The 72,089-nt window shown below is 39.4% G+C and overlaps 1 protein-coding gene across 2 annotated transcripts; it reads left to right on the top strand.

Moving 5' to 3' along the window:
- The first annotated feature begins 17,590 nt into the window (after positions 1 to 17,590).
- Positions 17,591 to 49,156, top strand: Vsig1 (V-set and immunoglobulin domain containing 1). Of its 2 annotated transcripts, XM_052171675.1 has the most exons (8): positions 17,591 to 17,642; positions 26,540 to 26,703; positions 29,836 to 29,943; positions 36,503 to 36,701; positions 42,446 to 42,601; positions 43,030 to 43,149; positions 47,292 to 47,430; positions 48,745 to 49,156. In XM_052171675.1, the coding sequence occupies exons 1-8, from the start codon at positions 17,591 to 17,593 to the stop codon at positions 49,154 to 49,156; spliced, it is 1,350 nt and encodes a 449-aa protein (XP_052027635.1). The 2 variants fall into 2 exon arrangements, with proteins under 2 accessions (XP_052027635.1, XP_052027636.1); XM_052171676.1 differs by lacking the exon at positions 29,836 to 29,943.
- The last annotated feature ends 22,933 nt before the right edge of the window (positions 49,157 to 72,089 follow it).

Consider the following 72,089-nt stretch of genomic DNA (forward strand, 5'->3'; position numbering starts at 1 on the left):
AAACACCAAATGTACTAAAAAAGAAAGAATATTAAAGGCAGTAAGAGAAAAAGGCCAAGTAACATATAAAGGAAGACCTATCAGAATCACAGCAGACTTTTCACCTGAGACTATGAAGGCTAGAAGATCCTGGGCAGATCTCATGCAGACTCTAAGAGAACACAAATGCCAGCCAAAACTACTATACCCAGCAAAACTCTCAATCACCATAGATGGAGAAACTAAGATATTCCATGACAAAACCAAGTTTACCCAATATCTATCCACAAACCCAGCCCTACAAAGGATAATAGGAGGAAAACACCAATACAAGGAGGGAAACTTCACCCTGGAAAAACCAAGATAGTAACCTTTCATCAAACCCAAAAGAAGTTAACCAATCAAATTTAAAAAATAACGTCAAAAATGATAGGAAGTAACAATCACTATTCCTTAATATCTCTTAACATCAATGGACTCAATGCCCCAATAAAAAGACATAGACTAACCGACTGGATACATAAACAGGACCCTACATTTTTCTGCATACAGGAAACACACCTCAGGGTCAAAGACAAACACTACCTTACAGTAAAAGGCTGGAAGACAATTTTACAAGCAAATGGTCTCAGGAAACAAGCTGGAGTAGCCATTTTAATATCAGATAAAATTGACTTTCAACCCAAAGTCATCAAAAGAGACTCTGAGGGACACTTCTTGCTGGTCAAAGGAAAAATACAACAAGAAGAACTCTCAATCCTGAACATATATGGTCCAAATGCAAGGTCACCCTCATTCATAAAAGAAACTTTATTAAAGCTCAAAGCACACATTGCACCTAACACAATAATTGTGGGTGACTTCAACACTGCACTTTCCTCAATGGACCGATCAGGAAAACAGAAACTAAACAGGGACACAATGAAACTAATTGAAGCTTTGGACCAATTAGATTTAACAGATATATATAGAACATTCTATCCTAAAGCAAAAGAATATACCTTTTTCTCAGCACCTCATGGTACCTTCTCCAAAATTGACCATATAATTAATTGGTCACAAGACAGACCTCAACAAATATAAGAAGATCATGGACCTCCATGTAAAACCAGACACACTGAAACTAATAGAACAGAAACTGGGGAAGACCCTAGAGGACATGGGCACAGGGGGAAAAGCTCCTGAACAGATCACCAATAGCTTATGCTCTAAGATCAAGAATTGACAAATGGGACCTCATAAAATTACAAAGTTTCTGTAAGGCAAAGGACACTGTTAAAAGGACAAAACGGCAACCATCAAATTGGGAAAGGATATTCACCAACCCCACATCTGATAGAGGGCTAATATCCAGTATATACAAAGAACTCAAGAAGTTAGATCCCAGGGAACCAAATAACCCTATTAAAAATGGGGTACATATCTAAACAAAGAATTTTCACCTGAAATTCAGATGGCCGAGAGGCACCTTAAGAAGTGCTCAACATCATTAGTTATTAGGAAAATGCAGATCAAAACAACCCTGAGATTTCACCTTACACCAGTCAGAATGGCTAAGGTCAAAAACTCAGGACATAGCAGGTGTTGGCGAGGATGTGGAGAAAGAGGAACACTCCTCCACTGCTGGTGGGGCTGTAAGATGGTACAACCACTTTGGAAATCAGTCTGGAGGTTCCTCAGAAAACGACATGAGACTTTCAGAGGACCCTGCTATTCCCCTCCTGGGCATATACCCAAAGGATTCCCTGGCATGCAATAAAGACACATGCTCCATTATGTTCATAGCACCCTTATTTATAATAGCCAGAAGCTGGAAAGAACCCAGATGCCCCTCAAAGGAGGAATGGATACAGAAAATGTGGTATATTTACACAATGGAATACTACTCAGCAATTAGAAACAATGAATTCACAAAATTTTTAGGAAAATGGTTTGATCTGGAAAATATCATCCTAAGCGAGGTAACCCAATCACAAAAGAATAACATGGAATGCAATCTCTGATAAGTGGATATTAATTTGCCCGGAAGCTCTGAATACCCAAGGCACAAATCGCATAACAAATGACTCCCATGAAGAAGTATGGAGAGGGTCCTGAGCCTGGAAAGATTGATCTAGCATTGGAAGGGAATATAAGGACAGAGAAAAAGGAGGGAGGTGATTGAAGAAGGGATGGAGAGAAGAAGGTTTATGAGACATATGGGGAGGGGTGATCTGGGAAAGGGGAAGTCATTTGGAATGTAAACAAAGAATATAGAAAATAAAAATATTAAAAAAATATTTCTGCACAAGAAAGCAAAAAAAAATTTTTTTTAAAAACGAAAAAGGATATACTTTCCCTGCCTAAACAGAAGATGTTCAGCTATTAAAATACCTGCCTATCTCTCAGAAAGGTCTCACAACAAAATAAAGTAAAATTCATAAATAAAAAAAGAGCTGCAAGGCATAGGGAATAACCTTCTAGAATGAGACAGGGCTACAACTGTGTTCATTTTAAAGTTTCATGAAGTACACTCTTTATGCCAGGCATTCATTACGTCACGAGTAACAGTGTGGGCTTAAATTACAGAGGTCCAAGTACCAAGTGTTGCCCCTTCCTGCAAGAACCCTGTTTAACAGAAACTACTACTCAGATGCTGGCAGTTATAGTCATGAGGACTGACCTGGCTGTGAGGTATTGTAGCATCTTAAGTCAGCCTGATGTGGTAGTTTATACCAGTAATCCAAACACTTAGAAGACTGAGACAGGAGAATCTTAACTAAAGCCTAGATTACACAATGAGACTCTGTCTCAGGCGTGTGTTTGTGTGTGTGTGTGTGTGTGTGTGTGTGTGTTGGGGGGGGGAGTATGTGTTTAGGTATATGGATATGGGTTCAAGAGAGAGTATTTATGTGTGATAATATGGTGAGAGAGTTTATATGTGTGAATATAAGGGAGAGGGAGGAAGAGAGAGATGGAGGGAGGGAGAAGGGAGGAGGGAGGGAGGAAGAGAGAACTAATGTGTGTTTGAATATAGGTGCAAGTTTGCTGTGGTGCCTTTGTTGGTCCTTGCTTATTTGAGCCTTTGTACTGTGAGTGCAAAGTTACTGTTTCTTAGGACATAATGAACTCCTGACAAAAAGATGCTACTTCAGGGAACTGAAAAAACGAATATACTTGTAGCTTCCTCTTCTACTACATCTTTCTGTCCATATCTTCCTTAGCAAATCTTGTCCAGCTATTATGCTATTGCCTCAGTGAAGTCTTCATGTATTTTCTGATCCCCTATTTTATACCTATGACTTGTTTTATGGCTGCAGTTGGAGGAGATGAGGGCAAGAGAACTGGTATGCAGAAGAGTCTGGGTGCGTGAGTGGAAACAATGGAATGGTCTGTGAAAATCTCATGAGCATCTCTACCTTGCTGTGAGAGTACTGGGATTACAGATGCCTGCTTTAACCACTTTATGAGATCCAAGCTTTAACCCTGGAGATCCAAGCTCAGGCCTTCCTACTTTCTTGGCAAGTGCTCTCGGCACTGAGCTGACTCCTTAACTAAAAATCTGTCTCACCAAAGCAACAACAAAAAAGAGGGCTCATGCCTAATGGGATAGTCCCGATTATTTCAGTTATTAAAATGTCAGCCATTAAATGCAAAAGAAAAATATTACAGGTCTAGCTGTGCACATGTTTAGGCCATATCCTTGCAAGTTTGACATTTGTCATTCAGTCTTAGAAGCTTGACTCTCCACAGTACTGTCCCTCATCTAAAGTTTAATATTCTGTGTTTCAAATATCTGCAGTCAACCATGTTCTAAAATGATTACGCATGAAAGGCCAGAAGTCCACAATCCTTAAGTTAAGTGATTTTTAGAGCATTATATTGGCATAATTATTTTTACTACTTATTATTGTTAATCTCTTAGTGTGTGTAATTTATACAACTTTAAAATGAAACTTTAAAAAGATTAATTTTATTTATGTATGTTACATGGATGTGTGGATGCTCCTAGAGGTCAGATAGGACATCACAACCCCTGGAGCTGGAGTTAGAGACATTTGAGAGCTACCTTAAGTGTGTGCTGGGAAACAGACCCAGGTCCACTGGATAAGATCTTAATTGCTGAGCCAACTCCGAAATCCCATAAATTAAACTTCAGCATAGAAGTATGTATAGGGCAAGAACACAGCATATATATGTATATTATATATGTTTACCTCACTATGATGAAATATCTGAGAAAAGTAACTTAAAAGGGTATTGATTTCTTTTGTCTCACAGTTTCAAAGCCGTCTGTCAGCTACTTTCATTGCTTTGGGCCAAAACCAAAGCTGACTATCACAGCCGCCAGAGACTCTGGAAGAGGCCACTCACCTTCTCACAGTCGGAATGCAGAAAGAAAATAAACGTGAACATTCTATCGGTAAGAATACACACAGACAGGCCAGGCATTGGCGGCACATGCCTTTAATCCCAGCACTTGGGAGGCAGAGGCAGGCGGATTTCTGAGTCACTCTGGTCTACAGAGTGAGTTCAAGGACAGCCAGGGCCACACAGAGAAACCTTGTCTCAAAAAACCAAAAAAAAAAAAAAAAAAAAAAAAAAAGAACCACACAGACACAGACAGGCACACACACATACACACACACACACACACACACACACACACACACACACACACACAGATGGGGTTAAGGTTAAGGTATGTCTTTCTAGAGCATGTCCTCAGTGATATACTTTCTCAGACTAGACACTACCTCTTGAATTTTGGCACTTCCAGATAATGCCACCAGGTTATGACTCAACGGGAGCTGAACCCATCGTTTAGAGCAGAGCTCTTATGAGCTTACCCACTTTCAATGATTGGACCAATCAGTTTAGGACCAAGACATGAACGTAATTCTTTTGGAGAATACTACATATTCAAGTCATAGCAATAGAACTTGACACTATCTGTGGTTTTAGGTATCCACTAGAGGCCTCCAGACATATTCTGTATAGATAGGAGAGTGCCACTACTTAGATTATCGGTCGAGGGTCTCAAAGTACAGCCTTTCCTTGGTCACTAGCCTTCATTCTTCCTACATCTTTCTTTCCTGACCCTTCATGGCAATACAGTTGAAGCTGTTGGTCATGCCTTTCTCCATATTTTCACTTCAGTGTTCTTCTGCCTAATGTAATTCTTCATGGGCCATCTCTCTCTCCTTTGAAAAGCTTCCACAGTTTCTTTCTCTGTGTTTCTGAAACTCCATGTAGTGTTTAGTGTACCATTTTGTCATTTCCTGTCTACTCATTTTTTCCCACTCCACTGAGTGCATAAGTCTGAGTCATAAGAGGATGTAAGAAATATTTGTTTGGAAAATTAATAAATGCATTGTTATGTACTCTATGCCAACATGCATCAAGAAAAACACAGAAATCCCCTTCTCTAGAAACTCATACATCTATTCAGAAAAAATAAAAAGGTTTGAAGAAACTGTTGTGTGTCGTCTTACTATGGGGGATGGGAATTCAGGATTGACCACACTTATGAAATGTCTGGACTCTCACACAGCAGGAAGACTATAAGCACAGTGTGTGTTACAATGTAAAACACCAATAAATTCTGTAAGGAGAAAAGAATTTGAAGTTTCAGAGAGGGAAATGGAGGACAGGATCTTTGAAACCACTAACTTGTGAACAAAGCTGAGGAAGAGCATACAGGGGAAGGAACAGCAAGTACAAAGGCCTTGAGTGAGAGCGTGTTTATCCTGTTTGAGGAGTCACAAAGAGGCCAGAAGGATTATAAAAAGAGAAAAGGGTAGAGTGGTTGAGAGAAGGCCAAGAGCGAAAGCAAAGGGTCAGATCATGTGACCGTCAATCTAAGGCCACTGAACCCAAAGCCTGGCTCAGCACTGGGGTGAGGAATGTTTGCCTTGCTAGAATGAGTAATGGGGGCTCCAGGGGCCCAAACAGCCTTCCCTACTGATAAATGCTTCCCTTAGATGTCTCCTACCCAGAACCCTCCCACCTCCAACAGGCGCGCAGATGTAGGTAGCACAGCAGAGCAGGAACTGTTTGCCTTGGGAGGATCTTGAGCTGGTGGAGAGTGGCCAAAGTGCTTTCCTGCTGCTTGGGGCTGGGAACAGACTATGGACCTCCACCCAGTTGGAAAGGGCTCCAGACCTGTTATTCATCTGATATGCAGGAATTTAGAACACGTCGCTCAAGTTTCCCACTTCTGAAGCCCTCTCTTTCTCTCTCAGTAAGTCGTACCCATAGTGGGGAGAGCTACGTTCTACTCCTCTAGCTTTGCCTTAACAGCAAGCCATCCTGTGACACGAGAGCCCTGAGCTCTGTGTTCCAATGCTGTCAGGTCATGCTGTCTTCATGGTGGATCACTTGATTGCTAAACCTCTCCTTCAGGCTGCCCTGCCTGCAGAACAGATCTGGCCTTCAACTGAACTCCCAAAGTCTTTCTCTCCTTGACCTCCCTTTCCCTGGCTTCTCTCCTGCATATTCTGACATACTCAATAGTTATGTCTCACAGACAAGGATAGAATGCTCCCTAGGGGTAATACACAGGGGCCAGTAGGCATGTATACCTCATTCATTCACCTAGAAAGCAGAAAAAGTAAATTTCTTTTGAAGATGAAGGATACAGACTCTGAGAATATTAGAACTACTCCAGGGAGCCTCAAGTAGGACTGTCTCTCAAGATCAGTCAGGGAGGAAGCTCACTGCCTGGGAATAAGTTTTACCAGATGGTTCCTCTAAAGAGAAACGTGGTTGATCTAGCAGTTTGCTCTGGAACAAGCTACTGTGTGAAAGACTCCTGAGCTGTGGGTATTTCAGGCCTCGAGGCACAGTTTAATCCACTAAATGGAAGGGACACATGGAAGAGGACACACTTCGTCAGAGCCTGACAACTCAGAAGAATGCCACATGTTCCTGCTGGTCTCAGCTCTGGTTTCTTCCTGTGTTGCTGCTGCAAAGCACTGTGGGACCCATACGTACTTCTTACCTAAAGTACTAAACAGAGCACAAAGACATGAAACTGTGGCTTTTGCAACCGGGGTTTTTATGTAACCCAGTGGTCTAGAACTTGGAGTCAATGGCATACCTCAGTTGAGGGAAGAGGACAGAAATTTCTTTTATGCTCTCAAGAGTTCACACAGCCCATGAGTTTGGCTGAGCCCAGGTTGTAGGCTCAAATAACTTCCTTTGTGAACTCTCTTTGTAAATATTGAAGTGTAGTAGGAACCAGGATGTTCCTTTTAGTTTAAGTCATGAGTCACATCAAGTGGCACCACGAACTACCCGGATCTGTGGGAGCCATACTTGTCTTTCCTAAAGGTAGCAGCCACTATTCTGCTAGGCTCATCCTTGCCATGTTGTACCTACCTGGATGTCACATTTATGCTTTGTTTCTTCACTTATTTGTTTTAAGACAAATATTTCTTTCCTATGTGTATGTGTGCATGTATGCATTTGAGTGATATGGTTTTATGTGGCATAGGCTAGCCTTCGACTTGCTATGTAGCCAAGGATGACCTTGAACTTAGGATCCTTCTGTATATACCTCCAAAGTAAAGGGATTCATGCTACCATTCCCAGTTTATAAGTTATTACAGATATTTTGAAAAGTCCATATAGAAATAGAATACTATTTCTATACATACATGTGTGGGAGCATACATGTGTGTGTGTGTATATATATATATATATATATATATATATATATATATATATATATATGTGTGTGTGTGTGTGTGTGTGTGTGTGTGTGTGTGTGTGTGTGTGTTCCAAGAGCCAGGAATTATATACACTTTTTTGAATTGTTGGTCAGTGAGTTCTCATAGACCTCCAGCTATAGAAATATACCATATACTTGTGCCATAAAATGTGAAGAAAGCAAGCTGGTGCTCACCTGGAAGCTTCTTCTCTACTGACTAGGTTTCCATAGTGATAGAAGGTGCTATGAATGTTCAACTTACCCAGCTGTGAACCCTGTGAGCTAAAGTAGCGGTTAGCTTGGCAGGATGTCTCCACTGGTGCAGTAATGACCATATGTCATGAGAACAACCAACTACTTTCTGATTGTATTTGAGGCCTACTTCATAAGATGAAATCCACAATGTATACCATTACTAGAGCCAAGAACCTATGGCTAGACAGATCATACACTCTAGGGAAGAACCTACTATTACAATTCGTTCTGTTAAACATATATATATATATTAAACTGACTCCTAATGACTTATACTCATACATTAGTTTATCTCTCAGCCCTCATCAAAGACACTTCTTTTTGCTGTGGATAGTAATTAATGCAGAGACCTACAACTGATCACAGTGCACAGAAAAAGGGACTGTGGAATTTTCAGCCCTAAATGGATGTCTATATCACACACCTCCTACAAGGCTCAGGGATCATCATGGAAGAGGGAAGGGAAAGAATAAAAAGCAGAAGCTGTGGGCGATTACAAGTAAACAGTGTTTTCTTTATACTGCATGTTATACATGAATTCATAGTGGTGCTGAGAACATGCACAAGCCCTTAGCAAGCTCAAGCCAAAATCCCTAGTATAGAGTGGGCTCAACGTCTCACCCCAAGTTGAGACCATTGATAGCTATTGGGAGAGGGACAGATGGTTTTCTTTAAAGGTGTGATCCCCAGTATGTTGACCAAATTTTAGTGGGGGGGGCACACCCTTGTGGGCAGCCCATATAGCGCTAGGTGTGCTTAAAACATGAAAGGCAGGAAGTTTGGGCAAGTAAGGATGAGAAGGTAGACGTGGGAAGGAGTTGGGAGAGTGATTAATATGAACAAAATAGATTGTATGAAATTCTCGGAATGAATACAAATTCCTGGTTGATGGCCCAACTTGCGACCTATGCCATGGACAAGCACTGATCCCTGACACGATTAAGCACACTCTGTTGTGCTTGCAGACGGGAGTGTAGCCTGGTTGTCCTCTGAGAGGCTCCACCCAGCAGCTGACTCAGACAGATGCAGACACCCACAGCCAAACAGTGGATGGAGCTTGGGGACTCTTATGGGAGAATAGGAGGAAAGATTGCAAAGGGGATAGCAACTCCACAGGAAGACCAGAAGAGTCCACTAACCCGGACCCTTGAGGCTCTCAGAGACTGAACCATAAACCAAAGAACACACATGGGCTTGGCCTATGTCTCCCTGCTCATATGTAGCAGATGTGCAGCTTGGTCTTTATGTGGGTCCTGAACAACTGGATCAGGGGCTCTCCCAAAATCTGTTTCCTGTCTGTGGGATCTGTTCTAGCTGGGCTGCCTTCTCTGGCCTCAGAGGGAGAGGAAGCACCTAGCTTCTCAGTGCCAGGGTAGAGGGATACCTAGGGGTCCCCTACCTGTTCATCATCAAAGAAAATCAGGTCAGGAACTCAAACAGCATAGGAAGCTGGGGCAGGAGCTGACGCAGAGGCCGTGGAGGGATGCTGCTTAAGACTGGTTTCTTATGGCTTGCTGAGCCTGCATTATGGTCATCGTAGTCATCATTGTCGTTGTCGTTCTTTTTTTTATCAAAAATAGATTCTATTTTCATACAATATACCCTGAGTATGGTTTCCCTTCCCCCTACTCCTCCCAATTACTTCTGCCCCTTCCCATCTGGATCCACTCCCTTTCTGTCTCTCATTAGAAAAGAGCAGACTTCTAACAGATAATAACAGGACATAACAGAATAAAATGTAGTAAGACAAAAACAAAAAACTGTCATATTGAAATTGGAGAAGGCAGACCAACTGAAGGAAAAGAACCCCCAGATAGGGTGCTCATTCACACACTCAGGAATCTCACAAGAACACTAAACTGAAAGCTATAATACATGAACAACCCCGTGTAGACACATGCAGGCTCTATGCATCCTGCTTCAGTGTCTGTTAGTTGATTTAGAGCATCTTCTTATATCCTCCCCCTCCCCCCTCGGCTCCCACTCTCGTTCTGAGTCCTCTTCGATGGGGTTTCCTGAACTCTAACAGAAGGGATTTGATGAAGATACCCTAACCTGCTTTCTTACAGAACTCAGCACCAGCCCAGAGATGGCAACTCCCACAATCCCTCCCCCATCAATCACTAATTAAGAAACTGCCTCACAGACTTGCCTACAGCTCGATATTATGGAGATATTTTGTTAATTGTGGTTCCCTTTTCTCAGATGATTTCAACTTGTGTTAAGTTGACATAAAGCTAGCTAGCACCACTATGTGAAAAACAGGGCGCAGTAGTGTGTGATTTTAATCCTAGTGTCAAGAAGACAAGCAGATCTTTGAAGCTCACTTACTACCCAGGTTAGCCTGCTAGGCAAATTCCAGACAAGTGAGAAACCTTGTTTCAAAGTAAACAAACAAACAAACATAAATAAATGCTCATTAGTACTTGTAGAACTAAGGCTGGTTGATGGCATCCACATACAAGGGTACACATGCATGTACACTCACATTTACAACATGTGCAGTTACACACACACACACACACACACACACACACACACACACACACTTACAGCAAACAAAGAAATCCAAGAATGCAGAATTAACATCCAACATACCAACCAACAAGCAAAAAAAAAAAAAACCATAAAAACAAAACAAAACAAAACAGGCCTTTTGTTGATTATCTCTCCTTTAAAGTGAATTCAATGGATTCACCAACTTTGCTATTTTCTACAGCTTTTGTTGTGTACTTTTTGTTGTGAGCTTCTTCATGACTGAGTCCCATTCCAACTTTCTTTAGTTACTTTCCAGGACTTTTACCTAAGTGACCTTTGCCCTCAGAAACAGTGTCTTCCTCCATCTATCCCTCCCTCACTCCTTCCCTCCCTCCCTCTTCCCCTCTCTCTCTTGTATATTATAAATCTTCATCTTCAAAACACTGTTCTGTTGTATTGCATATTGCGCATTCATAGAAATAACACGTTGCACCTCATAAATATGTACCATTACTACACGTCAGTTAATCAAATTCTGTTCATATCCTCCTAGAATTCCTATTTCCTGCCAGATAGACCGCCATGCAATTCGTACAACAATGATTATTGGGGATTCACCAGCATCTCTGGACACAGGTTGCATTACCCTTTTTGTACTTATCATTGTCTGTGTCACTTAACACAGCACCGCCTATCACAGTCTTATGTTACTTAGTATTCATCTCTGAGCTGTATGTATATGTCTAGACTTCTTGACAACAATATAAGCTTGGAAAGCAGGAACTGTGTGCTGACGATGGCTTTTTCTGTCTCTTACTGGGTGCCAAGGGGTCTTATAATAGTCACACCTGAACACAAGTCCTTGTTCCACCAGTAGCAAGCTATGTGACCACTGCATATAAATAACCTGGTGGCTGACTACCATCTAGTAAACTGCTATTATTAGGTAGCCTGTATTGTATCTCAGATTCCCTTAATGAACTTGGACAGTTGTGAAATGTTTCAATGTTTTCATTTCAGTCTCAGCATCTCTGTTTTGAGAAGTCTGATCAGGTATGCCATTTTCAGAGAGTATTGAATGTAACTGGTTAAAACATCAAGGCCATGCATTAGAATGTGATTATTCATAGTTTGACTTCTAAATGGAAACAACTCAGGGTCGAGGATGCCTTTGTGTTAAATATGGATGTGTACACATATGTGTTATCCCCATGGGTACTGTGCAGCTGCTCATACGTGTGATTTTTTCCTAAGCAGGCTTTATGACATGTGTTTGTACAGTGTGTCAATACAAATTAGTTAGGAGTAGGCTTCCCCAAACCCTTTAATGTACACAGCAAGTTGAGTCACACTATCAGTTAACATAGAGTTCCTGGTACTAACCCTTTCCAGCCTCTTTACTATCGCAAGGTAAGCAATCTCAGACTACTCAATGGAAGCTGACTCATTCCTACTGTTATAACATGATTTGTAAAAGGAGAACTTTATGCATCGTTCTTCCCTTTAGGATAGAAAAAAATATTTCCCAAATTCAACTGTACAGAAGTGTTCATAGTCCTCTTTAAATATACACCTAAAGTGTCTCTGCTTCATAGTACAAATAGCATTTTTTTCTAGATGTTACTGGAAGATTCTCAGAGTGAACACTTGAAAACTGCTAGTTTGTATTAGTTCCATTAGTGATAGAAATCCCAGGCCTTAAACATGAGCATATCAGGGCAAGGGTTACTCTCCTCATGTAACAACACCACAAGATTCACTTTAGAGTCTGACTTGGAGTTCCTACCCTGAATTGGTTTTGCTTTTAAGACAACTGTAAAATGACATGATACATAATACTGCTTTTTATTGTTTGCAAGGTAACTCATTATTAACTTGGAATACAGCAATCTGTTGTTATGGGTGATGATGATATTTTAGAGTTTTTAAAAATGCCACATGAAATGCATCTCAATAAGTGTTATCCTTCAAAATAAGTTTAGGAGACCATGAATGTGAAAGATAGAATTCACTATACTGCTTTTAAGTGTCCAATTGGTGCCAATATCAAACCAGGTCCTTGAAACTATAATGATTTAACCACATGTTAAGAGCAGCTGTCCCCAAGCTGGGTGACTTTGGAAGTCCTGGCTCTGACATTTATATGATCTTTGAAACACCTTCTTTGGATTCATTTAACAGAAACATAATATGTAGGCTCCAAAGCAGTGACAATATTATGCCTATTCATAATTAAAAATGAAAAATGTGAATGATAAAAATATTTTTGAAAAGTCCCATAAACTTCAATTTCCTCAAAACTATTTTGATGAACAAACGATATACGTGAAAAGCTTTAGCCCAGGATTTCCCACACTCTTGTTCTGTTTCTGTATCCCACCTCTCTCTAATTCATCTGTAGCTTCCACTATAATGGCATAGATCTCTTTGGAAACCTCAGAGATTGCCTCTGAACCTGCTCTCAAACCAAACAGACTAATGCAATTACAGCTCATTTTTTGACTACAAAGCAGCATGACCTGCCTTATAAATGAGACTTAGCCTCAAAGGATTTAACTATTTCCAGAGAGCAATCGCTCAAGGGATAATGTTTAAACACTATGCTGGACAATAGAGTATCTTTATATTGTTTTACTGTATTTCATATTCTAGAAAAATACATTTCAGATGGATTGAACCCATATTCTTAAGTTTTCCATTTAATAAAGGGTTCTCATCTCATATATAAGCTATTTGTCAGGCACTGTGCTAAACCTTCAGAATAGTGAGCAAAATAAAATAAATTTTTGCCCTTTTAAATCATGCAGTCTTGCTGGGAAAACTGTAGTACAGTATCTCCTTCTTCTTAATGAAAGATGATGTTCTAAGACCCCTGATGAGTCCTGAAACTGCAGATACTAAATATTTTCCTACACATGCAAGCCTAAGGCAAAGTTTAATTTATAAATTAAGCTTGACAAGGGATTAAAATTAATAATAATTAAAATAAAGTAATTAGAATAGAATATAATGAAAGTTATTTTAATAAGAAGTCCTTAATTGACAGAACTTAATATTTAGTAATTTTGAAGTATTAACTGAACGGTTAACTGAAATCATGGGGGAAAAAAATCACAGATGAGTGGTGACTACTGTATAGTAGAACAAATGAAAAGGTCCAGGGTAATTAGAAGTCTGGTGAGAAGTCAAAATTGAAAATTATATAAACAGCTCATAATCCCAGCCCTCCATAGACCCTCAGATGCCGAAGGATCACTGAAAGTTTGAGAGCAATCTGATCTACACAGTGAGTTCCAGGTCAGCCAGGGGTCCATAGCAAAACCCTGTCTTTTAAAAAGCAAGTAAACAATGGACATCTTAGAAAAAAACAGTTTAGTGAAGACTAGAAGATAATAAAGGAACTTTCTCTATTCATATTTGAGAGGAAATATTCATAGGTAGCGTGAGCCACCTGAACCAAATTGGGAACTTGCCAGGAACTAGTCTTATGCAGGGAGAGTAGCATTCTGAAGCAGAGGAGTAATAGAGCATGGTTGGGGTGGACACAGGTGACAGGGGTGGTGAGACACGAATTTCAGGGTCTCTAAACGATTCCACTGGTTTTTAAAACTTTAACAGATTTTAACATTATGCTTTATTTAATCCAATGGATTCCAGAGAGATTGTTTCAATATATAATCTGATGTGTGTGTGTATGTGTGTGTGTGTGTGTGTGTGTGTGTGTTGTGCTGCACCACATTTCAATTCAAACTTACCACTTTAAAGAACGATTGAGGACGATTCTTCACATTGACCTTGGGCTTACATATATACACTCATGTCATATATATGCCCACACATGTGAAAATGGGAAGTAATTTTAAAATATCCTAGCTACCTTGCAAGAGTTCAGATGCTATACCTCTGAGAGAAACAGAACATTAGGACTGACTTCAACTTGGAGCCCATTCTGCTCCATCAGCAACAGAGGTACAGAAGTACACACGGAAGCCTAAGGTAGTATCAAGTGTTAATTGTGATAACAGTGCAAATGAAAGGGAGATTTTCATTGTTAGCAACCTTGTGAGAAATGTGCATTCTTGCAAACTTGTGATAGAGATGTAGGGTTTATGAACAATTTCTGGTGGACAAGTTTGTAGTCTATTAAATATTTAAATACTTGTATCCTTTCACTCAGCAATCGTTTTCTAGCAACCAAATCTATAGAAAAAATTACACAACCTGTAGCCACCCGACTGACAAAAATAGTCATGTAAGTGGTCAAAATCTAAGTAAAAGATGTCCCTTGTACTATTGTTTATAGTAGTGAAAAATGAAAATGATATATTAATTCTCTCTTAGTATAGAAGAAAATATAGTACACTTATACTGTGAAATATTATGTAGTCTTCAAAACAAATAGGGTAGGTCTGTAGATGTAATTGGACATAAAGACCAAGATAATACAGATATTTTGTATGAAGGAAAATCAAATTATGGAATAACATGCGTAACATCATCAAATTTCTGTTAAAAATAATTGTGTCTCTTGAAAAGACCTTGTTTCTAGGTTTTACTTGCTGTGTGTTTGTAACTTTGTTTGAGATGAGGGCTCAAAAATCTAGCCCAGGCTGGCCTTGAACTCAGGAAAATTAGTTCAGTTTCCCACATGCTGGGATTAAAGGCATGGGCTAAAACACCTAGGTTATCTGTGCATTATTGAATAGGGAAAGATCTGAGATGCATGTTGCTTATGAGCATGAGGGTGAAATTGAATATATGGGAGAAGGACTAGAGGTGAGGTTGTTATTTTGTATACTTCTTTGTTCTTTGAAATTCCCTTGCATTCCAAATGCATTGCTTTTATATTTTTTTAATCAAAAACAAGGGAGTAATCAGATACCACATATTTCTGCAGGTTCCCAAGAAAGAATTCTGAAGGCAGTAGTATATTAGTTACTTTATAATCAGTATGTCACTGTGCACTGTGGTGGGAACAGCTCCTAATATGAGCTGTGGCCTTGGCAGGAGGGGGCTGGCCTTTTTGAGTTTTCTTCTACAGAAAATGGAGATAATGCCTGCCCTACTTGTTTTATTTCCAGGAATGGAGGTAAAACAAAAAAGTAGTTTAAAAAGTATAAAGCCCTCTAAAAATGTGAAGACTAGTATTTCATGGGCCAGTTACGGGCCCATGTCTTTTGAACAGTGGTCAAACAATACAAACTTTCAGTTTGAAGTAGAGAATTTACAGATTTCCTAGAATTTAATGGAACCCCTAGATTTTATATAGCAGCAGTACAGATATTTTATTTAAGCATCCCAGTGTGGTTTGTGCTCATATGAAATACTCTCATGCAGATAGGTTTTGGCAAAACCTTCAAATTGTTTATTCTACTCTTAGAGCCAGCTACTTCAGTTACAATAGCAAGCTTTCTATGCCTAGTGCCTAGCACTCGTCTGTGGCGAGACATCCAGGTTTGTCTGGCTCTGTCACAACGTACACTGCAGCTCATGCAATAGCCAAATGCCCCTTTCATTCCCCCAAAGAATCCTAGTGACAATAATCACTGTCTTAGGGTTTCTATTGCAGTGATAAAACAAGGTGACCCCAAATAACTTTTGGAGGAAAGGGGTTTGGGGCTTACATATACCTAGTTACTGTCCATTAATGGAAGCCAAAGCAGGAATTCAAAGCAGAAGCCATGGAAAAGTGCTGCTTAGCGCCATACTTCCATAGCTTTCAGTTTTCTAGCTCAGGCTGTGTTCTTACACACCCCAGGACTACAATGGGCTGGGCATCATCACATCAATCATTAATCAATGAAATATTATCTAAACTTGCCTACAGACCAATCTCATGGAGGCATTTTCTCAGTTAAGAGTCCATCTTCCCACATACATGTAGTTTGTGTCTGCCATTGGTTGTTTTTTTTTTTTTCCTTTATGGCATGATACTCAGAATTAAGCTGGTTTTCAAGTAAGGTCTATATAGGACACAGACTATGACCCTCATCATATTGCTTCTGCAAGAATATAAATTATTTGGTATATTTTGAGACACACATTTTCTTCAGTTAGGACTTTCCTGCATAAGAATTGATCTTTCTCCCTAAAGAGGCTCACTCTCCCTAGAAGAGGTCACAGTCACTGGATGTAGGTGAGGCTCAGTTAATAATAGGAAACTATGGGGGAACTGCCCAATACCAATTGCCTGCAAGCAAAATGTGAATTTATGCCAGGGGTATCCCAGGGAGGACTCACATGTACATTTACAAAGTCTGAGAATATGCTTAGATATCAGGATGAGGGAATGGAAGATTTTGATCAGAAGTCCTCAAGGTTTGGCATAGATGTTGATAGGGGCGTCTGGAAGGAGGAGTTAGATTTTATAGAAGTGAAAGGTTTTTCTGAAGAGGGAGGAATTCATTTGACTAAAGAAAGGTGAAAGTGAAATCATTTTCTTGTAAATTAAAGTTCATAAAACATCATTTGAAATGAGTATTGTTTTTGTCTGACTAAACACTTCGAGCAATAAATCTTTTCAGCATTTACTGTGACTATAGTTCAGATGTAATGAAGACCAGATCATGAAAAGCTGGGAGTCCAGATGAAGGGCCCTGGACTTGCTGACCGTCCAGTCTATGGAGACTGTTACTGAAAAAGTCTTATTAAAGTTGGGACATTAGCCTGAGACTGGTACAAATTATTACACAGGAGAAAGAAATCCAGGAGACCATTCAGGAAGCTGCTTCTTTAGGCTAACGTTATATCTAGAACAAAATGGAAGCAGCAGGTTGGAGATGGGACAAATCTACCATTCATTTTAGAAGCAGCAGGACCAAGACATCTTATGGGAAGAACTGGAGGAGGCCCTCCAAGTACAACTTTTTTTTCATTTAAATGGTTGATTTTAAACAATGCAACCTAAGAGAATCTGTGTACAAAGAGCTGGAAGGATTTAAGTGCATGGTTTATTATTAACACAGTAGCAAATATATCAAGGGAACACACCCGGGGGGGGGAGTGTTTCAAATAAACACAGATCTGTTCAGAGAAGTCAGTGCCCAATAAGCAAGCTCAAGGAGGCCTATTTGCTTGGTGATGCCCAGCTGATAAGCCAGGCTGTGATTGAAGAAGCCAATTTGAAACTCAGTCTAGTTCAGGCAGCTTTCGGACTGGCACCTGCTGCTCCAAGCGACTTTCAGCATGATGGTGTTTGCATTTTGGAAGGTCTTTCTAATCTTAAACTGCCTTGCAGGTAAGGAATGGATCTTCTAATTACCAATGGCAACTGGAAGTCGAATTTCCTTTTAGACTAAAATCTGAAAGATCTTTGTCTCCTAGACTTCAAAGAGATTGTGATGAGCATGCTATTTTCAGAACTCTTTGTTTAGCAAATGTTGATAATTGGGAGGTCATTCTGCAGCCAAATTATTTTACCGAGCTTGTGAAATGTTTTCCACTTTCTTTAGTTTGAAAGGTAAACAAGCAAATTTACCCCGAAAGCAAAGTTTTCACTTTAAAGATAAGATTTCTGTTTTAGTTCAGTGTTTCCCCTAAGCTTACCATGTTTGACTCATTTTTGCCAGAGCAAGAAAAGCCTGGCCTCAAGATATGCATGAACATATGTGTGGGGACACTAGAGAAAGAGTCACTGTGTGCTTATTCAGTTAGTAAAGATTTCCTAGGAAGTGCGGTTTCAAGTCTGAGGTATGTACTGCAGAAACTACACGATCAATTAGCCATAATGTGGATAATATGGATGAGTTTAGCAGAACAACAGCATTTTTAGAGCCCCAAACCCCAGTGTTTGTTAAGCTCAGGAGAAGATCAATTGATTTGGAAAGTCCCTTGGCTGAAGTTTTAAAACTAATGTATATATTTTGAATCTGTTCTGGTGGTAAGTTAAGTTTATGGTAGCTAAAATCATATTGTTTATAAAACAAGGGTGCTCTTTTAAGTCATGAGTAATGTTAGGCTATCATTAGCATGCAATTTTATAAGCACATTTAATGGAACAAAAACATACTCAGGATAAAACAAGTAAAAAGTCAAGATAAACAAACATTAATTATAATAAATTAAATGAAGTTAATGTAATAATCATGGTTCCTTTTGGGTGGTGGGATTAAATGTTTTGATTTTATTTCCCTAACATTTTTAAGAATAGGGAAAATGTTAATTTAAATACTGTACTGTGTTTAATAGCAAATTTTTAAATAGCTATTATTGAAAACTTAAACAAAGATGTTATATGGAGTCAAAAGTCACCAGAAAGACCTATTAAATTTATCCTATGATCTTGTCTGGCCATAAAGTGGGAAATGTGTTAGTTACTTGATACTAGAGTTTTGTTTCTACTTAATAGATGAGTATATTTTTATCATTTCTCCAGTTGTTAGCTAGTTGGGTCAAACACTAAGTTTTACGAACCAACCCTCTAGGAGCACACCTTTAGTCAACATAATTCTTTCTGTAAAGCATTACCCTGTTCTATATTAGACATAGGATCATAAAAAGTACACGATTGACTTTTATTATAAATAAATATATATTTATATAATTTTACTGATGATGATGGATGTAACAGATATTTACTGTATTTGACAATACAGAAATTTATAAATAAAAATATAATCTTACCACTCAGATTTGGGTAAATTATTTTTTTTCTTTGTAAGAATGTATATTATATTCAAATGGGGCCTTGTACCTCATTTTTCCTATTATTTAAAAAATGATTTAGCATGATGGTGGTATATTGATTGTAATTTCAGTAGATGACCCAATCAGAGTGAGCCATAACACCTGGGTATTTTCTCTTAAATCAACTGTGTGACATTTTTGTTTTTGTAATTGTTGGACATGTGCTGTGTATTTATGGATATATGTTTTAGCTGGCCCAAAGCAAAATCAGATTGCACAGGAGGTGGTATGAAAATGTGGTATAATGTGATGTGGTCTGCTGTAGTCACATTCATATGGAAGGCATACAAAAGGAAGATGAAAATAATCTATACCTGTCATTCATAGAGATGGAAGACACTTTGCTGATTAGGGTCTATCAGTAGATATTATGACTGTAGGAAAACTAATAATGCCTTATAAATGTACAATTTCATGCTCCACTTGCATTTGTTCTATAAAAGGCTAATTTTTTTATATGAAGCATGGTACATGGACCCTGGTAAAAATGTGTTGAAAGAATAATTCACCACCCCCAAACCCAGACATCTGGAAATGATTTTCACACTCATATTTAAAATCAAGTTTCTGTGCAGCTAATCAGGAAGATGCTATCTTAATCAAAATATTCTCTGAGGTCTTAATTTCCATTTCAGAAAAATGAATTTTAGCTAAAACTTTGTTGGGCAAAAAAAAAAATGTATGGTTTTTGCGCCTTGTGATATGTATTTGTCACCTGTTGGAAAGATTTGTGACTCTTGTTTTCAGTTAATGGAGGTATGGATTTGAGAGAAGTAAATATCTTTGAATGTTGGTTTTGAAGTCAAACACAAAAATTGGAGCATCATTTCGTTATATTATTTTGTAACTATAAAATAGAGCATCTTTACATGCAAGGTGAATAGAGATGAAGACCCAGATGGGCAGTATTTCTGCGGTAGCATGGTAGTAGTCTAGTAAGCCTGCAAATAAGCAAAGACCTTGTCCACATAGTAGGCATTAAACAAATGAATAATTATCACCAAAATAGAGCACATTTAAAATCTTTAGAATGCTGATTAATTTAAACATAAGCACTCATTTTTAGAAGCAGTCATGTACATTTTAACCATATATTCAGTTTTGCCTTGTTCATTAATTCAGTCAAGGCAATGAGGAAAAGTGTAAGCTAGGATTTTCATAAAATGTGCTCAAGTCTTTAACCTGTTATTTACTATTTGGTTAATGTGGGTGGGTATTTCTTTTTATTTTCTCAATTCTAAACATTATTTTTCATTATAAAATTATTCCAAATATAAATATAAATAACTGGGAAGCCTCCACTTCTCTGAGGTAAAGGGGAGAAAGGAGTGGGAGGAGGAGAGGTGGGAGGAAGTGGCTGGGAGAAGAGGAAGGAGAGGGGATCTGTCAGGACAATGATGAGGTAGAGAATGAACTCAGAGGAGTAAATAATATACAGTAGCATAACGGTTTCACTGTGGTTTTTTTTAATATTCAGATCTTTATTTTCAGTCACATTCTCCAATTCAGAGATATAAGACTTTACAGAAGTGGTTTATTCTGTGCCCAAGACAGAAAATAGAGTGGGGCTCTTTAAAGAACTGAAAAGAATGTCCAAAACCCAAAACTACTGAGAAATTAAAGTGAAAGAGTTAATAGATAATACTTAGATTATAACTAAAACTGGAGACTAAATGTCCATGAATCCACAACAATATTACTCACAAAAAAGACAAAATTAATATTAGTGGAAACATCAATCTCTTGTGTTAGAAAAGTTTAGCTGGTTTGTGTCGATACAGCTTCCTAGTAGAAGCTACACAGATCTCTTCACAGAGACAATGGTATTGGCAAGAGAGGCAATGGTAGCTTACAGTGGGAACATCTGGCAACCACTTCAGCCTGATACTATCAACATCAACAGTAAAAAATGACAATTTTTATTGTTTTGTTTTAAAAAATAATTTCAAATTCACTTTATTATGACATGTAGCACATTGATCCATTTCATATATATTTTACAGATACAATTATTATTGCCAAATGTTACAGTGATCACACTATGTATACTTAATGTAAAAATGATCCACATAAATTTTCTCAAGTAAAAAATAAACAATTGACATGCTTGCAGCCTATTTGTGTGTTTACTTTAAGTAGAGGAAAGCAACAGTGTCAGACACTTCATAGTGGCAAAACATTAAAATATTCATTTAACCCTTACAAAAATCATAAGAAACTATTCAAAGATGAAGAACTACATCTCAGGAGTTTAGATGACATCGAAGGTTATAGTGAAAGTTGAGTTTACTTGAGTACTACTAGATCAGTATGCCTTAAATTTAATGAAGGTACCAGAGTTTTCTTTTTAGGAAATCACCTTGTCTCGTGTGTGTGTGTGTGTGTGTGTGTGTGTGTGTGTGTGTGTGTGTCACAGTGATATAGTGTTCTTATCTCACAATATCAAAATGATTTGTGCAGTTGTATTTCAGTGACTCTGTTATTATGCTTGCTTTTGTTAGAATGATCTGTTCCATTTAGCTGGTGTCACTCCACTAAATTCATCCTATTTTATGGTTATTGAAGATTCTTGCTGTCTTAGAGTTTTTCTGCTGTGAAAAGACACCATGACCAAGGAAACTCTTATAAGGACAACATTCAATTGGGGCTGGCTTATAGGCTCAGAAGTTCAGTCCATTATCATCAAGGCCAGAACATGGCAGCTAGGAGAATCCTGGCTTCCAAGCAGCTAGCATGAGGGTTTTAAAGCCCACAACCACAAAGACACACTTCCTCTACCAAGACTACACCTCCAAATAGTGCCACTCCCTGCACCAAGCATAGTCAAACCACCATACATGCTATCCTTAATTATATGTTTCTCAGTATGCTTTGATGTTATAGAATAAGCAACATGTGCACACTTCCTCTAAACTAAGTGTTATGTTCTATAAATTAGTATAATGATTTTAAACATGGACAAAATATTGATGTTTAGTGTTTCACAAAACACTGAAATGTTAAATTTCAGGAAGTAGTTTTAAGTGTTTACATTTGTTTGTTTATTTAATATAATGTGCATGAACGTTTTTACCTACATGAATATGTGGACCATGTATGTGCCTAGTGCCTACAGAGGTCAGAAGAGGGCATCAAATCCTTTGGAATTGAAGGAATGGTTTTGTGAGTCAGCATATGGTTGCTTGAAAGCATGCTAGCATCCTCTTCAGGAGTGACAAATGTACTAAACCACTGACTGAGCATCACTCCAGCACTCAAGAAGGATATATATGGTTCCCTATTCAAATATAAGAAAAATACTATTTCTGAATGCTCATCAGAATTGTCAGTATAGGTACCTTTTCTTTTCTTTCTTTCTTTCTTTTTTATTAAATTCTTGCTTCTTTGTGATTTATTTTTCTAGATATTTTTGTCATCAGATTTCTTTGTAATATCCCTAAATATTCTTTTCCATTTATATTAGTGTCATTGAAAAGCAGTTTCTGTGATGAGATCATTAACACATTGACTTGTCTCTCTGTAGTTTCCTGGGACCTATGCCTTTTAACTTCTGTACATATCTCTTCTCACCCTTAAAGAGCTAGTTTTTACAAAAAAAAGGCTATACATTAGCTCTTGATTTTTCATTTGGGAGTTCACACACTTCAGTATGTGATGATGTATATACTTTTAAGTGCTCCTTGGTCTGAGCAGAGTTTCTTTCCATGACCTCATTACCAATCATAACTCCTTAAATTTTCCAGCAGAGAGTAATCTTCGGGTGTGAACGAATAGGACACAGTCTCTGCTTGATACTGTTGTTTGTACCTGTAATACTCCATGCTTTTCTTATCTTAAAAAAAGAGATTCAACTCCACTTAAAGGAAAAAGGAAGATAAAGGTGTTTCTGTCTCAGGCACATGGATTGTGTTGTGCCTGTTATGTGAATGAGTTTTATATTATCTGGGAAAACTAACTCATCTTTACTATTATAATCTCTTTTCTCATTTAATTCTTTACAAATTCAGCATTTTCATGACCTGTCAAGTCCACATCTACTAAATCATTTTCTGTGTTGCATACAGGCAGGCATCCTGCTGTTTTCATTGATTTCTTTAGAGCAGAGAAACCATACAACTGCCTACGATTCATTTAATTACCAGGGATGTCTGGAACAACCAAACATTCAATATATCCAAAAGGTTAAGGCTTAAAACCAGTGTGTAAATGGTGTTCCTTGATAGAGTTTGGAATGAGGCAAGCCAACCTGAATGAGCTCAAATTGTCCCAGCGCAGTTTCGGAGGGCTAGTCTATTATCACCATGGCAGCAAGCAGCCGTCATGGCGCTGGGGCACTAACTGAGAGCTTTACATCTTGATCCGCAGGCAGCAGGCAGAAAGACACTGGGCTAGGCATGGGCTAAGGTGTATATAATGAAGTTTATTTGAAAAATTCAAAACTAGTATCAAGTTCCATAGTTTGATGCTGCGATGTTTGTTGTCACTGTATTAAGGGTGGCTAATGCCTGAAAGCTATCTTTTCCTCCAATTTTGAGAATTGGTTATAATTCTGAATATTGGCAATCTGGGCAATAAAAAATGGCCTGGCAGTTTTGCTTTACTATTGTGAGAAAATGTGTAGTATCCTTAAAAATGTCTCACTTTATAGTTTGAAAATACTGTGTGAATCCCAATATGTAATTTTTGAGTCTTTACAGATCTCAGATTATTATAGATATATGTGTCTTTCAGTATTAAAAAAAATCAGGGAATGTTTGAATCAGATTTGTATTCCCTGTGTATTGAGTTTCATCCACTACCACACTAATCTGTGATAGAAATGGCAGGGAGAGATTGTAACTTCTTGTTCAGCATTGTCTTTCCAGTATTTAGCACAAATTGATGTTGGACAGATTCAAAGTTCCAATTAGATAGGAGGAGTATTTTTAAGACCTACTGCATAATAAAGTGACCATAGTTAGTTAATACATTATGTATTTCTTTGTGAAAAATGTTTTGCAATTATAATTTTATTACATTTCTCCCTTTCCTGTTCTCCCTCCAAACCCTTCCATATTCTCCTTCAAACCTACAGCCCACCACTTTTTACTAGTTGTAATTGCATACTGTGTATTTGAAAATGGCTAAGAGAATGTGTTTCTTTTAAATTTATTCTTCTCTCACACAATACATCTCAACCACAGACTCTCCTTCCTCCCCCTCCCCTTCCCCTCACACCCCTGCCACCTATCATTTCTCCAAGATTCACTGCTCCTCCATTTCCCTTTAGAAAAGAGCAGGCCTCGAAGGGATAGCAACCAAATATGTCATAACAAGATGCAATAAGACCAGATACAAACCCTAATATCAAGGCTGGATGAGGCAACCCAGTAGGAGGGAAAAAGTCCTACAAGCATTCCAAAGAGTCAGAGACATCCCTCCTCCACATATACGCATGCACTGTTGGGAGTCTAACAGAAACTCCAAGCTAAATACATACCTCTGCTATGTATGCAGAGGTACTGACACAGACCCAAGCTCTGTGGCTTCCACATCTAAAGGTCCTCATTACCTAAATATGATAAATGCATTAAATGATGGGTGTATCAATTAATAATATAAGTATTCAATAATATATTAGAATACAAAGCAAACCACATATGCATACCACATGTACAAATATTTTTCAGTTAATTTTAAATTAAGAAACAAAGGCATCAAATAAAAATCAGACATTACAGTCATCTACTTCTCTGAAGGCTTTCTGCATTGCTGGTGATCAAAATCAGAGCTTTGTTCATGGCAAGGCAAGTACTCTACCCATGAGCCATATTTCCAGTCCTGAAGACTGTTTGAATGTATAACTTCATCCTCGATTTCCTTTTCTCTACTTTGAAATATTTTTAAGTAAAATTAGATTATTTGTCTTCCCAAGAACCCGAAATGTAAATTACAGAACTAACCAAATACAATAATAAAAAGAAGAAACATGCTGATATACTCAATAGTACAGCAGAGATGACAGAAAATAGAATCTGTATCTAGTGAAGCTCTCTCTCAAGAATTAAGGGAAAATAATGAGATTCTCACTCAAAGGGGGTGGAATATATTTACTTAGCAGGCATACCCTTGAAAAACAGCTAAAGGAATTACTTCTGAAATACAGAAGATGATGAAAGGAAGGACCTTTAAGAATTAGGAAGAATAAAGGGGGGGGAAAGGAAGGGCAAAAATACGAGTGTACATACAGGTAACTGCTTTAACTCATGAGTTCTGTGCATGTGATGACTGAACAAAATGATATTATACCATTATCTTGGACTGAGACAGTGACATTTAAATGTGGAGAAAGCAAGTGGACCTAAATGGAAGTGAAATTTACACAAACCACTGTACCTAATAAAATATTTACACCAGTATTGACAGTGGTTTGATTTATCTTTTATTTACCAGTGCTGGTTATTGATCCCAGAGTCTTGTGTATGTTAGATGTATCATGGTGCTTTATATCATATCTTCCTGTATAGAGTACACAGCCCAACAGCAGCATAGTACCCATTTCTCCCCAAGAACCTATGGAACATTGAGCCATAAAACCAAAATGTAAAATAAGTGAAATCATACAAAGTAACCGAATTGTGAGCTAGTAATGAGGGGAGGAGTTTGTGGCTCAGAGGTACAATGTCTACTCAGCCTGCACAAGTTGTTTTCCTCTTCAACACCACAAACAGGTACTAAGGTCCCACAAAAAAAAATTTCTTCATGTGAAATACCTCTAACGACATATACTCTGTTAAAAGTTAAAACAGAAAAAACTTAGAAAAAATACACAACACATATTCCTCTGGTCACTGGATCGATGGCATTATTACCTGTTATGCAGATTTGGGCTCACCACTAAATTCTCATAAGTATGAAAGTCTATAAGAAACCTGGCATCTTTGTACTACTGTGGCTATAATTTAGATCTTTCAGTAAGTCCACCACTACTCTGCCCCTCCCCCCCCCACACACACAGGGGTCTAGGTATAGAACAACCAGCTTATCTCGGTTTGCTTAGAATTTTCCTAGTTTTGGCCTTGACTCTGACTTCTCCAGTTCTTTAAATAAATGCTCTGTATTCAAGGAACACTCTTGATCATGGGAAATCTGGGTCAGTTGTTCTCCATATCCAGACCTTTTAGTGTCCCTGGGTAAGACTGTTAGAAACTGTGTACTACATGATTTTTATAGGAATTGCCAGTCCAGTGCTATTACCTCACCATTGCCTGTGGTTTGATCATCTTCATGCCAATAACTTGTTGATAGAAACCCTCTTTCCCATGTCTGTTGTCTACTCAGGTCTTCTGCATGTTTCACTCTACTCTCTACCCACCACAGGATCTCTAAACAAGATGTTTTGAATTTGTGATGAAAATGTCATCAGAACATGAGTATGTACTACTAATTATCTGATGATTGTAATTTCAGGTCAGGTCAATATGGTGCAAGTGACCATCCCGGACAGTTTCGTGAATGTGACTGTTGGATCTAATGTTACTCTTCTCTGCCTCTATACCACCACCGAGAAGTCCATGGACAAGCTTTCAATTCAGTGGTCTTTCTTCCACAATAAGGAAATGGAGCCAATATCTGTAAGCATCCTCTAATTAATTATTCCCCTTTAGTAGTTCTCACTGGAAACTAACTGTTGGCATAAGAGTATGAAGGAACAGTGAAGTATGAAGGAACTACTGAGAACAATGACAAAATTTGAGACACAGAGTTTTTAGTTAGCTGTTTATTGAAGATAGTCACATGACTATGTGTATTGGTTATCTCAATTTTGTAGAGTCAGCATCATGTGTGTGAGGTATTCCAGAACAGCCACAGGCCTTCTCATAGGCGAAATAATCAGGAGCTCTTAAAGGACATTCTACAAATATCACCTTATTTTCAGAAGATCCCAGTTCACATGTAAATTGTAATGGATCTGAAGAGCTTTGCCAAATTTAATTACTGGGATCTGTCCGGCAAGGGAATTGGCACATTGTTCCTGATTGAGTCTGACAGTTTGAGATTCCCAGATTGGTGGAGAAGGGCCATGGCAGTAATGAAATCCATGTAATTGAGGGCTAGAAGCATGAAATTAGAAGATGAAGGATGGAAGGGATGGACAAAAGGTTCAGGAGAAGTTGCCAGCATAGGATAGGTGAGCATCTATGTGAAAGGATGATTCCACTATCATCAGATTTTCATTTGGCCTTGAGAGTAATTCCTTTTGAAAATTATCCCAACAGCAAAAACTGTATTACATAAAGTTGTGTGCACACGTGTATACAAACACATAAACCATTCATGCCACCATATATCCCTTGAAGGAAAAGGTGCACAGTTAATGAGTTCTCAGAATGACTCATGGCCCAAAATAATGAAGAGACCAACACCAGTGGTTTAGAATAGCCAGCTGCACCCGAGCTGGGCTTTGCCAAAAAGGGGAGGCTGGTGAAGTGGAAGAAAGATAAGGGAGCGGAGCCTAGAAACAGAAGTGGAAGGGGAAAAAGCCATGAGCTCAGAGGAGCTACTTCTTGACCACCTAAGCTTCCACTCCCACTGACTCTTTGTAGGTACTGAATTTCTCTACATGAGATTGTGAATATTTCCTTATCAGAAAACATCACCCATAGGGAGACTCTGTCAGTGCTCCCCTGGATTCAGAGTTAAACAGTTTTGCTTAAAATGGGTTAGAGTAGACAATATGGGTACCACTCCATGCCTCTCTTTAAAATACAGTAGGATGAAAGTACTCATGGGAAATGTATAAGGCATATGAAAACACTTGAAAAAACATAAAGTGCTCCCATTTTTTATCCCATGCAAACAGGAGCAGCAGCAGCAGCAGGACTATGAGAAAAAAATAACAACCAATTTCCATCACCCAAAATAATCTGGCCATGTTTATGTCAACTAAGAAATAATTGCTTTTCCCCACAGGTTATTTTTCACTAAGATAATCACATGATCTCTTCTCTTTAAAATTTGATTTCTTAGGAGTCTTTTCAACATGTTGTTCATACACTTGAAGTCCTGCTCAATTTTTCAAGTGGTGGCTGATTTGAGAGAGGCTTTAGCATCTTTTGAGATGTCTTATGCTCAGTACTCAATTCAAGATGTCCTCTACTTTCTGCAGACCAGGCCAAGCAAATCTGAGCTCAAGAGTGCAAATTCCCCACTTTGCATCCTCTGATTCTGGCATCTACAGAGTCATCTCTTGATTGAACTCTAACCACTTAAAAGCTGGGGGAGAATTATGACTAGCAGTGAACTTTTCTCAGGAAGAGACAGCTTTAGGCAATTAGAGTGAGTGTGCCTTGATCTCAGGACTTCTCTTAGATGAACTTAAAAAGATAATCTATTGACAATTGCTTGATGAATTGCTTCTTTCCTTGCCAAATCGAATGAGGTCCTTTCTCCTGAGCTGATAGATCAAATGAAAAATGCTTGAAACTGGTGCCATGCCCATGCTGAGGAAGAGCAGGGCTCCTGGAGGAGAAGGATGGTGAAAAACACACTTCATTGTCTTGTTTTCCCATCCCGTTTTAGCTTTCCTACCCTTGCCAGATCCCCATCACAGCCCGCTTTTTTAGGTTCTTCTTCTAGATAACTGGATTTCCTCTCCTCCCCTTCTTTCCCTGCCCACTTCTTTCATATCATGCATGCACGGGCTTTTCTTTGGGATCAGTTCAGAGTCCCAGTAGAAACCTCGGGATAGATGTCGATTCTGCCTCCTAGTTGCTGGCTTGACTACCCTAGACAAGTCACTTGACTTTTTAGAGATTCAATTTTCCCTCCTGTAAAACACAGCTATTCACCTTTTTGACAGCTTTAGTGAAAAGATCGAATGAGATGTTTTCTTGTGGAACACAAGGAAGCCTTCTAGTGCAAACTTTCAGTGAATATGAGCTATTAAAATTAACATCACCATTCATAAGATTTATTTTGCAAAATTATCTCACCCATGTCCCAGCTATATTGGAGGGACTAGAGAAAGCATCCCAACAAGATATACTTAATATAACTATATAACTCAGTGAAGACAGAGTCTAGGGATTTCCTGGTCTTGGGCCCCCAGTTGTTCTCCCTACCAGAACCCTAATGACTGGAGGGGGAATCCAGATCCTTTTCTCTGCAACTTCTCATTCCCATGAAGAACTTGAGAACTCAGCTAAGAGTTTGCAGGCATCCAGGGTTGAGATAGTAGTTTTCAAAATATAATTTAGGTTTCATTCCTGCACCTTCTTTGCTTGAGTATTTCCATGAATTCAAACTTCTATAGAACACACTGTAAGTTCATCTAGTGAATGCTGGGGAGAGGGGATATTTTGGGGATGCCGAGACAGCTAGGCTGGAGATAAAGCTCAGTTGGTATAATGCTTTCATGAAGCCCTGGGTTTAGTCCCTAGCACCACATGAGCCAGGCATGGTAGTGCATGCCTTTACTACTAAAACTCAGAGGCGGAAGAAGGAGGATTAGAAAACCAAGGTCACTCATGGGTTTCTAACAAGTTCAAGGCCAGCCTTTGATACAGGAAATGCCCTTCCAAGCCTCCTCACTCCCACTCATGTATATATAATAGAGACTGCTGTTTCTAGGACATTGTGTGGTATATGGGAGTAAAGTGTTGTTAGTCTGACCACTGAGTGGTTTAATTCAACTCATAGGTTGATGTGGCAATATAGCATGTAGCATTCAGCTCTCAGATCCACTCATTTCTGCTCAAACACAGCATGGCTCGCACCCCAAAACTGAGGGTTTGGAGGAAAAGGCAGTCAGTCAGTGTCTAAAAATGATGCATGCAAGAGACGCTCGGGGAAGATGTAGCTGGACCTCTCAGGTAAGAAAACTCATTGGCGTACTATTAGACTCCTGCACTAATTATAGTCTAGGACACTGGATTTACCTTAGGAGTGGGATGGAAGGGTTTCTGTATGATAGCAATAAAGATTAGTGTAAGCTCTGTAAACTCTGGGGAAGGTTGTTTTGTTGTGGTTTGGTTTTTGATACAGGGTCTTTCTATAGAATGCAGGCTGGCCTTGAACTTAACATTCTGCCTCTGCAAGTACTGGGATGTGTATTATTTGTGTTAATAAAAACAAGAGTATGGGCTTGAGAGATGGCTCAACCGTTAAGAAAGCATGCTATGATTGCACAAGACTTGAGTTTGATTCCCATCAACCATGCTAGATGGCTCACAATTGCCTGTAACTCAAAGTCCAATGGATCCAACACCCCTTTTATGCGTCCTTGGGCAGCTGCACTTGCACATGCACCACAGATATGCATGCATACACATAAATAGATTGGTAAAAATAAAATAAAACCTAGAGAATTTTTTAGTTTCCCCTTCTCATGTCCATGCCTGGAATTCTTAATCCTCCCTCCAAAAGCCTCTGAGGCCGATAGCTGCTCTGACCAGGCTAGTGGCCAGCTTTTGCCCCATGTCTATCTTCCTCTCTTCAAAATCATTGCATTAAAAAGCAATTGACTGTGAGGCGCAGTATTTCCCAGGATCCAGTGCCAGATACTGTGTCTCAATAGCCTCTCTAGGGAAGTCCCTTTGGTGCATGGAAACTGCTCTTTCCATAAGCCCTCTGACCCTGTGGGCATACTGTTCCTTTGGTCTTCTTTGCAGAAATGTCCTGTGTCTAAAAGTATGGACCGCTTCACTTCATCCCTCAGGGGATAATCTCTGAAAATGTACCTGGTACAAGCAGACTAACCAGGAAGTTTTGGGAAATCTGGTATCTCTCTGTCCACAGATGCTTCCCTTTTCTGTCTTCCTTGTTATTGCTAAAACTAGAGACAACACTTACGCATGAACAAAATGCATACTGACACTGCTTAGCATGGCTTTGTTAGACAACTGTTTTCTACAACCCATATAAAAGAAGAAATCCTTCACCATCCTCATATCCACACTATGTCTCCAATTTGGATAACTCCTTCCCCAGAATTGAGTGTCTTCATATTTTTTGGCTTCTTACATTTTTAAACCTGTTCTGTCCATTATTTTGAATGTTTCTGTAACCTGGAAGGGGGGGTTGCTTCATCATTTCAGGAGGATTTAATATGGAGAGGGCATTGATTTGATTTCTCTGAACTCGGAGTCCTTAGTGACATTTGGTGGGTGCTGGCTAGAGATGTCAAATGCTCTGCAATACATGCAACAGAGCCACCCAATAAATTGACCAAAGTGCGACTGTTGCTGTCAGAGAAGAACCTTACAAATCACCCACCTCTTTGTACTAATGCTGATCTATTCGAGGCTTCATTTCATTTCTGTTGAAGAAGTATACCTAAGCATGATTTTATCCAAAATAGTCACTCAAATGGTGGACATCTCAAGCAAATAGCAGAGAGCCTTTTTGTGGTCTTCTATTTCTATTGTGTATAGCCATAGCCTCCATAGCACAGACCTGAGACATTCCTGGGCCTGAAGCCCTTTGCCACTTTCCAACCCATGTCTTGCTGCTTTAGGAGCAAAAGCAAGGAGCTGGAAGAGAAGAAAAGGAAAGAATGTGTGGTTTAGCTGTGAAGTCCCAGACTTCCATATCTCCCAAAGGAACCTGGAAAGCAGTTCTGGAAGTAAAAGGCGTTTAGTAAATCCAACTCTGACTTAAATAGAAAGCAGATGGGATCCTTTCACGCCCTCTTGCTTATATATCAAGCCTCTAGTTTGAGAGCAGTGGTTCAAAATTGAGGCAACAACTGGCTACCAGCTGCACAGCCTCGTGTGACTAGAAACTTGGCATCAGAGGCAGAGGAAGGCTGCTGTGCAGAGACCAGGAGCCTACAGTGCAGCTGGAGACCACAAAGTGCATCATGTAGCCCAACTGTTCAGCATAGGAAGCACCAGCCCAGGGAACTGCAGGCAGCGACTGGCGCAAGGTAGAAAGGGAGACTGGCATACACAATGAAATGGTCCCATAGGGGATGGTAAATCATCCTCCTTGTCTTGGGTAGGACTGAGTGTGCTCTCTTAATGCATTCCATGGGAATCCTGAGGCTTGGATTCCAGGTCTGACTGTAAATTGACTGTGTGAACTTGGGAAAAATCACTTCCTCTCTTAGGGCCTCAAGTGCTGTCTGCAATAGATGAGAATGAATCAGAGTTTGCAAACTGGAGGCTTCAGGGCCTGGTTTGGCCAACAGATGTATTTGGGTTGGCTAGGCCAGCATTTTGTTTCCACAGGCTATGCCAGATCCTCAGTAATAAATACCATGGTCTCCTCTAGCCTTCTAAAGCCTACCCATACTTATAGACCCCACCCAGACTGTTCTCATATTTCCAGTGCTCAGTCAGCCCCTGACAGCTCCTCAACCTCTGTGACATGAACTAAGTGATCTCAACGAGGATGTAATCACTAATAGGCTCTTATGACTCTATCCACCAGCCACCAACAAAGAGGGCAGAAAGAGGAGATATTGAGAGTAAGCAGAGCTTTTGGTCATGAGCATGGGCACAGGCAGCAATGGGTATAATTTTAACAAGTAGTACTTTAGGAAACATTGGCATGGATTTTCTTAAAGTAGGATTTCTCTCATCCCTGTCACGGATGTGGCCTGTTGAATACATGAGGCTTTTCCTTGGCCTCAGTTGCTCTGATCTCCAAATTGACTATATATATATAATGAATATATATATATATATATATATATATATATATATATATATATATATATATATATATATTCATTATTCAGCTTTAATTTTTTTTACTTAGCTTTGACTTTTAAGTATTACTCTTTTATGGAAAGTGAAAACAACTTGTAGTCCTTTTAGAGTGATTATTAGATAAGCAGTTTGAAAACCATTCTTTTCTTGTCTTCTTCCCACGGATGATGATAACACAGTGGTGCTGCCCAAGCAGGAAGCCTGTTCATCTATGTGTCTGGCTATCTAACACTTGTGACTCTTCTCCTCAGACAATAGCCTGAACTCCCGGTCTCCTTTCTCATCCCTTTAGTGTCTATTGTCTGTGAGGGAACTATTGATTAGACTGCAGTGGAAGGAACTGGAGAGAAGGGATGATGGATATGTTCCATGCCTGAGACCTCATTGTTTACTTACCTTCCACTCCCCCCTTGATTCAGGCCCCACTAGGAGACATTTACAATTGTGTCTTTCTATTTAATTTTCCCCCAAATTTTAGTTATTTGTTGTTTATTAAGGCAAAGTCTCCCCTGTAAGTCAGCCTGGCTGTGTGCTTGTGATTGTTTTGATTCCAAGCATGTGCCACCAGGCCTGGTCTCAGTTGCACCCTTTTATGACCTAGTCCTTGCCTAGTCCTCTTGAAGCCGCATCTCTGCATAATCGAGGTCCTTTCACTTAGCTCCTCTAGAACGTTGTGTGGCAAGATTGGTGTTGCATTTCACTGTGACATCACCAAACATCACAAAGCCGGCTGAACTGTTTCTTCTTGGAGTAGAGGAACTGGTCAGAGGCATAGGTTGTAAAGGGTTGTCTTGATGGCAGTGGGCTGGGTTCCAGGTAAGATGCAACAGGATCTCATGCTACCCATTAATAAGTAAATAGATGGAGTATCGCCTGTCGGTGTAATAAATTCTTTTGATAAGTTAAATTTACACCTATCCCATTTGAATACCTTGAGTTACTCTGGAAGCTTTCTGGTTGGTCAAACACTGCTCCAGGTTGAGTTCAGGCAGGGCGTGGCATAAATGAATGAACTATAAGGCAGCATATTTAGGGCATAGAAGGATGTTAGAGAAAACAATGGAGAGAGGAAGATGTTTACACTTTAATTGTCCTCATTTTTTTTTTGAAAATTTCCTTGTTGGTCTTGCTTTAAAATATGTTGCCATTCTGCACAGAGGCAGGAAGGCACATTTGAGTTCTACTAGACACTATCATTATCTTTTTTTTTCCTATCTCTTTTCTCTTTTTAAGAGATTGATTAGGTAAAGACCCCTGGGCTAAGAATTAGGGGAAGTGCTTCTCCTTTATTTTTTTTTCTTCTTGCTTGTGTGTCACCATTTTTATTCAGTTCAGGGTGGGGCATGCTAGGCAAGTGCTCTACCACTGAAGGCCCACCCAGCCCCTCAACTCTTGATTTTGTGCCATTTTAAAAATCTCCCATAGTTTCAGTTTCTTCTTTAAAGTGAGGCTAATGAATTAAATGAACCAGAAGAACCATCTAGAAGACTTTATGAAAATACCTTGTCTCATTAGACTAAAGCAATCCCAAGTTATGGGACATACATTGGAATCACAGAATGACACACATTTATATTAATTTAGCAAATGTGTATACAGTATATATATATATATATATATATATATATATATATATATATATATATATATATATATATATAGTGAAGGGATCTTAGGTCTTATTACCTAATCTAGTGATTCCCAAGTTACAATCACTCATACCCCAGCCTCATAATTTTTTTCATATTTGTGTATTCCCAAAACATTTTTTTTAGTTAATAGTTTCTATACTGACTGGGACTGTTAAGATCTTAAAACCTTAATGTCACCTAAGCAACAATATCCATTAAGTTACATATTTGACATGCTATATGTGTTCCTCTTGAAGATTAAAATTAGTAGGCATTCATATAGACATCACTGAAAATCAATGTCCTACTTTGGAACACATTGCTCTGGCTCCTTGTTCACAGGTGGAAACTCAAAGGTTAGACAGATTAGCTATCTTTGCTTCTTATCATTCAGTAAGTTGCTATGGAGGCATAGCTAGGGGACACCTCATGTGACCAGATCACAGTCAGAGGCAGAGCTGTAGACCAACCTAGATTATGTGACACCTAGGCCAGACTTCTCTGTACCACATGATTCTTATCCCATGGATACAATTGATACCTAAAATATATGCTATTTAACAGAGATGGCAGTAGAATTCAGGTCTTTCTTAAATCAAGTTAATTGCTTTTTATTGTAAAATTTATTTTTAAAATAATTTTGCTATATAATAGTATCTCTTTTTACTTTTTAAATTTGGTATATGTGTACTATATTACATCATTACTCTCCTGTCTCCAACTTCTCCAACTTCTCCCACATCTTCCCTTTCCACCTTGGTCCCTCTCAAATTCATGGTGATTTTCTTCTCATAATTATTATATATGAATAAAAATATAAATGCAACCCACTGAGTCCATGTAGTATTATCCATATGTATATTGTTTTCGAGCTGGTCACTTGGTACTGAATAACCAATTAGAAGGCTCATTGCCAGGGGTGGGGGATCCTGCTTCTTCCTCTTTCAGTAGCCACTAAGTCTTTGTAGCTCTTTTTTTGTATGTTTTGATCATATTCAGCCCCTGTTTACTTTTCCAGATCCACCACCTCCTTCCCTAGCCACTCCATTTTGTGTTCTCTCTTTTTTACTACCCATCAAATCCACTTTGCACTGCCTATATGTTCTTGGATGGGCCACCTTCCACTAGAGTGTGGGTGACGGACTTAGCAGAGACAGTATTCTTCAAACTGACTCTCCTTCTGCCAGCAGCTATCAGTTGCCAGTTGCTTCTTGGCTAGGGATGGACTTCGTGCCCACCTTTTCTCTCCATGCTGGGACTTGGTCTTTCTTGAGCATGCTTGAGGTGTTTTAAAGACAGTCTTGTTATATAACTTAGGTAGTTCTCAAAATCATCATGCTCCTGCTTCAGTTTACAAAGAGAATGAGACTTTAAGTTTATGCCACTGCTTAGCTCAAGCCCAGTATATTGTAATGATGACAACAGTAACAAACTGAATCCTGTGCCCTCAGACGAGTCATCTGAAGTTCTTATTTCTCTTATTTGATATGGAGAGAAAGATGGTAGCTAACATGGAGCAAGTGCACTGTTGGCCTCTTACAAGTTTATGTGGATCTATCCTACCACTAGGAAAGAATGAGACTAAATGATTTCTCAAGGAATATTCTACCTTGAAGTTTTATATTTCTCATAAAGAGAAAAAAATCCAGGTGTGCTTATCTAAAAGTGTGTGCATGAAAGGGACATGAACATTTAAACTTCTAGGGAAAGCAGTTTCATTGGGCAAATGTGAATCAGAAGTTCATAAAGTGGTAAATAGCTCTTGAGCTGTATTTTATGTGCTGTGACTGTGTGGGTAGACTGAGCAGGTGAGTGTCATGGTCTCCAAGCCCAAGGGTAGAAGTTAAATCCTCTGAACTCCAATTGTCTCTCTTCTGGAAAATAGGCTTAGCAGTTCCTGCCCTAGTGACATCACAGGGCTGTTTGGAGGCAAATGAAATGTCTCTCAACAACAGTCAGAAAGTTAACAGCCTCACTAAACTGAGAAATCTAGGCTCCTGGGGAACACATATAGAAGGGACTTTCTGGTAACTTATTCTCATCCTGGATACTCTCAAGTTTTCATTTGAATTATTTTTCTATCCTAGATCTACTTCTATGAAGGTGGACAGGCCTCAGCTATTGGGCAATTCAAGGATCGAATAATAGGGGCTACTAATCCTGGTAATGCATCTATCACCATATTGCATATGCAGCCAGCAGACAGTGGAATTTACATCTGTGATGTCAACAATCCTCCAGATTTTGTCGGCAAAAACCAAGGCATCCTTGACGTCACTGTCTTAGGTATGGACATTATTTTCATGCCTTTTCTTTTCTTGAAGCAACTTGGGACAGTAAATGAGTCAAGTCACTGGGCTAAGGTATCAATTATATCTCTGGGGCTAACTTTCCTTCCTGCTCCGTTTATTATCAGAGACAGTTTTATTAATTTTTTATTTTATTAACAGAGATAGCATCCCACCTCAATACCTAAAAACTACCATAAAATGTACTAGATAAAAGGGGCCACTAAAATTACAGGATAAATAACATAACCTCTATGCAGCTATAGCTCAAAAGAACACAGTGGGCCACCAAATGATTGCCAGTAGCTCTTTCAAGAGGAACTTGTACTTAGATCCACACTTAGTTACAAGAAATAGTTGTCAACCTATTTATTCCCTTCTCTACCTCTTTGTTCCCTTTCTCACCATGAAATCATTATTCTAAACAAAGCAGAAGAGTCCACATCTCTCTCTCTCTCTCTCTCTCTCTCTCTCTCTCTCTCTCTCTCTCTCTCTCTCTCTCTCTCTCTCTCTCTCTTGTTATTCATTCATTCAATGCTGTTTGGAAAAAATGATCCTTGTTAAGCCATTATAAGAATTAAGTTATGATGAACACATTTATTATATGACATTGGACAAATCATATCTGCTCTCAGAATGGACTTGGAGAAGTCCATTTATTCAGGATTTTTGGTGCCCCTGCTTTGTGCATGGAACAATAAGCTTGGTAGTGATGGAGAAATGGTTTTGTCCTAGAGGGTCACCCAATAGTTTGTTATTGTGGTTGTTATTTGTTAGTTTGATGGATTTTGAGGGATCATTCCAACTCTTGACAACACTAAGGACCTAGTTGCATACTATAAAGAAGAAAATATTAGAGAGAGGGAAAGAAGGGCTTGAAACCCTTACAAGTGGCCCCAAATGGAGCTGGTCTAGTCATTGTTCCTGTTTTGAGTTTGAATATATGCCTCATAGGAAAAGGGACCCTAGGCCAAATCACTGACTATGTAGTTGAGGGGTTTAAAGAAGCAGCAAATGGCAGCAAGGCGCACATCTGAAAGAACCATCCACAGTTGTCTTGCTACCCATATGATAGTAAAAGAAACCAATTGATGCTTACTGTGAGCTCTGTCTTTGCATCTACCGTCCTGAAAAAGAGGGACATGGTACAGAGGAGGTAATGTTTAAGAGTGCTTTTCTCAGTCAGTTGTGTTTCATTATGATGAGCCTTGTGCTAGGCATTAGGATATAGGACTAGATGAACCCATTCCTAGAACAGCTTATGTTGCAGTTCAGAACATCAGTCACAGGTATGGGAAAATATAGTGTGGCAAGAGTGCCAGAAAACATGAGACTGGAAATCAGAAAACTTGGGTTCCAGAAGGCCTTTCTCTGTTCTCAGAGACCTCATGCAATGTACTCCATCACTCCCTGACCACTGTAAGATAGGTTTTAAGTCTGTCTCCTTTACTGATTTATTATGAGAATTCAATTAGGTGCTGGGGATTAAAGGGCCTTTTAATGTTAAAGTAATTTGAGGGATTAATCCTCTAATGATTTTCTGTTGCTGCTATGTCTCTGCGGTGATCTGAGCAGAAGCAATTGTCAAGAAAAGGCTTGGAAATAGCCCTGAGCTAAGCTACACAGGAAGGTTAATTTTCTTAAATTTGAAGTTCAAAGGATTCCCAGTGAATTTCCACAAGCTAAAGCTACCTTAAGCTAGCTTTTCGTTTGTTTGTTACCCTATGAGTCTTTGGGTAATTGCTATGACTTTGTCATAATTTCCATTGAAGCAGACAGAATCCATAAACTGAAGATGATGAACAATCTAAAGATTTTCTCATTTAGAAACAGTAAAATAGTCTATTTTTATTAATAAAAAAATTATCCTATGATTTTCAACCTTCCAGAAGTAATGACAGTAAATTATCTCTACATTTTCAAAGTTGGTTTGCAGTTCTCAAACCCTGAACACCATGACTGGGCCTGGGTAAAGTAGGGATGGGTGAGTTAGAGAGACCAGCTGTGCAGGAGAGTTATTGATACTTCATTGAACATGGCTCTTCATAGCACTACATTAAAAAAATCTTTATTATAATGAACTCACAAATAAAAGTGCCACATAGCTAGATTATGGTAACCATTCAAACACTTGTCCAGGCCCAAACTCAGTGAAAACTCAAGTTAGAATGGCCATGCTAAACCCATGGGACTTTGCTTAGGTCTTTCTCCTATCACTGTCATTTATATTATTATGAACTTGATTTGGTACAAAAAAAAAGAAAAATATCTAGGGGTGTTGAACCTGGGAAAGCTATTAACTTTATATTCTCTTTAGAGATTCATGTGTCCTTTTGCCTGCACTCCATCCCTTTTTGTCACCTAATAGTACCATTTTTTGGTCTCCTTTCTAAATGATATACTACACCCATGTGTATGCTATGAAAATGTTAGACTATACCCATAATGTGTATATAGGTAAACAGCTATGATGGTAGGGATAGTGTTGCAATGCATCTCTGAAAGACATTTATTGTCCAACATGGCTATCAATTTTGTGTATTTACTTTGCATTCATGAGTTTCTTAATCAAAGCCTGAGAACAGGTTTCAGTTACTGTTCTAAGCAATGGAAATAGTAAGATGTCAAAGATAGGGTATTAGCCCTCCAGAAATCCAATCTATTGATTGAAAGAGACAGATTGCCAAAAAGCTTTCAATGTGTGTTTTGAGGGGAGAGCTGTGAAGGCACAGAGGTGGGGTGGGGAATAACCTCAGGAGGGGAACTAGAGAAGGCTTATCAGGGAACAAGACTTTTGTCCTGGCCAGGGAAGGATACCCAAGAGTGTGTCCAGCAGAGCACAGGCTGAAGTGGCAGGTTATAATGCACACAAAGAAAGTAGCAGTGAACAAAGAAGCAGGTGGTTTGGTGGATGGCCATTCATTTAAGAGATTTCCATCAGTTATGACAACTTTGGAAAATCAATCTCTGAAAAATTCCCAGATCGACTCTGAACAATTATTATGTGTACATTTGGAATGAACACCATCTCCGTTCTTCAGTTTGCCACATAAAAAAATATTAATTTAGAGGAGCTTTGTGAACACATGGAGGCATTTTCATTTATCTTCTGAGATGAACCTTTTCCTTCCATCCCAATTCTGATGAAAGCAATAAAGCCAAAGGGTAGATCAATGGCTTTGTCAATAAAACATTCTAGCTCTTTTGGGGACTTTAACTGGATGAAATGTCAGCTCAATTCTGATTCAGTACTTTTAGAAGATATATGTGTTTACCACTTGTTTCAAAGTGAGTCACCTAGTGTTTTGCTAATAATAAAAAGAGAGAGATAGAAGGAGAAAAAGAAAAGGCCTAAACTGAGTTTGAATTTGGGATCAATGAACAAGTGCCAGTTATTCTATCATTTAGTCCTAGGCCTGACTTTTTAATGTTGAAATACCCACATTTTATTGTTCAAATTGCTCTGTTGTAATAGAGGGCCTATTTTTTTTTAAGACACCATGCCTTATCATAGTTGAATGATACGGTTAAATGGCCTAGTTTAAGGTAGGTAAATCAAAATTTTCTTATCTCAGAAAGCCATGGACAAGAGGATTGAAATCTAAATAGAAAATATTGTAAAACATAAGATACTAGTTTTCAAATACTAGTGAAGCGGTGTGAAGAGTTGTGCTTATACATGTCTCTCTTCTTTGCATGGAACAAGGGTTTGAGTCTGAGACAGCTTAGGAAAGATTGATTTCAACAGCGAAAATTTCTCTAATCCATAGCTCTCAGTAATTCCATGTACATGTCCTTGTTTATGGTACTTTCACTTGATCAGGTAGAACTTAAGACTGTTTCTTATTTATATTTTATAGATGAGTCAAACTGCGGTTTAGTTTCATTTAAGTAAGTTGCCCTGTGATGTAAAGCGGCAGAGTTGGCTTTCTGAGATGGCAAAAACGTGATTTTCCTGCATGTAACGAGGCCATTTAACCATATCATTTAACTTTGACTAGGCTTAATGTCTTTAAAAAAATGGTCTGAATATTATAGCCCCTGTATCAGAACAGAGAAGTTTGAACAATAAACCGTGGGTATTGGATCTAGCTCTGTGATCCTATGTCCAAGGAGAACAAAAGGCATGAATATTCTGAAGCATTTAAAATGTAATTTTTATAAGTTTGAGAGTGTTAACTGCTAGAGGGATAGTTTTTATAATCCAATTTAAGACAAGGAAGAAGAACTAGGTATGGTGGCATATGCCTGCAATTCTAGCACTTGAGAGGTAGAGGCCAGATGATCATGAATTGAAGGTTTATCTTCAGCCACATAGCAAGTTTAAAGTGAGCCTAGGCTACATGAGACCTTGCCTCAAAAGACCCACAAACCAAGCAAGCAAGCAAGCAAGCAAGCAAGCAAGCAAGCAAGCAAGCAAGCAAGCAACTAACCAACCAACCAACCAACCAACCAACCAACCAACCAACCAAGCATAAAACAAAAGGATGAATGTTAATTGGAATGTGTAGAATTTATGATCATTATCTGTGCATGTCATTTAGGACAGAGTGTGTGACACAAAGGAGGATGGGAAGATTGCGACTCACAGCTCTCTCTAGGACATCTCCATCCATGTGCTGTCATAAATAGCTGAAAAGTCAGCACTTGGCAAACTGTCCCCAGTGTCACCCCTCCTTCTTATCCCTTCCCCTAAAACTTGTTCTTCCACCTGAATTCTTTGTCTCAGGTGGCAGCACTGCTCCTGGGCCCGGGAGAGCAGAAGCTTGGGCCTAACCACAGCTCCTCCCCTGTTGTCATCCTCTGTAGCTAGCTGGCCACTAGCTCCTGTTGACTCCATTTTCTTAATACCTCTTGATTGGCTTTTCACTTGGCTCAGGGACCCTTAATATCTGAGAGCCCCATGTGAAGTAGGAGAAAAATCATTATCCTTGTCTTCCTTAAACTCCTTCCATGGTCTCCTTGTTCCCAGTGCAAAACATGTGCAATATAGAGCCCTCCTAGGTGCCACCCCCCATGATGTTCTGATGTTCTGTAACGTCATCTCTCATTATTCTCAAGCCCATTTCAGAACCATGATCAAGTTGTTTGAGAATCTGCAGTGACTAGTCCAGTTATAGGCAGATAGAAGGCACACAGCTAAATGCTTGCTGAGTGACAGAAAACTAAAGATTGCAGCGTCATATAGCACATATGCAAAATGGGCTTCTGCTGAGGAGAAACACTGACAAATTCAAAACCTTCTAGGGAGTTTGGTTCACCTATAGATGAATAAATGAAAAAAAAAACTGCCTCACAGAGGAATTGAGAATGTAATATTGATGGAATAATTTTAAATTTATTTTCTAAAAAGGGCTCTGTTTTCATTTAAGACTGCTTTTAAAACATAAGCTATGTTTCTACTCAGAGTTTGCTTACATTTGGCTGTTTTAATAAAGGCATATTTTAGGATACAATGAGGAAATGCATGGTTATAAATCCGGAGAAGAGGCAGACAGAAGAGACACTATTTGAATCTTAATGGCCTCTGACTAGATGGCCCCTGCAGCTGAAGTGCTCTACTCCCATCTGGTGGTACAATTAGAAAACTGTCCCCACAAAAACCCTTTTTAAAGACTAAACTAAATAGACTAAATAAATGTGTCTTCTGTTGGTTTGTGACATAAAAGTGAGAAAGTGACCGCAGTGGTCACAGACTGCCATTTTCTTGCAGGAATCTTAATCTTTGCCATTGCCTTGCAGTCAAACCTTCCAAGCCTTTTTGTACCATCCAAGGAAGACCAGAAGCAGGCAATCCTATTTCTTTGTCTTGCCTTTCTGCCTTTGGAACACCGTCTCCTTTGTATTACTGGTATAAGATTGAGGGGAACACCATTGTGCCAGTAAAAGAAAGCTTCAGTGAGTATTGCCTTTCAGAACTTCTGAATTAGACTGGTGATTGGGTTGCCTAATAGTATGTGCTGTTCCATGCTCATCTGAGGTGCTCAAACATTTCTCCCTTTGATGTCACTGTGTGTGTGTGTGTGTGTGTGTGTGTCTGTGTGTCTGTGTGTATTTGTGTGTGTATGTGGGGCAGAGATGTGCTAAAATGATGCCTGTCTCCTAACATGATGATTGTGGCATGCCTATTTCCCAGAGTGCAGAGTTCATTTGAGAGGTAGTCAATGGGGAGGATCTGTGTTGTAGGGCTACTTTTAGAGCATCCCAAGAGACCTAGTTGAATCCTATCCATTAGGAGAGGCCACTGTAAGAAAGCTGGGTGGGAATTAAACAATGTAAACTGAGATGATAAGAGATCTTAAACATCTGTTTCCTGGTTTTGACAGACTCAGCCACTGGAGTTTTGGCTATTGGAAATCTAACAAATTTTGAACAAGGTTATTACCAGTGTACTGCCGTCAACAGTCTTGGCAATAGTTCCTGTGAAATTGACTTAAGGTCTTCACGTGAGTTGACCATATGGCTTTCATACTTTATCCTTGAGTCAAGTTGCTTGAGCCTACCAGTTGAACACATTTACTCGGATCTCTCTTTAGTGCTTCTTGCCTCTCTGGGGATTTCTTTGCTTTAGTGGTAAGTTGATATGATGAATGGCCATCCCAGTCTCTAATATCTACATAATATATTCACTAAATCTTTCACTGAGTAGTTTAGGTAAGCATCCACAAAATCATTAGAAAGCAGGTATTATTGTTTGATAAATAAAAACAGTGGTGTTATTAACTGTCCAGGGTGCACTTTCTTATGTAGCTTTTTAGCTATCTTTGTCAAATGTACAGCTCACAGACTTCCTGCTTAAGATCAGGTGCTAGAAAACATCAGGAAATACTTGAAGATAAGGCACAAGCAGGACTTTCTGACAAGAACTTCAGTAGCCCAGGAAGTAATAGCAAGAACAGATAAATGAGCTTGTTTTTGTATGAAATTTAAAAGCACAAAAAATAACGAACTGAAAGAAGATGCAGTCTAGAGAATGGAAAGAATTGGGCTAAATCGTTGAGCCATTTAGCTCACAGAGGATTGATACCTAGAATATATGAAGAACTTTAAAAAAAAATTCAGGGATAATAGAATCAATAAATAGGTAGATGTTTTGTACAGACAGGTCGCAGAAGAATTACAACTAGGCAACAAGTATATGAAAAAAAGTTCAGTGTTTTTTACTATCAGAAAAATGCACATCAGAATTCTGTTGAGCTTCTAGTTCACTCCAGTTATGTGACTATCATCAAGAAATCAAGCAACAAATTTGCACGAGGCTATGGAGGAAAAGGGACAGCTTCCCACACTGCTGGTGGGAATGTGAAGAAGAGCGACCACGATGGAATTTGGTATAGAGGATCCTCAAAACAACAACAACAACAACAACAACAGCAGCAGCAGCAGCAACAACAACAGTAGAGCTACTGTATGATCCAGTTGTAACATTTCCTGGTCTACACTAAAAGAACTCAAAGCAGCACGGCACAGAGTGCTGCATAGCCCTGCTGGGTTAAGTCTTAGTTCAGCCAGGTTACAGACTCAGAGATTGCCACCTGATGAGCACATAGAGCTTTATTCAGCCACAAAGAACAGTAGCATTATGTTGTTTTCAGGGAAATGGAAGTGAGAATTACCACGTTGAGTGAAATAAGCCATATTCAGAAAGACAAATGTCACAAGCTTTCTTTTGTAGGCAGAATCTGGATTTTTAAAAAGACGCGAGAGTAGAAAGGGGCTGTTAGGGAAGAGAAAAGGGTCTAGTGGGAGAAAGGTGGAAGAGGAATGGGAGAAAATAGCGGGGTGAGAAGATGATCAAAGTTACATGATATACATCTGGGAAGACATAATTATACCAATAATTTTATTTGATTTCTATGTTCTGATAAAAATAAAGCTAAAAGTTTAAATAAAAAAAATCTGTTTATAATAATAGCCATTCACATCTATAGTCAAAGTAACCTAATGTTTCTTGTTATTAATATTAGTGTTAAATTACTTCCCAGATCCATAACCAGGTGCTACATGAGCAGTATCTTTCCCTCCCCATCCCTACCACCCTATGGAAGCCGAGTAAATGCATGGTTAATCTCATTTTCTCTAAGGGTACACTGAAACTTCAGAGAGGTAAATGACTTACCCAAGTTCGTCCAGTTACTAACTTGCACAGCTGGGGTGCCTCTAAATCTCTTCCCCTTGAAATGTGCTTATTTACTCTCTGATATCCACACTTAAGAGCCCTGGCACTGACAGATTAAGCCAAATTCTGGGACAAACCCTTCTAAGGGATGTCTTGTCAAACCTCTTCGGGATAGCTTGATAACTCTTAGAGCCTTGTCTGTCCTGCATTGTCATAGCACTTTCAGCTTTTTCCTGTGACCATCTCCATTGTCTTTCACTACTTCTCACTCAATTTGTTGTCTGCCCTTCTACAGCCAGAGTCACATTGCAGATGTTCAGCCACTTAAGATTAGTACTCAAGAGTCTTCTCTCCAATGGCCAGCATTTGCTTGGCTTGCCTCTGCCTTCCTTCCTTCCTTCCTTCCTTCCTTCCTTCCTTCCTTCCTTCCTTCCTTCCTTCCTTCCTTCCTTCCTTCCTTCCTTCCTTCCCTCCCTCCTTCCTTTCCTCATCTTTCTTGCCTCCTTTCCTTTCTCTGCCCTCCTATCCTTCTCTTCCTTCTCAGTCACCTATTAGATATCTACTATAGAAGGTCATAATTGATGAAAAGACTGAGGCTAAGAAAAAATACGTCTTTCTTTCAAGAAACTCATCATTCAGCCTGAGGGCTAAACAAAGACTGTTTGTACTAAATGCTGTAGTATAGGTCTAAACAGAGAATATAGGACACCAAGAAAGGAACACTTATGTTTACAGAACTGGAGCAGGTGTGCTGGCCCCGTACCATTTGAGCTGGCACTTGAAGGTACTAACAAAGGCTTTCATTTCTGTAAAATGGAGGAGACATTTTAACATGTTGTCCAACAAAGAATCATAGTATCGGTGTTTCTGAGTTGTGAACAGTATTTAATTTTCATAAATTGAATATTTAATTAAAATTGTGCTGCAATTGTATTAGGAGAATGAAGTGGGAGATGAAGAGAGCTTAGAAATTCAGAAGGGAATAATGAACGTTGGGAAAAGACAGGCCATCCAGGAGCAAGGATAACAGAAATATAGAGGCAAGAGCATCTTTGGAAAATACCAACAGTGGTTGGAGTGGGTCTAAAGAATGCTGTTTTGTTAAAAGTTTAGAGACATTTAATTTTTAAAATTCTTCATGTGTGTTCCTTTTGTTTTATTTTTATTGTCTTATGCTTTGACCCATTTGTATAACGAATTTTCACACACCCCTGTGCCCCTCTCTCACCGCCTCTCTCCCACTAGAACTCATTTTCCCAACAAGTCCCTCTTCTCCTTTGATACCTGCTTTATGTGTGTGGCCTGCTGAGTTCAATTAGAGTGCTTGCCTAAGCATTGGAGGAAGGTGAGTTTGTTGAGCAATGTCAAATGACATTTCCTCCTCCAGCAACTGCTGATTGTCAGTGGTCTCGCAGGGAGGGGCTGAGCCTCATGCACCTTCCATTCATCCATGATGAAATGTAAAGGGCTCAGTCTTGTTGGATTATTGTGCAGATAACCACAGCCGCAGGGAGTTCATGAGTGCAGTAGCTAAGTCATATCCAGAAGCCATCTTTTTGCTGCCCAGCTCTCCATCCTGTCTCTTAACACTCTTCTCACCCCGCCTTCTGCAATATTCCCTGAGCCTTGGTGACATAGCCATTCCATTCAGAGTTTCTCAGACAGGTCTTTCTTTCTATGTGTATAGCCCAAGCTGGCTTCTGACTCAGGATTTTTCTGCCTCAGCCTCAGAGTGTTAGGATTACAAGCATGCACTGCTGTGCCTGGCTACATGGATTCCTTTATAAGAAGTTGAAGGACTTTTAATGCAAACTGCATTCCTCATTTCAAAATATAAACTATCGCCCTTTGTTTAAGGGGAAATAGATGGTGATGGTCTGGTCTGTGACCCAGACATGTTTCATCAGGGCCAACACCTCTGGGCTTGAAGGTCTGGTGCTCAGTTGGATTGTCTCATACTCATTAAACTTTTCCATAGACTGATGTAATAAACCAGATGGCTGTTTATCCAGATGGCATGTCCTTTCCCAGTGACTAGAATGCAGGCAGCCCCTTCATGAGCAAGGAGTGTGTGGAGAAGCTTTTTAGGGACACTTTTAGATTTCACCTAGGCCCTGGAAAAGCTGATTAAATGTTCTCTTCTGTAACACACCATGTTTCTGGTTACCAGATTGCCATGGCATGTCTCTGGTCACATAAATGCACACTGGAAACGTTGTTCCCTGAATACTGCTTTAAAAACAAACCTGCCTGCCAAGTGGGCCTATTTTTCTTCCCTTGTATACGCGTCAACGTGAAGCTACACAGCCACTTCTTCATCACTAGGAACCTACGTAGCAGAATCCTGGGGGTTTCTTTGCCCTCGACCTCTGCCTATCACTTTTTTGCTCTGTGAATCTTCACCAGTCTCAAATGCATGTGTGTGAGAAGGAGATGTGTTCTGATTTCCCAACAATCTGTGTCCTCCAGATCCAGAAGTCGGGATCATCATCGGAGCCTTGGTCGGCGCCCTGACAGGAGTTGCTGTCATCATCTGTGTGGTGTTCTTTGCCAGGAACCAAGTTAAATCCAAGCAGAAGAAGAACTTAAATTCCAGCACAGAACTTGAGTAAATCCCCTTTTGACTTCCAGCCACATCCCCACTGTTGTCTTAACCTGAATGCAAGCATTCCTAGGAAGTAGCTTCCATCAGCCTCCCTCTAAGCACCCCTTTCAGTATGACCTATCAAGGTTAACTCTCTGCTTGTTCTCACTGTTTTTACCCAAAGCACGATGTGCCTGTTTATTGAGCCCTGTGTGCTGGACTCTGTTCTAAGCACGTACACTAACTAATTTACTCATCACAAAAGTCCTTTTAGGCCAGAGACAATGTTTTAGGATCTAATATTAACATGTTTATTTTTATACAGACATAATCATAAACACAATTGTGAATATTTTAATGTAAGAGGAGACTTACAAAATCAAAAGTACATAGAGGGAAGTCAGAATTTGGTTGGTCTATAGCCTGTGCTCTTATGTACACTGCTATTTATTCCGCAGTGTAGGTGATGCTAGATCACTTGCTTTCCCTTCCCTTTTCCTTTTAAATTTTTTGTTTAAGATCATAGTTTCAACATTTTCCCCTTCCCTTTCTTCCTTCCAAATCCTCCCATACCTGCTTCCCTGTTCACTTTCAAATTCATGGCCTCTTTTTTGTTAATTGTTATTATTTGCATATACATATATTTATATTCATATAGTCCCAAGTGCAACCTGCTAAGTACGTATACTGTTATCTGTGAGCAGATATTCATGGATAATCCATTAGGTATTGGATAACCACTTGTTGTGTCTTTTCCTGGATTTCCATCTTGTTGGTTCCAAAACAGAATCAGGAGCCAAGTACTAAGGACTTGGAGATAGAGACACAACTGAGCCATGGAGTTGACCATCAAATATCTTATTAATTTCTCAGACATTTTCTTTATTTTAGTTTTCTACTTTTTAAATGATGGTGCGTCTCTCTTGGACTTTTCATACTGTTGAAATTAACCCTTTCTAAACTCTAGAACAGAAACATCTGGTCTGACAGCAAGTCAAAATATCAGAATGAACAGATATTCTAAACCTATGGTTGTGGGTTGTGGGTTGTGACCCCTCTATCTCCAAAAATATTTATATTATGATCTATAACAGTAGCAAAATTACAATTATGAAGTAGAAACTAAAATAATTTCATGGTTGCAGGTCACCACAAAATGAGGAACTGTATTAAAAGTGTTGCAGTGTTAGGAAGGTTGAGAACCAATGGTCTAGGGTCTATTCCATACTAAAGTTACAGCAGTGTATGGTGTCAGGTGAAATTTCCAAGTGTGACTCTTCCCTAATGTTTTTCTGGTGATTCTTTTTTTTTCTTTTCTTTTCTTTTTTTTTTTTTTAGGCCAATGACAAAGGTACACCATTTCCGGCAAAATGAAGCAATTCCAGCTGATGGCATCCAGCTAGAAGGAACTCTGCCATCTTCCATCCACACTGGCCACAACATGGAACCTACCACTGCAGTCGTGGAGCCAGAATGTGGGCCTAATCCTCCACTGGAAACTGCTACACAGCCTGACCCTGAACCAGAGGGTTCAGTGCCAGTGCCAGTGCCAGCACCCGTGGCAGAGATTCATCTACAGCCAGAGCTGGAGCTGGACCCGGAGACAGAGACAGAACCCGAGCCTGAGCCCGAGCCCGAGCCCGAACATGAGCCTGAGCCAGAGCCTGAGCCGGAGCTTGAGCCGGACCCCCAGTCTGGAGTAATAGTTGAGCCTCTGCGTGAGGAGGGAAAGGATATAGTTAAGGCATAAATAGGCATTAAGTATGGCAAGTCCCACTAAAGAACCCATTCCTGGCTTTCAAAATTCAGTGGACTTAACCAACCCCCAGTTTGTCCATCCATCATGGACAATCCTCATCTAACAACATGTTCATTCCAACCATTAATCCAAAATAAAGAAATCAAGGCAACTACTAAAGAAATGCCGTGATTTCTGCCTTTTTAGTATAGGTTAATTAAAACTATACTTAGATGAAACAGAACAAATGACAAGGTCAAGACAAGTGGTTCATTTCTAATTTACTTGGAAGAGTATTTGCAAAAGTACATTCTGCATTTTATAGTTATTTTTTGTCATGAATCACAAGTACATATTATAAGATAGGGTTAATTTGATTGAATATTACTTTTATGATTGGTTGTCTTTCCTGTTTATTTTCTATTGAATTTACCACTGAGAAAAAATGTTGGCACCATTGGCCCATAAATTAGAAAAAAATAATCTCCCCCAAATAAGGTCTGTAACAATTGGTACATACAATTTAAAACTAAGTCTTATAATTTATCATATTAGATCTTTAATAAATCACTTCAGTGTCCAACATTAGAGCATAGCATTTTTATAACTTTTCACTACCAAATGGTGTACAAGCAAACAATTTAGAATAAACCTTTTCTTTGGTGAGCATAAAAAATTGATTGGTATTGGAGGCAATTTAGAATATACCTTTGAATAAGCTATCATGTTATTACTGTTGGATGCTATCTGTTTTGCCAGTAGACTGGGATGGTTTTCCAGATGAACACTTTGGTCTACTTTAGATAATCTAAACTGGAAATTTAAATACTCTGTGTTGCTGTGTCTATAGTCCATGATAATAGAAATATCACTCTTACATAAATGATAAACAATAAGTGAATACATTGATAAAATCCTTCCTTCACTTTCAAAATGCTTTTTCATGGTCATATTTCACTGATATCCCACTCTGAAGAAATTTACCTGTAGATTTGCTTTTGTAACTTATGTAATCAATCATATTTGAAATATAATTTTAAGGCTCAATAAATAATCCTTAATAAAATCTCATTTAATGACTACTAAGATAAATTCTTTAATAGGTAATTTTATTGTCGTGTAATTTATGTACTGTAAGCGGTAACCATCTTAACTGTATAATTTGATGAGTTTTGACAGTTGTATACACCCATGAAACCTATGTACAAGTAGATGCCTTCCACCAGCCTGAAGTGCTTCCTTGTGTCCACTTTTACAATTCCTGGACCAAGATGACCATTGATCTGTTTTCCATTTCTAAACATTAGCTTTTCCTTTTCCTGACCTTTATATAAATGGTATCCTATAGTATATACATTTGTATCCAACTTTCTTCTCAAGTAAATAGTTTTCAGTGAATCTCTGTCACATCTAGGATTTATATACAGGATTCCCTTAGTGAAAACTTTTCTCTGTATATACCCTACCTATTTATCAATTGAGGTAGAATCTACAGACATTTTAAGGAGAAATAAAGTTAACTATTAGTTATTACTTGCACCAAGCCATGAAAAGAGATAGCAAGCTTTACTTGCATATTTTCTTTGATGTATCAATTGGTACTCTTGGGGATTTTTGAAACATCAGTGTTTCCATTAACAAGTCAACTATGCAGTGCCATGATCCACAGTGCACAAGGAAGCAAACTTCAGAAGATCCTGAGAATGATCTCATTTTTAGATACTGTAAACTAATACTAAAGTTAGTGTAACAGCTAAGTAGCTGAAATTTATTTGGTTTTGTCCATTTCTTTTTTTTATTCGATATAATTTATTTACATTTCAAATGATTTCCCATTTCCTAGCCCCCCCCCACTCCCAGAAAGTCCCGTAAGCCCCCTTCTCTCCCCCTGTCCTCCCACCCACCCCTTCCCACTTCCCCGTTGTGGTTTTGCCGAATACTGCTTCACTGAGTCTTTCGAGAACCAGGGGCCACTCCTCCTTTCTTCTTGTACCTCATTTGATGTGTGGATTATGTTTTGGGTATTCCAGTTTTCTAGGTTAATATCCACTTATTAGTGAGTGCATACCATTATTCACCTTTTGAGTCTGGGTTACCTCACTTAGTATGATGTTCTCTAGCTCCATCCATTTCTATTATTGGATCAATTATAGGAAGAAGGATTGACCTCTAATAGTCAATAACTATACTCCCAAATTTCTGATGGAGCAGTGTTGTCTAGAGAAGAGGACACTATTGGTGGTTTTAAGTAGTCCTGTCTTTACTAGAAATGTTCCATTTTGAATACTGATGAATAGTTGGATGACTTTTTTTTCACATTTTTGAGATCCCAGATCACCTTTAGAGTCTGCTGAAGACTGTGGACCCCTATCCATTGAACATGCTTATTACACATAAGGTGTCAACATGCAGTTGATTTGTGGGGTTTTTTGTTTTATTTTATTTGGGTTTTATTTTATTTGGGTTTTTTTTTTTTGTTTGGTTTTTTGGTTTTCATTTTTTTGTTTTCTGCGATAGGGTTTCTCTGTAGAGCCCTGGCTGTCCTGGAACTCACTCTGTAGATTAGGCTGGTCTCAAGCTCATAAATCCACCTGCCTCTGCCTACCAAGTGCTGGAATTAAAGGTGTGCACCACCACTGCCCGGCAATTTGTGTTTTTTAATACAGTATTTTTATTATTGGGGGACTTCATAGAATATGTTTTGGTAGTATTCATCCCACTTTACTCCCTCAAATGCTTTCCAGGTCCATGCTTATATAACCTCTCCCTTAAAAAATAACACATCAAATCCATTTTTGTGCTGCTTATATACTCCTGGGTATGGGGCCATCCACTGGAGTATGATCAACCCATCAGAAGCCACACCATTAAAACTGGCTCTCCCTCCCCAAGAAGCCATTAACTGTCAATAGACCTTCAGTTTAAGGGTGAGAGCTCATAAGCCCCCTTTCCCCTTTATGCTAGAATGTCTTGTGCAGGTAACCACAGCTGCTGTGATCTTATCATATCCAGGGGCCACTATTTCACTTCAGTGTTCTCTGACTTCTGGCTTTTCATTCTTTCTGTTTCTCTCTTCTAATTTGTTCCCTGAGCCTTGGCGTGGTTGATATAGATATAGGCAAGTTTCAGTTCTCAGGAATTACATATACCCTAGCCTTTTCAGCCCTGTCTTCTCTGTAACTATTCTTCTCTGATGATTATGAAATTTCATTATCCAGTGATCTCACCGAGGTCAATAAATCCAGTCAAGAAGTATTTGCTTTTTAAAAAAGACTAGAAAGCAGAAAATGTTTTATTCAATGTAGTTACTTTGCGAAGAAGGACAAAGAAATCCAACGAATCTCCCAAGTCTGTTTTTAGTTTCTTGAAGTGAGATTAAAATTTAAATAAAGGGACACACATGACGAGAGGCACACACTTAGAACACTCTCAAAGTGTGGTCTTGCCTACAACTGACTCACCAATGGGCTTCAGGCTCATCCTGAAGGTGGTCTGCTAAATGGTTAGAACTGCGGGAAATTTCCTTCTGGGTGATACAATCTCTCTCTGGCTGGGCCTGTTTTTTTTTTTTTTTTTTTTTTTTTTTTTTTTTTTTTTTATCTACAGCATAAGAGTCCTGGGGATATTCCCATTTCTTTGGCATTCATTATTTCAATAGTTTGATAGATTGGGTGACATACGTGTCTCTATAGAATATCTTTGTTCCTGTTAGGCTGTTTATAATTCCCCACTGTGTCTTAACACTTGGGTCTTGAGGTGCAAGATATCTGTGTCTGACAAACAGAATGTAACTAGGGACCAAGGTTAGAATACATTCAGTTAATGCCAGGCAGCCATGCATAAGAACCATTTTCCATAACCTCTGCACTTTATTTTTGAAAGGGCTGGCATAAGCAGCTCCATGTTGTTGCCATGCCCATTGAGACTATATTTTAGTTCTTACAACGTCTCCCATTGTCTCTCAACAATATTCACAGAAAACATGTGTCTTAGTTAGTGTTTTACTGCTGTGAAGAGACACAACGACCAAGGCAACTGTTATAAGGAAAACATTTAATTGGGGCTGGCTTATAGGTTCAGAGGTTCAGTCCATTATCATCAGGCGGGAGCATGGTACTGGAGGAGCTGAGAGTTCTAAATCTTGTTCCAAAGGCAGCTAGCAAAAGACAGGCTTCCAGGCAGCTAGGACAAGGGTCTTAAAGCCCACACCCACAGTGACACACCTATTCCAATAAGTCCACACCTCCAAATAATGCCACTACCTGGGCCAGACATATTCAAACCTTGCAACATTGCTAATTAACCATCTACTGGTTTGTTCTCCATAGTCCCCCAACTGAGGGAGAAATTCATCCTTGTTTGGTCTGATTTGATTGCACATTGGGGGAGTAAGGGAGTTAGTGCCAGGAAACCCTTTAGGCCCAGTTAGTTTTAGGAAATGAAGTTTAGAAGATGTACCTTTGTTCAGGCATGTTCAAAGTCCATTCTACTTGTCCTGTGGATAATGCCCTAGCATCTCAAATGTGTTGTCCACATTCCTTTGTAGGGTGTTAAAAGATAGTTCTGGGACTTAAAAAACCCACAGCTATCTATAGGCAAACATTCTTTTGCAACCTACTTTTAATAAGGGTTAAACCTCTCCTCTAGCTCACTATCCAGCAGAGGGGAGTGTAAGAGAAAAGTTATTAGGATGACAGGAAAATGGACCTATTCAGCAATAGTTGTTGGGGGGGGGGTGAATTTAATCTTCTTAGGCAGTAAGTAGTTCAGTCCCATAGCAAACACCAACTACAATTAAGCAGCTACAGACCAGTTCTCTAGGCAGTAGACACCAGGCACAAACCAGCAGCTACAGTCCAGTTCTTTCAGCAAGCAGACACCAGGCAGCTGCAGTTCAATCTTGAAGAAACAGCTAGTGAGGCAGAACAAAACAAACCAACTTAGTGCTCATCTCCCACTGTTTGTGGGGTCATATTTACACTCCTTCATCAAGAGTCCTTTCACGGAGCCAGATGTGGTGGGTGGTAGATTACGCCTGTAATCCCAGCACTTGGGAGGCAGAGGCAGGAGGATTTCTGAGTTTGAGGCCAGCCTGGTCTACAGAGTGAGTTCCAGGACAGCCAGGGCTACACAGAGAAACCCTATCTTGAAAAACCAAACCAAAAAAAAAAAAAAAGAGTCCTTTCATGTTTCATGTGTCTTCTATATCCAAACATCCTTTCAACTGTGTCTGCTTCAGGAAAACAGTCTTTCACGTGTTTGCTTTAGCAAGATAGCCTTTCACCTGTGTGCCCCAGCAGAGCATCATTTGGCATAAGTAACTTTTCAAAGAACTAGAAGTTTCCACTTGAGCTACCAAGTAAAACACACACATTAGCTACAATGCTTTATGGAAACAACTAACAAGAGTCAACTTTTGAAAATTAAGTAGTTGCATATATATTTGCAAATATTCACTACCTATCAATCTTTAAAAAGTTTGCATAGTTTAAGTGGCATCTATACATACAGCCTAGAACAATTAGCATCATGCAAAAGTTACTTAAAGTTTAGACTCTGGTTTAGTAGAATAAGCCTGTAGTACTGACAGATTGGCAAACAAAAATTTTAATCTCCGTATCTGTAAGGCTCTGGCAGGGCCCCTCCAGAGACAAACGTGACATGCTTCGTTTGCACTTCTTGTCGTCCATAATAGTGTTGGGGTTTGGTGATTGTTTATAGGATGAATCCCCAGGTAGTGCAGTCTCTGGGTGGCCTTTACTTCAGTCTCTGTTCCACACTTTGTCTCCTTTATTGATCCTGTGAGTATTTTGTTCCCTTTCTCAGAGGAACCAAAGCACCCTCACTTAAGTCCTCCTTCTTCTTGAGCTTCCTGTGGTCTGGGAATTATAATTTGTTTATTTTGAGATTTTGGGCTAACATCAACTTTCAGTGAGTGCACACCATGTGAGTTCTTTTGTGATTGGGTTACCTCACTCAGCATGACACTTTCTAGTTCCATCCATTTGCCTAAGAATTTCATAAATTCATTGTTTTTAATAGCTGAATAGTACTCCATTGTGTATATATACCACAGTTTCTGTATCCATTCCTCTGTAGAGGGACATCTGGGTTTTTTCCAGCTTCTGGCTATTATAAATAAGGCAGCTATGAACATAGTGGAACATGTGTCCTTACTACATGTAGGAGCATCTTCTGGGTATATACCCAGGAGTGATATAGCTGGGTCCTCAGGTAGTAATATGTCTAATTTTCTGAAGAACCACCAAACTGGACTGGGCATGGAGTCTCCAATGGAGGAGCTGGAGGATGGTCCAGAGGAGCTGAAGGGGTTTGTAGCCCCATGGGAAGAACAACGATGTTGGCCACCCAGATGCCCCAAGACTCCCAGGAACTGAACCATCAACCAAGGGGTACAAATAGTTCCAGCCAAAAATGTGGCAGAGGAAGGCCTTGTCAGGCATCAGTGGGAGGAGTGGTTCTTGGTCTGGAGAAGGCTCAATAGAGGCCCCAACAAAGGGAAATTGAGGGGCGGGGAGAGGTGGGAGTGGGTCGGGTGGAGGGGCATATACTTGGAGGCAGTGGGTGGGAGGAGGGGTTGGGGGTTTTTGGGGAGCAGGGAAACTGGGAAAGGTTTTAGCATTTGAAATGTAAACGAAGATTATATTCAATAAAAATTTAATCTCTTGGCAAGTTGGGGAAACAGTGCTTCTTATTAAACACAGATTATGCACCAGTATATTTCATGTATAGAATATCAAATACTTAGAGGAAATGGATGTATACCCACATTTTAATTAGCAAGATTATCTGGATGACAGTTTTTGATGCCTTAAGTCTGTTAGTCATAAAGCAGTAAAAAAATATACCATATATGTAATGAAACTATTTAAGGTGAGTCTTTGAAAGCCGTAATTATCCATTTGAAGCTGGTACCAGTTGGTTTCAGGAGTCAGTAGCTAAGGGAACTTCTCCCCACCCTGGACATCTCTCCTCTTGCTCCCTGATGCTCTCTTGGTATTTTTCTTGTTGAACTGGAATCTCTGTTACCCAGGGTGGCTTCAAACTTATGGACTTAAGTGATCCTCCTGCTTCCTGGATCCGAGTAGCTAGAGTTGCTGATGTGTCCCACCACATTTTGCCTAGGAATATTTACCATGCTTGTGGAAGGGACCCACTGTGTTACTCAGGCTTCCCTTGAACTTATGTTTCTCCTGATTCAGCCTCTTGAGTATTGGTATTACTGATGGGACCCACAACTACTTACACCTTATGATTCTCTCTCTCTCTCTCTCTCTCTCTCTCTCTCTCTCTCTCTCTCTCTCTCTCGGTGTGTGTGTGTGTGTGTGTGATAAATCCTGAGCCTCTGAAAGATACTGATGTAACAGTTCTGTCAATTAAATCACACTGGAGCAGGAAACGGTGCTTCTATGTTATAAAGAGCTTTCAAATTAGGGCCCAATGTGGATTTTTCTCCTATTTTTATCATCATTGAATCAGAAAATATTCTATTTAGCATTAGACAACTTTATTTTGTTCCTGCATTTATCAACAAGAATATGCTCACGTTAATGGGATAGCTTCTTTTGATAAAAGATGCTTACTTTCTCCTGGTTGGCCTGGAATGGCTGGCTTTGAACTTGTCATAATTGACCTCCGCTGCTTCCTGGTGTACTAGACTTGCAGGACACACGTAGCCACTACGCAAGCTTGGTGTTAGCCATCCCAAAAGGAATATAATAATAGCTTGTTGATTTACTAATATAAAGTTTCTCACTTCTTATTAGTTCTTTGGGTATTTCATACAATGTGTTTTGATCATACTTGCTGCCTTCTGCCAGCTCCTCCCAGATCCACTCCGTCCCTGACCCACCCAACTTTGTGTCCTTTAAAAAACATTAAATAGAATATCTTCTGCCCATAATCTCTTTGGGATATGGCCTACCACTGGAGCACAGTCAACCTACCAGGACAATAACCCTTAAAGAAAAGTCTCTCCCAGCAGCTAGCAGTTGCTAATAGCCCTTTAGCTAGGGGTGGGACATCATGTTCCTCCCTTCTCAATGCTAAATTTTGTTCACCTTAACACAGTTCTCACAGATCTTGTGCATGCTGTCACAAGCACTGTGCATTTCTATGTGGAACTGGTCTGTTTCATCTGCAGAACACTAGTTCTTTGTACTCATCCACTGCTTCTTACAATCTAGCCACCTTTCTCCTCTGCAATGTTTCTGAGCCCTGGGAGGAGGAGTTGTGATATAGACATCACATTTAAGAATAAGTGTTTTATAGTTTTTTATTATTTGTATCTTGGCCATTTAGTGTCTTCATGTTAACTGCCATATACTGCAAAAACAGAAACTTCTCTGTTATGGGTTGAGGTTGTAATAATCTGTAGAGATAATACTAAGTCATTAGGATTCAGTTTAATACTATACTGTTGCTAAAATTCCTTTCCGTGGAGAGATGTAAGCAATGCCTACCCCTTTTAAGGTCCCAGTGACAAAGTGGGCACAATCCTTCCAAACTTTACTCGAGTCGACCGATGAATTTATTGAATTTACAGAGAGCATAGGTGAGGGGTTACTTACAGAGGTGTGGGCAATCTTTCCCCCAACTGGCCACACTGGAAAGCCCTACCCAGAAGTGTGAGGGCCTCAACATAGCTGCATAGAGCACCCAATCTAGTCTTCCCTGGTCTCTATCCTTCCCACAAGGCATATGCAGAATTTCTAATTAGTAGAGAGCAGTTGGATATTGAGGCAGGGGAGAAGTTGTCTGTAAACCATCAACAAACCCAGCTGGGATGGTCTTTTATAAAGGGGCACAGCTGAACTCCCAAGATGGCTCTTGCTTGGATTGAATAACAGTATTTAATGACAAAACCCCATGAAACAGAGTGATAGTAGTAGGTTCTCCTCTAGGGCCTATGAGCGGTCTAGCAACAAGTTCTTGGGTGTGACAGTGCCAGCCATGTGTTACAACTTGTAGAATGAGTCCTAAACCCAATCAGAAGGCATTTGGTTACTCCCATGATATTAATGCCATTTATTACAGCAGGGGACTCATCTTGTCATGTTGGTTATTACTGTAACTTTCAGGATTCAGAACTGGGTAAGACTGATGATTACTTTGTTTTCCAGTAATGTGCATAGCATGTGTCCAGCATTATATAATGCTAGTGAATTGGTATGAACCTTCCAAGTGAGTATCAGCTTGCTTTCTCCATATTCTGACTCAAGTATGTGGTGTCTTCGGCAATCAGATTTTAATGTTAAGTTCTGGAGGGTAATCAAGAGCATTGCCAATAGCCTATAGTGTTCAGGGTTCTATAGGAACTCACTGGTCAACAATTCCAATAGGTAACCGATTCCTGCCACAAGGCTTTGATTTAGCAGCTATTCTCTCCCCAGGCCAAGGAGGGAAAACACTAACTTTCAAAAAAATCCTGTGGAAATCTACTACTGGAGAAGCTTCCTAAAATATGTACATACAAACATATAAAAAGACTTTAAGTAGAATAACACATTATCAGGGTAGTAGTGCTCTTACTAGTTTCCACAGGCTATCAAAATCTTTAACACATATTAACTGGATAAATCAATGTTTCACTGCTGCACTTCCATCCGTGTTTACATGCAGATTTGATCACATCCTCCACTTCCTCTTCTATTCCCTCTCCTTTGCAATTCCCTCCTTAGACCCTTAGAGACCTTAATTTCTTCCTTTATTCAATCATGCCATGGGCATACATTGAAGAACTATAATGGTCTAGGACCTGCTACTGATTCTGGTAGTAAAGGGTTAGCTGAATTAGAGTTAGCCCTTGTCCCCATTAAAAAAATTAGTTTTGTTAACTATAGTAAGTTCTTACAGTTTTGTTAAGTATAGTAAGTTCTTATGTTTTACCAACAGTAAAATGTTGACTATAGGGGATCAGGAACAGCCTGGGCCATGGCACCCCATCTCCAGGCTGTACAAGAGGCCAGCTGTGCACCCGGAGGCCAGCTGGGAAGAAGCAGCATGCTCTGGTGAGTCCAGCCCTGCACACCAGAGGATTCAGGCCTGGCCTCTGGCAGGAGCCTTCCGGTCTCCTCTTTGGGATCAGGAACAGCCTGGGCCACAGGATCCAGTCCTGAGGCCTCAGGCAAGAGCCTTCTGGTCTCCGCTTCGAGATCAGGAATAGCCTGGGCCACAGCACCCAGTCTCCAGGCTGTGCAAGAGGCCAGCTGTGCAACCTGAGGCAGGCTGGGAGGAAACAGTGTGCTCTGGTGACTCTGGCCCTGCAGAGCACAGGATCCAGTCCTGAGGCCTCTGGCAGGAGCCTTCTGGTCTCTGCTTTGGGATCAGGAACAGCCTGGGCCACAGTGCCCCATCTCCAGGCCATGCAAGAGGCCAGCTGTGCACCCAGAGGCCGGCTGGGAGGGGGCAGCATGCTCTGGTGAGTCCGGCCCTGCAGAGTGGAGGATCCAATCCTGAGGCCTCAGGTGGGAGCCTTCCTGTCTCCGCCTCTGGATCTGGAACATCCTGGGCCACAGCACCCTGTCTCCAGGCAGTGCAGGAGGCCAGCTGTGCACCCGGAGGCCAGCTGGGAAGAGGCAGCTTGCACTGGTGAGTCCAACATTGACAACAAGACCAACTAACACCAGTGAGAACTAGATGGCAAAAGGCAAACACGGAAAGTTACTAACAGAAATCAAGGCAATATGGCAGAATCTGAACCCAATTCTCCATTAACAGCAGGTCCTGGATACCCCAACACACCAGAAAAAAACAAGATTTGGATTTAAAATCACTAGTCATGATGCTGTTACAGGAACACATGAAGGACATAAATAAATCTCTTAAAGAAATTCAGGAGAAAATGGAAAATGGATCCCTTAACAAGGGAAACACAAAAATCATTGAAAGAAATTCAGGAGAATAACAGAAGCCAATAAGGAGGCAATGCAAAAATCACTTAAAGAACTACAGGAGAACTTTGGTTAACAGGCTGAGGTCATGAAAGAGGAAACACAAAAATCTCTTTAAGAATTACAGGAAAACACAAACAAGCAAGTGAAGGAGCTAAGCAAAACCATCTAGGATCTAAAATCAGAAGTAGAAACAACTAAGAAATCTCAAAGGGAGACAACTTTGGAGATAGGAAACCTTGGGAAGAAATCAGGGGCCATAGATGCAAATATCAAGATCAGAATACAAGAGATAGATCTTAGATGCCGAAGATACTATAGAAACCATGGACTCAACAGTTAAAGAAAATGCAAAATGCAAAAATCTTGTAACCCAAAACATCCAGGAAATCCAGGACACAATGAGAAGATCAAACCTAAGGATTATAAGCATAGATGAGAGTGAAGATTTACAACTTAAAGGGCCAGAAAATATCTTCAATAAAATTATGGAAGAAAACTTCCCTAACCTAAAGTGAGAGATGTTGATGAATATTCAAGAAGCCTACAGAACTCCAAACAGACTGGACCAGAACAGAACTACCTCCCGTCACATAATAATCAAAACACCAAATGTTCTAAACAAAGAAAGAATATGAAAGGCAGTAAGAGAAAAAGACCAAGTAACATATAAAGGAAGACCTATCAGAATCACACCAGACTTCTCACCAGTGACTATGAAAGCTAGAAGATCCTGGGCAGATCTCATGCAAACTCTAAGAGAACACAAATGCCAGCCAAAACTACTATATCCAGCAAAAATCTCATTCACCATAGATGGAGAAACCAAGATATTCCATGACAAAACCAAGTTTACCCAATATCTTTCCACAAACTCAGCACTACAAAGGATAATAGGAGGAAAACACCAATACAAGGAGGGAAACTGTACTGGCTAGTTTCCTGTGTCAACTTGACACAGGCTGGAGTTATCACAGAGAAAGGAGTTTCAGCTGGGGAAGTGCCTCCATGAGATCCAGCTGTGGGGCATTTTCTCAATTAGTGATTAAGTGGTGAGGGCCCCTGGTGGTTCCACCTTTGGGCTGGTGCTCTTGGGTTCTATAAGAGAGCAGGCTGAGCAAGCCAGGGGAAGCAAGCCAGGTACAGAGTTAAACAAAGAATTCCTCACCTGAAGAACTTTGGATGGCAGAGAAACACCTTAAAAAATGCTCAACTTTATTAGTCATTAGGGAAATGCAAGTCAAAACAACCCTGAGATTTCACCTTACACCAGTCAGAATGGCTAAGATTAAAAATTCAGGAGACAGCAGGTGTTGGCGAGGATGTGGAGAAAGAGGAACACTCCTCCACTGCTGGTGGGGTTTCAAATTGGTACAACCACTCTGGAAATCAGTCTGGCGGTTCCTCCGAAAACTGGGCACCTCACTTCCAGAAGATCCTGCTATACCACTCCTGGGCATATACCCAGAGGATTCCCCAGCATGTAATAAGGATATATGTTCCACTATGTTCATAGCATCCCTATTTATAATAGCCAGAAGCTGGAAAGAACCCAGGTATCCCTCAACAGAAGAATGGATGCAAAAAATGTGGTATATATACACAATGGAGTACTATTCAGCCATTAGAAACAATGAATTCATGTAATTTTTAGGCAAATGGATGGAGCTGGAGAACATCATACTAAGTGAGGTAACCCAGGCTCAAAAGGTGACTCATGGTATGCACTCACTAATAAGTGGATATTAACCTAGAAAACTGGAATACCCAAAACATAATCCACACATCAAATGAGGTACAAGAAGAACGGAGGAGTGGCCCCTTGTTCTGAAAAGACTCAGTGAAGCAGTATAGAACAAAATCAGAACAGGGAAGTGGGAAGGGTTGGGTGGGAAAACAGGGGGAGGGAAGGGGACTGATGGGACTTTCGGGGAGTGGGGGTCCAGAAAAGGGGAAATCATTTGAAATGTAAATAAATATATCGATAAATTAAAAAAAAAAAGAAAAAAAAAAAAGAAATATCCCTCCATGGCCTCTGCATCAGCTCCTGCTTCCTGACTTGCTTGAGTTTCAGTTCTGACTTCCTTTAGTGATGAACTGCATTGTGGAAGTTTAAGCTCAATAAACCCTTTTCTCCCCAACTTGCTTCTTGGTCATGATGTTTGGGCAGGAATAGAAACCCTGACTAAGACAAATTGGTACCAGCGTAGTGGGGTATTCCTGTGACAACCTGACCATGTTTTGGGGAGGATTGTGGAAGGACTTTGGAACTTTGAGCTAGAAAAGCTGTGGAAAGTTCTGTAGGAGCTTGGAAGACAATGTTACGAACAGTGCAGAAGATGGAGGGCTGGCTTGTGAAATTTCAGAGGCAAGATTAAAGACTCTTAAAGTGGCCATGTTTTGATTGTGAAGATTCTGTGGTTTTGGTTAGCTGGGGCTGAAGAATCAGCTGTAAGTAACAAGATACCAGAACCACTAAAGCAAACCTTTGTGTTACTGGGACTATTGATGCTGGTTAGCTGGAGCTAAGAAATTAGCGGTGATTAAGAAGAGACCAGCATCACTGAAATGAAATTTTCTTGGAAGTGTTTTCTGAGAGCACAGAGAATGTGTTTCAGAGATAGCCACAGTTGTATTTTGTGCTGTGGCTCGACTTGGTACTGTGTAAGAGTCACCCAGATGGTACTGGTTTTGATGGCATGAAGGGGTCATGAAGAGCAGCTGAGGCTCTTGGCACAGTGAGAGGCCACGGAAGGCCATTGGTGAAGGTGCAGCCTCAGTTGCAATTGGTGGCCCAGGACTTGAAGGGGTCATGCATGGGAGCAGAGGTTTGTCACCCTGATGAGAGCCTATGAGTGGCTATTGGTGAAGCCTAATTACAGTGGAAGATAGCAGCATTTTGGAGATGCCAGTACCATGCGATGACCACCAAGAACAGCAGCAGCAGTGGAGTACAGGCAGCTGGAGCCTAGAAGACAAGCTGTGTGCTACAAAGGGCAGAGCTGAAGAAGTGACTAAAGCCCTTGGAGGAGCCCAGAAGATTGTGAGTTGGATCCCAGCCATTGAACTATTGGAGTTTGAGTTTTGCTTTTGGTTGTAACTGTGCCCTGATATATTTCCCTCTTGAAGGAAGAAAGTATTTTAGTGGAGCCCACAGTTGAGAGACTTTGAATTTTTAAGACTTTGAATTTTAAAGATATTGGATATTTTAAGGTGATTGAACTTTTAATATGTAAAGACTGTGGGACTTTTAAAGTAATTTAGATCTTGGGGATGAATAAGAAAGTAAGGGTTGAGGCTTAATAGTGATGTGTTTGTGCGTCAAGTTGACAAGGGGTCAATTGTACTGGCTAGTTTCGTGTGTCAACTTGACACAGGCTGGAGTTATCACAGAGAAAGGAGTTTCAATTGGGGAAGTGCCTCCATGAGATCCAGCTGTGGGGCATTTTCTCAATTAGTGATCAAGTGGGGAGGGCCCCTTGTGGGTTACACCTTTGGGCTGGTGTTCTTGGGCTCTATAAGAGAGCAGGCTGAGCAATCCAGGGGAAGCAAGCCAGTAAGAAACATCCCTCCATGGCCTCTGAATCAGCTCCTGCTTCCTGACTTGCTTGAGTTTCAGTCCTGACTTCCTTTAGTGATGAACTGCATTGTGGAAGTTTAAGCTCAATTAAACCCTTTTCTCCCCAACTTGCTTCTTGGTCATGATGTTTGTGCAGGAATAGAAACCCTCACTAAGACAGAAACTTCACCTGGAAAAAGCAAGATAGTAACCTTCTTTCATCAAACCCCAAAAAAAGATAACCAATCAAATTTAAAAAATAATATCATAAATGACAGGAAGTAATAATCACTATTCCTTAATATCTCTTAACATCAATGGACTCAATGCCCCAATAAAAAGACATAGACTAACTGACTGGATACATAAACAGGACCCTACATTTTGCTGCATACAGGAAACACACCTAAGGGTCAAAGACAAACACTACCTTAGAGTAAAAGGCTGGAAGACAATTTTACAAGCAAATGGTCTCAGGAAACAAGCTGGAGTAGTCATTCTAATATCAGATAAAATTGACTTTCAACCCAAAGTCATCAAAAGAGACTGAGGGACACTTCTTGCTGGTCAAAGGAAAAATACACCAAGAAGAACTCTTAATCCTGAACATCTATGCTCAAAATGCAAATGCATCCTCATCCATAAAAGAAACTTTACTAAAGCTCAAAGCACACATTGTACCTAACACAATTATATATATATATATATATATATATATATATATATATATATATATATATATATATATAATATTTTATCCTAAAGCAAAAGATTATACCTTTTTCTCAGCACCTCATGGTACCTTCTCCAAAATCGATCTTATAATTGGTCAAAAGACAGACCTCAACAAATATAAAAAGATCGAAATAATCCCATGTCTCCTATCAGATCACGATGGAGTAAAAGTGGCCTTCAATAGCAACAAAAACAACAGTAAGCCCACACACACGTGGAAAATGAACAATATTCTACTCAGTGATACCTTGGTCAAGGAAGAAATAAAGAAATCAAAGACTTTTTAGAATTTAATGAAAATGAAGACACAACATACCCAAATCTATGGGACACAAGGAAAGCAGTGCTAAGAGGAAAACTCATAGCCCTGAGTGCCTCCAAAAAGAAAATGAAGAGAGCATACACTAGCAGCTTAATGACACACCTGAAAGCCCTGGAACAAAAAGAAACTATTTTACCCAGGAGGAGTAGGAGGCAGGAAATCCTCAAACTCAAGGCTGAAATCAATCAAGTAGAAACAAAGAGAACCATACAAAGAATCAACAAAACCAGGAGCTGGTTCTTTGAGAAAATCAACAAGATAGGTAAACCCTTAGCCAGACTAACCAATGGGCACAGAGACAGTATCCAAATTAACAAAATTAGAAATGAAAAGGGAGATATAACAACAGAAACAGAGGAAATCCATAAAATCATCAGATCCTACTACAAAAGCCTATACTCAACACAACTGGAGAATCTGGAGGAAATGGACAGTTTTCCTAGGCAGATATCAGACACCAAAATTAAATCAGGATCAAATAGATCATCGAAACAGTCTGATAACCCCTAAGGAAATAAAAGGGGTCATAGAAAGTCTCCCAACCAAGAAAAGCACGGGACCAGATGGCTTCAGTGCAGAATTCTATCAGACCTTCATAGAAGAGTTAACACCAATACTCTTCAAACTATTCCACAAAATAGAAACAGAAGGAACACTACACAACTCGTTCTATGAAGCCAAAATTACAATGATACCAAAACTACACAAAGATCCAACAAAGAAAGAGAACTTCAGGCCAATTTCCCTTATGAATATCGATGCAAAAAATACTAAATAAAATTCTTGCCAACTGAATCCAAGAACACATCAAAACAATCATCCACCATGATCAAGTAGGCTTCATCCCAGGGATGTAGGGATGGTTCAATATAATGAAATCCATCAATGCAATCCACTACAAAAACTCAAAGAAAAAAACCACATGGTCATTTCATTAGATGCTGAAAAAGCATTTGACAAAATTCAGCATCCTTTCATGCTAAAAGTCTTGGAAAGAAAATGAATTCAAAGCCCATACCTAAACATAGTTAAAGCAATATACAGCAAACCGGTAACCAGCATCAAACTAAATGGAGAGAAACTTGAAGCAATCCCACTAAAATCAGGGACTAGACACGGCTGTCTTCTCTCTCCATATCTTTTCAATGTAGTACTTGATGTTCTAGCTAGAGCAATTAGACAACATAAGGAGGTCAAAGGGATACAAATTGGAAAGGAAGAAGTCAAATTATCACCATTTGCAGATGACATGATAGTCTACTTAAATGACCCAAATACCTCCACCATAGAACTCCTACAGCTGATAAACAACTTCAGCAAAGTGGCTGGTTATAAAATCAACTCAAGCAAATCAGTTGCCTTCCTATACTCAAAGGATAAGCAGGCTGAGAAAGAAATTAGGGAAATGACCCCCTTCACAATAGCCACAAACAGTATAAAGTATCTTGGGGTGACTCTTTCCAAACATGCGAAAGATCTGTATGACAAGAACTTCAGGTCTCTGAAGAAGGAAATCGAAGAAGAACTCAGAAAATGGACAAATCTGCCATGCTCGTGGATTGGCAGGATTAATATAGTTAAAATGGCCATCTTGCCAAAAGCAATCTACAGATTCAATGCAATCCCCATCAAAATCCCAACTCAGTTCTTCACAGAGTTAGAAAAAGCAATTCTCAAATTTATCTGCAATAACAAAAAACCCAGGATAGCTAAAAGTATTCTCAACAGTAAAAGAACTTCTGGGGGAATCAGTATCCCAGACCTCAAGCAATACTACAGAACAATAGTGTTAAAAACTGCATGGTCTTGGCACAGTGACAGGCAAGTGGACCAATGGAATAGAATTGAAGACCCAGAAATGAATCCATACACCTCTGATCACTTGATCTTCGACCAAGGAGCAGAAAACATCCAGTGGAAAAAAGATAGCTTTTTTAACAAATGGTGCTGGTTCAATTGGAGGTCAACAAGCAGAAGAATGCGAATTGATCCATTCTTATCTCCTTGTACTAAGCTCAACTCCAAGTGGATCAAGGACCTCCATGTAAAACCAGACACACTGAAACTAATAGAAAAGAAACTGGGGAAAACCCTTGAGGACATGGGCACAGGGGAAAAGTTCCTGAAAAGAACACCAATAGCTTATGCTCTAAGATCAAGAATTGACAAATGGGACCTCATAAAATTACAAAGTTTCTGTAAGGCAAAGTATATTGTCAAAAAGACAAAATGGCAACCAACCTATTGGGAAAAGATTTTCACCAACCCTACATCTGATAGAGGGCTAATATCCAATATATACAAAGAACTCAAGAAATTAGACCCCAGGGAACCAAATAACCCTATTAAAAAATCGGGTACAGATCTAAACAAAGAATTTTCACCTGAAGAAATTCAGATGGCCGAGAAGCACCTTAAGAAATGCTCAACATCATTAGTCATTAGGGAAATGCAAATCAAAACAACCCTGAGATTTCACCTCACACCAGTCAGAATGGCTAAGATTAAAAACTCAGGAGACAGCAGGTGTTGGCAAGGATGTGGAGAAAGAGGAACACTCCTTCACTGCTCACGGGGTTGCAAGATGGTACAACCACTTTGGAAATCAGTCTGGCAGTTCCTCAGAAAACTGGGCATGACACTTCCGGAGGACCCTGCTACACCTCTCCTGGGCATATACCCAAAGGATTTTCTGGCATGCAATAAAGACACATGCTCCATTATGATCATAGCAGCCTTATTTATAATAGCCAGAAGCTGGAAAGAACCCAGATGTCCCTCAATGGAGGAATGGATACAGAAAATGTGATATATTTACACAATGGAATACTACTCAGCAATTAAAAACAATGAATTCATGAAATTTTTAGGCAAATGGTTGGATCTGGAAAATATCATCCTAAGTGAGGTATCCCAATCACAAAAGAGTGCACATGGAATGCAATCTCTGATAAGTGGATATTAATTAGCCCAGAAGCCCTGAATACCCAAGGCACAATTAGCATAACAAATGACTCCCATGAAGAAGTAAGGAGAGGGTCCTGATCCTGGAAAGGATTGATCTAGCATTGGAGGGGAATATAAGGACAGAGAAAAAGGAGGGAGGTGATTGGAGAATGGGTGGAGAGAAGGTTTATGGCACATATGGGGAGGGGGGATCTGGGAAAGGGGAAATCATTTGGAATGTAAACAAAGAATATAGAAAATAAAAAATATATAATAAAAAATGTTGACTATAGGAGAGGAAAACACTGCTCTGGGGAGACTCTCCAAATTATTTTTTTGTTATATTTTAATTAGGCAATTAAATTGCATCATAATGTCTAGAATTTTAGAAAAAATGAATTAAAATCATGAAAGAAGGCACATCTATTACAAAACTTTCAGTCTGTAAAGTCTAAAACACAAAAAGTAGTATGAGGTTGTTTGATTATTTATGATTTAAGAAGGATTTTTATAATGTAAGAAAGAATACAGGATGTTGCCTAACAATGTGTTCAAAGAAATATAATCACTTTTCCTTGAGAAGGGATCATTCTGATACTACGAGAAGGAACACAACAGCGGATAGGAAGCCGCAAGGAAGGGGGTCACATTTTGCTGTTTCTTCGTTTGTCTTTATCTAATTAGGACCTTGCATATTTGTCCTCATGTATATGTATGTATGTGTCTCACACACACACACACACACACACACATATATAGATATATATACACTCTTATAAAGAACCCAAGTTCAAGTTTCAGCACCTACAATGTGAGTCCCATCATCTGAAACTCCAGTTCTAGGGTATCTGATGCCTTCTTCTGGCCTCCATAGGTAGTAGGCATGTACTTGATACATATATAAACCTGCACGCACATAAAAGTATTGCATAAATTTAAATTTACTTCATCATTAAGCCTGAAGATTTTCTTTGCATATCAACAGAAAGTATAGCTCTGTTTTATTCAATAGCATGCTATTTTTAATTGCATTTTGACATTCTCATTCCACTTTTCTGCTTCTTTCAAATATTGAATATTAAAAAATATATGAATTATTTATTTTCTTAATTTGCCAGCAAGAATGCATCACTTTTCACAAACTCAAGGAATAATGTCATTATCACTTTTTGCCCTTAAGCAATTGTATTTGTCTAAAGGACAATCTCATTGACAATCAATAAAGACATACAAAAAAATAGCTAAAGCAAGTGATGAGGTCAGAGGCTATCTAGTTAAACAAACTCTCACCTAACGGATCAAGATTAGTAGTGATTGATTTCAAGTATACCTTACAGAGCATATTCATCAAACCATACTTCCCTGCCTCCATTCTCTCCATGTCAGGATTACTGATGCCTCACATATTAAGTCAAGTTAATTATAATTCTTTATTGTTTTCAGCATTAAACTCCAGTTCTAATTTGTTAGTATTGACAATGTATAAGAATAACTATACAATATTGAATAGTTGCCTGTTTAAAATGTTATAATTCTATAAACAATTTCTATATAAACACTTACTAAACTCTCAAATAGAAAAAGAGTAACTCAGTCTTGACAGAATTGAAGTGATATTTTGTCAAACGAACATGAGAATCTCCCAGATGATCATTAGGTTCTCTCGGAACTACCATATTTTCTCCTATAAGTGAGAGAATAACATAGAACGATACATTTTACTAAATTTAACAAGGTGCAGTTTATACACACAGAATGCTTTTGTTATTTGAATAAAATATTTGCATTCTCTGGTATGTGGTATTCGGGGAGTGGGGGGCTAGAAAAGGGGAAATCATTTGAAATGTAAATAAAAAATATATCGAAAAAAAAAAAAACTGGATGATCTCCAAGAAAATGGTACCATTTTGAAAACCAGTAATTGGCTCCAGTACTGGAAGTTTGAAGATTTTGTTGTTATATACAAATCATCTGTGGTTAGTTCACTATGCTGAAATCATGCATAATTTCTAACTTGAGCATTTTTTTATATGGACTCATCTTGTTTATTGCAGTGTAATATCAATGACTTTAGTCTTGAAGTGCTCCACTGGTTGTTTTGACTAAACTGAGGTTTTTACTGTCTCTTCTCTCTCTCTCTCTCTCTCTCTCTCTCTCCCTCTCCCTCTCCCTCTCCCTCTCCCTCTCCCTCTCCCTCTCCCTCTCCCTCTCTCTCTCTCTCTCTCTCTCTCTCTCTCTCTCTCTCCCTCTCTCTCTCTCCCTCTCTCTCTCACTCCCTCCCATGAGTAATGAAGGTCAATCTGAGCATCAATATATATCAAGAAAACATTTTGTAACTAACAATCTCCCCGAGACTCAACTTCTTATGGTTTTTCCACTGACTTTTTTCAATATATTTTCTACTTTCTGAGAACAAATGCCTTATTGACTGGGGTAGTAGTTTTGCCATTTCTTCTTAGCTAATATCTTTGAGTTTCATGTCATTAAATATGATATGTCATGAAAGATCAAATGACTGGCATTCCTTTAAGGACCTAACTTGTGACACAGGACTAGAAAGTAGTTACATCCTCAAGAAAAGACAATTTTTTTTCTGTTGGTCTTCTTCATGTGGTAGTTTTTACCAAATTATTGATCTATAACGAAAAATTGGATTTTGAGCCAGTGGACTAGACTCATATCAACACTGCATGTGGCCTCTAGAATATGGAGTGACAGCTCTCCTAAGAAGCTCCTTTTGCAGTGGCCTGCGTGCAAGTCAAGTCTGATGAACTTTCAGCAAGAATTTCAGGAGGTGAAGAACTTTGAGCTTAATAGCACTCAATCTTTTTCACCTGCAGCACCCACACAGTGACTCCTGATAGCGAGAGGGGCTGAAGCTACAAGATGATGCAAAATGCTATTATTGTTGTGGAAGTCAGGCATCGGGCAACAACTTTGCAGAAATGGGCTTGTTCTTGGGTGTGCTCACCCAGCTTCCAGAGGGACGGGTAAAAGAGAGCTAAAATAGTCAATGGCACAGACTCAAGACTGTACCTTAATGCTGGTTTCAAGTATAATAATGCTCTTGCAACTATACCAACTTAATCGCAATGAAACAAACACAAGTTTTAGTAAGAAAAATATTTTTTTCAGGCCAGGTATGCATTTCATTCCAGCACTCAGGAGAGATGGGACAATTGCCAGAAGTTCAAGGCCAGCCTGGGATACATAATTAGTCCCAGGCCAGCTAAAGTCTACATAGTGTAATCCTGTCTGAAAAACAAAGCAGAAAAATTCAAAGTTTATTTTGCAATGTGTATATATACTGAAAAATAAGTTACAAGCCATCATAAAAGAAACAAGAGAAACAAACAGCCAATAACCTTATTGGTCTTTAAAGGTTTAAAATAAAGGTTTATGGTTTAAAATACAAGGATGCTGAGTATGATGAGGGATCCAGGGAAAATTATTTTAAAACATACATCAATAAAGGAAAAATATTATATCTCTTTGAAAAACTTATGATACCAAATTGTTCACACCAAACAATACTGAAATTTGCCGTTGACATCATCTGTGTCCTCTACTATTGAATTCAGTACTGCTATTACCTGAGTTGTTACAGGTAATGTCAAGGGTTCATTCCCACAAAACTGCCCACTAGTTCTTTATAATCAATACCATTCGAATCACTGACTAGGTTATCCACATGTCCTTGTGACTTGGGCACAAATTGAAAATTTTCAAAATTTGCTACTGAAGTTCAATAAGATTTTTGATGGTTCCAAGAATTCATGGAAACATTTGAATTCTATTTACTGGTTTATTGGAAAGGACATTACAAAAGACACACATGAACAGCTAACTGAGAAGGTACCTAGGGTGAGGTACAATAGGGTTGTGTTATAGGAGCTTGTGTTTCCATGAAGTCAGGGTGCATTATTCCCTTGGCATGTGAATGTGTTCAGCAACTTGGAAACTTGCCAAACTCTGCACTTTAGAGGGTTTTTAAAAATAGAGACTTCATGCGCAAACTTAATTGAACCTCCTGTCCATTACCAGGGGATAGGGGAAGTTGTAGAAAGGTGGAACCCAGAGTTCCAAGATTTTGATTATAATCTTGAAATTCAGAAGGCCATCAAGATCTGATCATTGGAACAAGTTGCTCCTCACACCCAGGAAATTCAAAAGGCTGTAGGAGCTGTGTATAAAGTACCTTTTCACTTTTTGCACTTAGGAAACCAGAGGGGTTTTAGGAGTTGTGCGTTAGAAACACAGGGGTGAAACTGCATAGATCCAATGCCACTGTTCATTTAAAAGAAAAATACAAGGTAGATAGGTAGGTAGGTGTTACAGCTAATCTTGGTGATTACACAAATGATATGGGTCCCATGGAAGCTGCGTTTTGTGATTGGCTGTTTCTGTAGGTCTGAAAGTTTTATCTACAAAATGAAGATTTTTCTCTTAATGATTATAGCAAGAATAGAT

This window comes from Apodemus sylvaticus, chromosome X (assembly GCF_947179515.1).
Source record: "Apodemus sylvaticus chromosome X, mApoSyl1.1, whole genome shotgun sequence".
NCBI classification, from domain to species: Eukaryota; Metazoa; Chordata; class Mammalia; order Rodentia; family Muridae; genus Apodemus; species Apodemus sylvaticus.

Bases quoted from the DNA above. Each gene is read 5' to 3' on its own strand.
- Vsig1 (XM_052171675.1), top strand. From the start codon at position 17,591: ATGATGGTGTTTGCATTTTGGAAGGTCTTTCTAATCTTAAACTGCCTT. The intron at 36,702-42,445 runs GTATGGACATTA...ATTGCCTTGCAG, and splicing joins CCTTGACGTCACTGTCTTAG to TCAAACCTTCCAAGCCTTTT. The intron at 47,431-48,744 runs GTAAATCCCCTT...TTTTTTTTTTAG, and splicing joins AATTCCAGCACAGAACTTGA to GCCAATGACAAAGGTACACC.